Raw genomic sequence first — 70,654 nt, 5'->3', positions numbered from 1 at the left:
GGGTGTCTGTAGCTCCACTGGGCCCACCTAAGAATGAGGGCTAGAGTCCCTGGCTGGATCAGTCTTTGAGCCTCTTCTACCTTCCCACCAACCACACTGGGAAAGACAGAGCCAAGGGAAAGACTTGTGCCTCCCACATGCCCAGCGTGGACTGTAGAAGAAGTCTCTTCCTTCCACCTCCCACTCCATGAATCTGACAAAGACCAGTTAGTTATAAGGAAGAACTATCTCAGAGGATATTGGGCATAACCTCCCATGATAGGTAGTGAGCTCCCTGTCGTGGTGGGAATTCAAGCATAGGCTAGACAAGTTCTGGGGGTTCAGAATATATAGGGGCTGGGGCTAGACGTCCATCAAGCCCTCACTGGCCCCCCCAGAGCAGTGGTTCTGTGATTCTAAGGCTCAGAGAATGCTGTGGCTCTTGGTCTACCTGGGAAAGCTGTACCAGCTATGTGCAGGAGGAAAACTATAGCGGTAAGAGAGGCAGCAGGCCCAGCCTACAGGCCCCAAGGAGCTGGCCTTAGCCAGTGCTGCCCCACCCGGCCTGGCCGGCTGGAGGGATGGTAAATTCTCTTCTGAGCAGGACAGCGGCCATCATGGTAACCTGACTCTGCCTCTCTGAATCACATTTGGAATTGTTGACATCCCTGCCCGCCCGATTAGAACAAGGCACGGGCTCCTCCATGGCGGCCTGGGTGAGCAGTCCTTCCCAGCCCCGGGGCTCAGGCAAGAGCCAGGAAAGTGAGGGCGGAGGGCTGGGAGGTAGGTTGGAGCCTCCTCTCCAGATCTGGCTGAGGCCCTGGTGCCAGGTTGGCGGCATATCTGGGAGTCCAGGAGTTAGAAGCAACATCTGGATGCAGCAGGCAGACACACTGGGCTGGCTCCCTAGAGGAAGCATCTCAGTGAGGGACCGCAGGCCTCACAAGCCTTTTCTAAGTCCTTGGTTGACACCCTGGGCGATCATTAACCCAGGCCAGCGGCTGGAAGCCCACCCTGTCCATGGTCTGGACAGGCCCTGACCCCGAGAAGGTCACTGAGGAGAGAATCCGTGGGGCTAGGTGGGAGCCACAAACCACATCCTGCACAGCCATACTTCACTGCCTGCAACCCTTGCCTTTGACACTGTTGCCTGGCTCCTGCCTCAGTTTCCCCAGTGAGGAGAAGGTAGACAGTCACGGCCCCACACTCACCAGCTGCTGGAGGAACTGCAGGTGCCCGTTCCCAATCATGTGGCTACAGTGCTCTGACACCTCCTCGGTAGTACTCCGGCTTGCCAAGAGAGAGACCAGCAGCAGCAGGGGCATCAGCCATGTCTATGATAGAGAGTGCGTCATTATTCCCATCTCTCTGTCTCCCCAGGAACCCCCATGCCCTGCGGAGAGGGGAAAACCAAGGACCTCATACCTACAATGCTCCAGATTCTGCCCTTTACCCCAGGATGCAGTGGTCCCTGAATCCAGCTTTCCCAAGATTTCCTCACTGGCATGCACTGTCTTGCTCTCCCTCGACAACCCACGTGTCATCTTCTTCAAGAAGCCTTCCCTGATTAACCCAGGCCAAGCTTGATCCCACACTGAACTTCTCACGAGGATATGGAAGGTGTTCCTATGAGTCTAAATTTCAATTACACAGGACACTCCTCGAGCACAGGACTTGCATCTGCTCATTGTTGTGTCCCTGTGACATGCAACACCGAGCCAGACATCTTGTGGGCTGTCCACTCCTCTCAAGTTCATGTTCATGCACCCACTTCCAGACTTCAAGCCAGAGATGATTTCCCTAGGACCAGCCCTTCCTCCCACCTGGTTCCACACAGGTCTGGCTCTGCTACTGGAAAAACCAGGGCCCCAAACTCAGTTTCACTGGGAACTTATCCCATGCTGGAGACCTTTTGGAGCTGTGGGTGTGTGTGTCAAAAGGAGCCCAACTGCTTAATCAGGGGTGGCAGTGCCGGCTCGAGGCCATCCTGCCTATTGGAGCCCCATCAGGCTCTGCCTCCAAGCTGCCAGCTCTTATCATGACCAGGAAGTTTCCTGAGATCTCCCCTCCTTCAGCTCCCACCTGGCCCATGAGCTGCCCACCCTCAGAGCACTGGGACTGGCCCCTGACCACCCCCTGCCATCATTCCCTTCCTTCCTCTCTCCCTCCTCCTCAACCGGGGTCTCCTTAGCCCTCTCCCTGACCCAGAGCTCCCCTTCTCCAGGCAGGGACAGAGGGACTCTAGAGCTTTCCTTCCCCAGCTCAAGGTTGCCTCCTGGCAGCTGGATGTCCCCAGATTCAGGGAAATGCTGTCAGGTGGGGTGAGAGCTGGTACCTTCCTGTGCTCTGGGCTCTGCCTCAGTAACCAGATGATGACACAAATGCCACAGATAATCAGTACATTGGAAAAACAAGGAGGGCTAGGAAACAGCACAACATGCTGGTTGACATAAAACCCCAAAAGTTTGTTAGCTGCTACCAGAGGGGAGAGGCCCTGGCCAGGCTACCAGGGAGGATCAGGGAGGAGAGGCCGCACTGAGGCCTTGGAAATGATGAGATGTTGATGGCAGAGAGAGGGAAGAGGCATGGGATGGTCCAAGGCCATTCTGTAACAGGGATCTGGTGAGGGTCCTGGCCTGATCTAGGGGAGGGAGGGTGGAGAAGAGGGAGGACGGTCATGGGGGGGACTTCAGGCCCTGCTGGGCAGTAGAAGAGGTAGCCCTGGGTGGGAACAGCTGCCCAGGCTCTCCGGTACCTTTACTGCAGGACCCGCTGGAAACCGGACGGTGCAGAAGATGTGTCTCTGTTCCCGGCCGGCTGCCACAAGCCTGTGAGCCCCCAGTTTTAGACAGTATGGAGGACAGAACCCGCGGGAAAGGGGATACTCAGGAAGACAGCCTTGTCATAGACACTTCAAGATATTGATGTCTGAGGACAGCGTAACTCAAGGGCTGCCTGGCTTTCTGAGCTATGTCAGGCATTGCTGTGAAGAGAGTGTAGCCACCACGTGGGAAGCTGACTTTGAAGGTGGCTGAAGAGGCCCTCCCCTGGCCTGCCCCTAAGGTCCTAGTTTTGCCTCTGAGGAGGAGCTGGATGGGCACCCAAGGGTTAACATTCTAGCTTGCAAGTGGCTGGGCTGGCTCTTCTCCCCTCCATTCTTCTTTCCACCCACCAGCCTCAGCCTTGGGGACAGCCAGGAAGGCTCCTTCTTCTGTAGGCCCACAGACATCTCAGCCCCACTGTCCAGCCTCACCTGTCCCATCGTCCTCATCAACGGGGGCTCTGGAGGGACCTCTGCCTGATGGGCTTGATCAGAATTTCCAGCTGCTCCTGTCTAGAACCAGCCCCCACTGCCCCCCCGCCCCTCATCTGCCCATCTTTACTTTCCTCCTGGTCTCCCTGGAGCCTTTATCTTCGTCTTGTTGCCTATCAGTTCCCCTTCCACGATTTCCTCTCCCATCCCTGTCTCCTCTCTCTGAGTTGGGCTCTTCCTCCCCTGTGGACTTGCTCTTCCCCTTCTCTCAACCCCACCTGCAACCCCCTCCCATTCCCCTCCAAATATCTGTCTGCTTCTCTCCCAGCCAGGTTTCCTCCCATTCTCCTCTAGTGCTCCTTGGAAGTAAACCTACTGGGAGAGCACCGGACTGTTCACCAACAGTGCCACCCTGCTTCCTAGGAGCCACCCCGCTTGTGCTCACAGTTGGGTCCAGACATCACCCAAGCAGCCCAGAGCAGCCCCTAGCACACCTAAGACTGCACCACTGAACCCCTTTCCACCTTCCTCTGCACTGCTAAGCCCGGGACCTCCCCAGCTGACGGAACCAGATTTTGCAATAAAAAAATTCAAAATTAGCCCCAGGCAGCCCTGGAGTCCAGTCCCCTGCAAAATAGACTTGATCGGGCCACCCGAGTCCCCCGGTAGCTCCTGCCCCTGTGCTGGAACAAGTAGCGGCTTGCCTGGCTCCGTCCTTCTGCCAGCAGGTTCCTGGGCACAGGCCCTGGCCTTCTGGGTGACCCCGGGACGGCACCCGCCCAGAAGCGCCCACTCCCAGCCAGACCTCGAAGCGTGTGTGTGGCCCACGGGGAGGGTGCCCCCGGGAAGGTGCCACACTCGGCCCACAGCCAGGGCGCCCGTCTCTTGGTGGTGTCGCACAGAGGCGACAGGGGCAGGGGCTCGCGCGCGCGGGGCTGAGACAGAGCCCTGGCCGCGCGAAGCCCTCTCCGCTGCCAGCGGGCGGCTCAGTGTGCGCCTCCGTGCAATGGGACGAGCAGCCTCCGCTTCCCGGGGAGCTCCCGCAGCCCCGGGAGCCGCCGCGGGGAGCCCCGGCCCTCGACCGGGGCGCGCCCGGGACCCGGCAGCCCGCAGCCAGCCTGGGAGGACGTCGGCGCCCGCGGTCCCGGCGGGGGAGCGTCGCGGGCCGGCGCGCGGGCAGGGCCCCCGAGCAGCCGCCGCCCCGCCGCCCCGCCGCCCCCCGCCCCGCGGCCGCCGCTTACCGTGGGGGGGCAGCGCCCGGCGGCGCCCCGCGCGGTCATGCGGGCAGCTGGGTCCCGGCCGGCGCGTCGGCCGCCCCGGCTCGTCCGCTCGCTGCCGCCGAGGAGCCCGCGCCCCGGCCGAGGGCCGCGCTGCCGTCCGGGGGTGCGGGGAGCGGCGGCGCCCGGCGCCAGGCAACTTTCACTTTCCAGTGGCCCCGCTCCGCCGCCGGCTCCTCGGCACAGCCTTTTAAGCGGACTCGCGGGGCATGTGGTTTATGGGAAATCACCTTGGACAGGCGCCAAACAGACACACAGACACCGACACGCGCGCGCGCGCACACACACACACGCGCGCGCGCACGGCCGCACACCCGACGCAGACACACTCGGGAGCCCCGCCGCCCCGCCCCGCCGCCCCGCCGCCCCCGCCGCCCCCGCCGCCCGGCCCCCCGCGCTCCTCGCCGCGCCTGCCCGCCGTGCTCCGCGCCCGGCCTCCGCCAGGGGCGAGGCCCCCCGCCCCCCCCCGCCCCCGCCCTCCCTCCCCACAGCCCCCGCTCCCCCCGCGCCCCGCGGCCCCCCGCGGCCTTCCGACCCCGCCCGCCTTCCCCTTCCCTCCCCCCTGCCCCCAGCCCCCCTTTCCCCTAGCCCCCCGCCCCGCGCGCCCCCCCCCGCCCCGCGCCCTCCCTCCCCCTTGACCCCCGTCCCCCGGCGCCCCCCAGCCCCGCGCGACCCCCGCCCCCCGCCCTCGCGCCCTCCCTCCCCCATACCGCCCCCCCCGCCCCCCCCCTGCGCCCGCCGCCCGGAGCCGCGGCTCCCCTTTTCCTTCCTTCCGCGCTCTCCAGGCAGATCCGGCGCTCGCTCGCTCTCGCCCTAATACTCCTCTCGAGGGACTTTCCCTCCAGGCCTGAAAATTCCCAAAGCTGAGCGGGCCGTGGGCTGAGAGCAGGGGCGACGGCTGGAGCCGGGCCTCCCCAGCCGGGCTGCGGCCGCCGCACCTGGTGGCGCCTGAGGCCGGGGTCGGAAGCAGCTCCTTCCTCCGGCCGCCCTCCCGCCTCGGCTTGCGCTCCCTCCCGGGCAGGGCACACGCGGGACGCGAGACCCGGCCGGGAGGGGAGGGACCGCGGCCGTGGCACTGAGCTGGGAGCCTCTGCTCCGTGCCAGGAGACACTCCGGGCGCTTGACCTGCGCTACGGGTGATGCACACGCTGGCTGATACCCCTGCTCCTTCCTGGCCGCCCAAACCCGGGGTGATTGGCACCTGGGCCCTAGATTTCCACCGATGCTTTTGGAAATGCACTTACCGAGATGCTTAATCACACTGTCTCTACAGGAGAGCGAATCTAAATGAAGTCTAATAGGATGAACCTATTAATTATAACTCCTACCTCAGGCTCTTTTTCTCTCTCTTCGATTCATTGTGATTCATGTTTCAATCCCTCTGGGAAGCCACCCACCCTTAGCCCCTGGGAAATACATGATATGTGGCCTGGTCCCAAAGGGGCATCTTTTGTCGCTGGCTCCAACCCCAAACAGTAATCCTACATCCTCATGCCCTTGCTCATACTGGCCCCTCTGCTTGGAATGCTCCTCTTTCCTCTTGTCTTTAAGGCAAACTCCTCATCCTTCACGTCTGAAATAATACCACATCCTCCACCAGCAAAGCCTTCTTTGACTCCCCAGGCAGATCAGTGGTTCCTATTTCTGTATTCCCACCGGACTCGCCTCTTTCCTTCATGGTGGTCCTGAAAAGTTGTTACTCATTCATTCTCCACATTATTCTCAGAAGTATCTAAGGGGGGACTGAGAGTTTTATCGGGCCCCCACTCTCACTGAGACTCCCTTCTGGCTGGTCCTTTGCTCACTTACCTCAGAACAACAGTGCATAACACATAGAAAGTACCCAGTGAACCGTGATTGAGTCAAAGGAGACCATTCAGGGAGTATGCACCATGTGGCTACTGCGTGCCAGGTGCTGTGCTGGCCCCAGGGATATGATGATGGACATGCCCACATGTCCCGGACATGTCCCGGCTTCCCTGGCCTGGGGGGCAGCCAGAGCTCAGGAGTGGGCCAGCGATGGGTCCTCAGAGCCTTGCGGAAGGAAGATAAGAGACAGGGCTCAGCCAGAGGAAGGAGGTTAAGGATTTACTTCCTCCGGGCATGTTTTGTCAAGTGTCTCTGTACAAAAAAAAAAAAAAAAACAAAAACAAAAACAAAAACAGAAAAAAACCAACAACCAAAAAATCCCTACACAACACAATAGTGCTTAGGACTGATAAGAAGTTAGAGGAAGTAATGTGAAGAGAGAAACCTCTTGACTTGTTGAAAGGTTGTCAAATTTTACCTGCTCCGTCCTTTACCACCTCCACCCTGCTTCAGGCTCCCTGGAGGGCCACTGTCCTCCCCGTGGGCACGAAGCTTGGGTCCTCCTTCTCCCTCAACTGAAATCATTTGCATGATCCAGGTTTGAACCTGGCCTCTGCCCCTGAGACATAAATTTGCCTTTCTTACCAAAATGGTGAGGATTGAAAGGGATGGCACATGTCAGTGTTCCCAGGGGGCCCGCAGGGAGTGAGTCCCACTGTTGTATCTCGTTACCATTTTTGTCTGTCCCCCCTACGGCAGCCTTAAACCATGACACAGCTGGGGCCTGTGGACCTAGGAGCCCCAGTGCCAGATTTCAGTCCCAGCTCTGCCGCTGCTTTGCGGTGTAACTTTAGACAAAGCCCTTAATTCTTCTGAGCCCTTCTTTCCTCAAGTGTACGATGACCATGGCAAGCCCTTTCCCCAAGGAATGGTTGTGAGGTCAAATGGGCGACACATGGAGGTCTCTGGGGCAGCTGACAGCACAGAATGAGGGCTTGGTTATGAAAGAACAGTTTGGAATCCAGGGCTATGGTATGGGGGGGGAGGGGCAGTTCTGTCCACGCGGAGCTGCAGAGGGATGAGCAGGCCCTGGATCACAGGACTCCACAGCGGGACTCACGGCCGGCTTGTCTGTGTTACCTTCAAAGGGAGGTTCTGGGGCGCCTGGGTGACTCGGTGGTTGAACGTCTGCTTTAGGCTCAGGTGATCCTGGGGTCCTAGGATCCAGTCCTGATCAGGCTCCCCACAGGGAGCCTGCTTCTCCCTCTGCCTGTGTCTCTGCCTCTCTCTAGGTGACTCTAATGAATAAATAAATAAAATCTTTAAAAAAAAAGAAAAGGAGAGGCTGTGAATCTGCTTGACTTCAGATGTGCTTTACCACCAGACATGGGGAAATTGAAGCTACAAAAGCTTATGTTACGTCTAATGGGCTTCCCTGGGCTGCATCTCCTGTGCTTTTTCCTGCACTGGGCCAGTACTCCTGCCCCCTCTCCCTGCCTGGCCTGGGATACCTTGGGTAGGCAGGTCCTCATTGGATATCAGGGCTAATCCTGCAGAACAGTGTCCATGTGCACCTAGCTCCTTGGCTGTTCACACCTGTGTAGGCCTGCATGTGCCCAGCCATGGGCAGGGAGTGTTGGAACCACAGCACTAGAAGCATTCCCATCCCATGCTGCCTTGAATGAGCAAGTGAAGGCCCAGACAGGCCAAGGCACCTCCTCCAGAGGATTGCATGAATTGGTGCAATCCAGGGTGGGGTCTACAATCAGGAGTGAGACTCGAAGTGAACTAACTCTGAGTCCCGTGTGCTCTCCCTGGTCAGATTAGCCACTGTTCTCCACACTGACTTCTGGGAGAGTCATGTCCGGAGCTGGGTCACTGGGGAGGCAAAGAGGAATTTGGAACAATCCAAGATTTTGGTCTCGATGATTTCCTAATGTAGAATCATCAAGAGGGCAGCACTCAGCTGACCCTGGAGGAGGGCAGAAGGGAGTATGAGAGGGACCCTGCTGGCCAGAGGAGTGAACCAGGGGTGGGAGGAGAGAGGTTGAAAAGAGAAATGGAGGTGGATGGCAGGAAGTGGGAGGAAAGCCTCATTTGCTGGGCGTTGACATGTCATTTCCCTGAAATTATTTGACAGGCGATATCCCCTTGAGATCCTTGAGATCCAAGGAGTTCACTTCTATCGCAAAGGGCTTCCTTGCTGGTTCTTTCTTCTGTCCCTTTCTTTCTTCTCCTCTCCTCGCCGCTCCTCTCCTCCTTCCTTGTTCCTTCTTTCCTTCTTTCTTCCCCTCAACCTTTTTTTCTCCTTTTCTTTCTTTCCACCCTCCCTTCCTTCCTCCCTCTTTCCCTCCTCCTCCTCTGTCTCCTTCTCTCTTTCCTCCATCAAAGTGGCCCCCGTGCTGTGGCGGGCCAGGGTGTACCCAGATCCCTGGCTAACCAGGTTAGGGAAGCAAGGTATCCCATCTCCCGTCCTGCCCCATGCAGGTCTTTGGTGCTGCCAGCTCCCTTTTTAAACATGTCTTCCCCCTCTTTTAAGAGGGTGGGTGGGCACGAAGGGTGGTAAAGCAACCATGACGGACAGATCTTGGGCTGGATTTCTCATCAGTTAAATGGGAATGGTAGCTCCCTGCCAGCTGGTTTCCCAGGGCTGCCATGAACGCCATGAAGAGTTTGTATCTGATAAACTACCAAGGGGGATGGTAAGACCACTCTTCATCTGGCTGGGGGGGAGAGCCAGCTGTCCCCCGTCCCTGAAGCTGGGGAAGTTCCTGTGCTGGTTTATGGCATGCCACCAGGAGTCTCACCCCCCGGAAGGCGGGCATTGCTGGTAGGCTCTCTGCATCATTATCGGGGCTCAGCTCTGCCCTCTGCTTCCTGCCACTACCAGGCTGGGCACCATCTCCTGGATGTGGGCAGGAATGGGCCCTCTCAGATTGGTGTCACAAACTTCTCAGAGCTGATCAGTGTAACCTAGAAACAAAGCAACTTACCTACAGTGAGTTTGGGCTTCCCAAGTGCCCTCCCTGCCCCCCTAGAGTCACAATCCCTCAGCTGAGGAAACATCTAGAATGAAATTTTGTTCCAATACTCATTGGAAAAAGAGAACCACATTGAGGATGATGTGTCTGCTGTTGTCCAAGCAGCACACAAGCCCACTTCCTATCTTTGGTACTGTATGACTTCAGAGCGAAGGAGGCAGAGAATTACCTGGAAACAGGAAGTTAAAAGCCTACGCTCTCCATGTTCATCTGTTAATGCAATAAGCTTGTTCCCTGTTGAGTGCTTCTTGCATGCTGGGTCCTGCCTGCGCTCATCCAGTCCACCTGAATTGCATGCCCCTTGCTCAAAGACTGCCAGGGACAGTCCAAGAGGAGGCAGGGCGAGTAGTGATGGGGAAAGGTCCAAGGTGTGCCAAAGACCAGAGTGGCTTGGCTTTTGGAAGTCACTGCAAGGAGCCAGAAACCTGGAGAGAGAAGAGCGTGAGGGTTGGAAGAGTTCAGGTGTCAGATACCGCTGGCTACAGACCCCTTTCTTCCACTCCACGGGATTTAAGAGGATTGCTTGCCTGAGGTCTCTATGTTGGTTTGCCTGAGGCCACCTGGGAAATCCCAGAGGAGCCTTTCACAAGGGGTGGGGGCAGGCTGGCCAGGCTGGGGCAGCCTGGATCAGAGGGCGTGAATGTGGAGGGAAAGCCTTTCCAGAGTTCCCCTGGGTGAGGGAAAGAGAAGCATGAGTGACTCCCACCCTGGCCTGAAACATCATCTCTGTGTCTGCCCTAAACCCCAGGCCAGGCCCTCCCTCCAGCCTGGTGGCAGGTGCTGTGCACCTCTCCCCAGGGAGGAGGAAGAGTCAGTTCAGAGTAGCCAACACCAGGGGAGCCGTGGAGGGTGGGGAGCAAAAGATTATTTCTGTAGCCATATTGCTTGGATTGAAACTCAGCTCTGCCTCCTGCTAGCTCTATGACCCTGCGTCATAACTTAACCTTTCTGTGCCTCAGTTTCCTCATCTGTCAAATGGGGATAATGATGGCATCATCCACAGAGGGCTTCTTTAAAGTTGTTATTATGTGTAAAATGCTTAGAACATTGCCTGGACTCCAGCAGGTGCTCTATAGGGGGGAGAACTCCTCAAGCCGAGAGGGCAGTGCATCTGTTGACCAGTCAGCACTACCCTGTGCGAAATTAAAAGAGGACTCCAGAGTGGCTGTGCTAATGCCTCCTCAGCAGTGCCTGGGCCCAGGAACAAGAGGGGGTAGGTAGGGAGGCACGGCCAAGGCTGCCTGCTTCCACCTCAGGAAAGCCCCTTTCCACTGTGGGTGCCACGGCCCTGCTCTGGAGCCCCCAAGCAGGGGGCTTAATCCTGAATCCCGGAGGATGGATGGGCCTGTGCTCCCACTGGGTCCATAGCACCGGGAGTTGCTGACGGGAGCAGGAATGCAGTGTTCCTTGGGAGCCTCTTCCCTCTCCTAACCACAATTGGCCCAGTAACCGCAACCACCAATGGTCCATTCATTGGAAAGCCTCCTGCGCAGCGAGCCGGCAGGGCAGCTCCCAACCCCCCCCCCCCACATTCCTGCTCTCAGCTGGGCTCCTGGCCCTAAAGTAGACAGCCGGCCAGCAGGCCTGGAGGCCCACACTCTCTCTCTTCCCAGGAACAGCATCTGGAGCAGAGTCCAGGCAGGGCCACGGTGTGGCACGAGGGCTCTTCCGGGCTGGTAGGTGAGAATTCTCTTCCTAGAATTAAATTATTTTCCTAGAATTCTGGTGCTGTGCTAGAAGCTGGGCAGGGCCCAAACCCGATGATCCAGTCCCCCATTCAGTGTAGCAGAAGGAACACAGGATTTGGCTGCAGCTCAAGTCCTGTAATAATTTACAACAGGGACTTGTGGCAAGTTGCTAGAACCCCCAGAGCCTCTGAGCCTCTGTTTGCTCATCTATAAAATGGGCATTATAATGATTGGGGCCCATAGGATACAGTGATAGGATCCAATTAGACATTTCCTGGAAAATACTCTGTACCCTTGGAAGACTCCTGCAGATGTTGGCTGTCACTACTAAGGACTTTGGGTCTAAAACTAGAGAAGCCACATTCAGATCCCAGATCTGCTACGCTCCAGCTATGAGATCATGGGCAACAGATCTCTGAGCCTCAGTTTTTCTCATCTGATAAGTAGAAATAATGCTACCTGCCTTAGAGAGTTGGTGAAAAGTCAATAGAGGATAAAAGCAGACCCTTGTCGCAGGGCAAAAGTTGCACTGAATGTTAGTTCCATCATGCATAGGAGTAGTAGTGATGATACAGCCCGAGGAACTTGCCACGGAAAGTAACCCAGGCTCACAAGCCTCTTCTGTTCCACTCAGCTGCATCTCCCCATGCTATAATCACTCAATAAATATTTGCTGATTGACTGAAGATGACTGATCCTGGACTCTGGTGCCAAAATCTCTCAAAAAGCTGGAAACTCCAAACCCCCTGGGTGCTAGGCCCTGGACTGCTCTACGGGAGATGGAACTATCTTGCCTGGAACCCCCCATCCCTCCCTGCACCCCAGCCTTAGATCAGATACTTGTTTCCCTGAAAGTTCACAAAACACTATTTCATGAAATTGTATTTTCACTTATGCAAGAACATTGTCATGCCAAAGCTATTTTATTATGAAGAAGCAAAAAAAAAAAAACATAGAAAAAATATTTTTAGAACACAACGATAAAAATCGTATTCCGGTTCTTCCTTGGATGTTAAAAAATAAGACCATGGGCTATGCGCCTGATTTTTTTAAAGCCAACTTCAAAGAGGGATCTTCTTAGAGTTGAGTTTTGGGGGATCCTGGATCATGGGCTCATGTCATCCAGGATAATGTGTCTTTGGGGAATTTGTCCCCTTTCTGCCAGTGGGAGCCAGGGCCAGAGAGAAAAATTAGACACGTGCCTCTGAAATCATTAGCATTTCTTCAGACATTAATTAAGTCATTCATTTAATGAACATCCGGGGAGCACCTACCAACTGGTCAGCCCTTGACACTAAAGCTAAAATCATCAAACAAGACTCGTCCCTACCCTCAAAGAGCTTGTAAACACACAGTTCCTATAAAGAACAGCAGTGCCCTACAGTGTTAGGAGAAAATGTGAGTGAGAGAGAGCCAGGAAGGCTTCCAGGAAGGCTTCCAGGAAGAGGAGAACTTTGAGCTGCACTGAGAGCAGAAGTGCCCCATGTGCAGAAATGAGGAAAGGCCATTCCAGATGGATGAGCACACACAAAGGTCAAGAAAGGTAAGCAGTGGACTTTGGCAGTATAATTATTCTGGAGTGACTGGAGCTTAGGTGGGAGAACACAGTGGGAGAGAGGCAGACCAGACCCGTTCCTCAGGTGCCTGTAGGTCACACGTGACATTTGACTTTACCTTGAGGAGCCACCGAGGAAGCTGGACTGGATGACAGGATCAGATCCATCCATTAGATGACTTTTTTGAGCTTCAGGTGCTGTTCTTAGTTCTGGGGGGCCTAGGAAGAGGCACATGTTGTACCACGTGGACTCTTATCCTCAGGAAATGCAGCATCTAATCAGGAAGCGAGGGGATTTGGGGGGTGTGTGTGTGTCAGAGACCTGACCACATATATTATCAACTAAAGGGGAAGGGAGCCAGGGAGCTAAACAGATGAAGTGAGTCAAGGCCACGGAAGGAGAAAGGTCCTAGGGGTGGGCAAGGTAAGATCGAGGGCGCAAGGAAAGGTTTGAGAGGTCAGGAGGAGGGATGTTTCACTTTCCAGGCCTAAGCTCTGGGTTCGGCAGAAGGAAAGGGGCTCAAGAGACTAAGTGCTACTGAGAGAGAAGTGATCAGTGGTGGGTGATCAGTGCGGAGGGGAGGAGGAGGGTCCGAAGTTCACTACCTCGTTCAACAGGGCAAATGATTACTGAGTATGACCAGGGGGCCAGGGACACAACCCATGGCTGTGGGCTGTGCCCCCACCTCTGGGAGATCCTGGCCTCTTTCTGCCCAGCTTGCTGCCCCGACCCACCCCTCCCAAGTCCTTTTGTTGAAATCACATCTCTGAGGGTGCCTGAAATGGCCCCTCCTCAGAGAACTTTCCCATTTGCCATCAACACGAATGCTTTCTCCCTCTGCTGGGCCCTGTGGTGCTTTGGTCTCTGTCTCTCCCTTTTGTGTGTATGCTTCTCCTCCTTCCTCCAACTCAACTCTGAGATTCTTAAGGATAGAGACAGCAATTTGTGTCTTGCAGCACCCAAATAGATGAGGGGCTCCATAGAAGTTTGTTGAATTGGATGACTGACTGAATGAATGAATGCATGCATGAATGAATGGACTTCAAGAGCCCAGGTCACTCCTTAGATGGAAAAGACCACAGCTCCCCCAAAACCCAACCTTTAACTGAGCTTCTCCTTTCCATCTGGCTGCTGCTTGTCCCAGGACTGGCTGCTGTGTCACATGTTGTCACAGGCCCACTGCACTAGGGTGAAGTCAGGGCTCTGGCAGGAGGCCAGAGCTGCTGGGTTTGGACTCACTCTGTCGGTGAGCCCAGGTGACAGCAGAACCCCGAGGATTCCCGCAGGCTCACCTATGCCCCCTGAGACCTGCTGACCAGGATGCTGGAGCAGCCCTCAGGCCTTTCTCCCCATGATCTCCGCTTTCTCTGTGCCTGCCCTCATGTCCCTGCAGGGCAAGCCTGTCAGTGGGCACCATCAGCTACCATGCTGGCCTTGTGCTGCGCTGGCTCCCTGCACCACCCATCCCCACCCCCACCTTGCCTGATGGGAAGCCTCCCTCCGGTTGGTCCCAGTCTTCTGCTTGAGCTTTGGCTTTCATTATTCACCTGCAGGCCCCCCCCAAAAAAAAATTAGATACATACCCACTCTGTGAATCTTTTTTTAATGTTTTATTTATTTAAGTAATCTGTACACCCAACATGGGGCTCAAACTTATGACCCCGAGATCAAGAGACGTTACTACTACTACTCTGGCTCCTTCGACTGAGCCAGGCAGCCACACTCACTAGATGAATCTTTATTCAATGTTTACTACGGCCCAGCTCGGTGGTTAGTTGCTGGAATTTCCAAAATGAAAGACAGTCCATTCTCAAGGAGCTCATGGTCCCGCAGGACTGGAGGGGGTTAGGCAAGGAAGTGGCCAGTTCCAGTGTCGGCCTCATCCCATAGTTAGAGCCAAAGGTGGGAAGCCCAGGTTGTCATGGTAGCACTAGGAGGGGGTCTGGAAGGCTAATAGGGAGGGGAGGGGCATGCCCAAGGGAAGAAGAGAAGGGAGGGAAGAGAAGGTGTTCCAGCCAGTAGGAATGGTGACAGCAGAGGGCCGAGGGGAGACTGGTTTGGTATGGCTGAGTGTGGGCAACTGGGGGTTTGATGGTCAGATAGGCTGGACTGGGCCACAGGACTGTCACTATGCGCCCATGCCCACCTAGGGAAAGAAACCCCTCCTTCAAGCCCTCTCAGCTGCCACCTCCTCCAAGAATTCCTATTTCCCCAGCCCATATGGTTTCTTCCTTTTCAGCAACCAATGGCTGTGTATCCGAGGGCCCTCTTCATGTTCTAGTTTATTTGAGCCTTATATGTGTACCTGCCCCAGCTCTCCCACTGGACTGGGAACTCCTCCAGAGCAGGGACACATCATTTCAACATTCTCCATAAACATCTAGAGGGGATATACTCTGGGCCAGGTCTAGGGTCCCTCGAAGGCAGCAGAGATGTCCACAAACTGAATAGAAATGCCAAAGTCCACACCCAGATCACCTCTGTCCCTTTATCAGGCTTATCGGTGAGTCATCTGGAGGTTGCTTGATGAGCAAGGGACCCATCCAAAGGAAGGGCAGTCATCTGATGCCACTTGTTGTGTGACTTTTGGCAAATCCTGTAGCCTTTCTGATAGGAATAAAAGTAACTCCTCCTTCAGGGACTTGTCAGGAGCAAGTGCGCTAACAAATGTGGAAGTGCTAGGTGAACTTTAAAGCAACCTCCAAAGGCCAAAAGTTTGGGAGTACAGTGCTTTTCCACTATTCCTGTCCTGCCTGGACAAAGCTGGCTCAGCTCAGCTTGGCCCTTGGCTCACTGCTCCTCTCTCTCTGGTTTGCCTTCCTTATTTTATTTTATTTTTTTTGCATTTCTTATCAGCAAGGAAAAGCTTCCAGTTCTGCTAGGAGGCCTCATGTGTAAGGCTGTGATTTCCAAGGCTGCAGAGCATCCTCTGTTTCTAGAGGCTCTACTTCTTGGTTTCTTTAATCTCTGGGTTGAACTAATCTGCATTTCAACATCGGGAGAGTGGGAAGTTCTCAAACATGTTCACATGGTGGAGCCTCTAGAAGCCAAAGCCTATTTCGTGGAACTTAAAAAAAAAAAAAAAAGTAGCACGTGCCACCTCAAATCATCCTTAGCTGTGCTAAACCAGAGACCATGTGATCTTTGGTTCTCCTGGAGCAAAGCAGTAGCAGGGCAACAGGTTTAAGGTTGAAGAAGAATGTCAGAACCTCAAGTCCTAAGTGGAGAGCACTCTACACTCAGCCTTCGGATGGGTCTTTATGTTTAGGGGTAGGATTTCTGTTCCAGGGAACAGAATTTGAGAGCTCTGAGTCTCAGAGTCAGACCAAACCTCAAAGAAACGGCCGAGCATCCTGAGAGCTCTCCTGGCCTCTTGGCTGCCCTAGATTTCCTTACTTTCCATTTTCCTTTCTTTTCATTCATTTCTTTTTTTTTTTTTAAGATTTTATTTATTTAATCACGAGAGACACACAGAGGCAGAGACACGACAGAGGGAGAGGCAGGCTCCCTGCAGGGACCCCAATGCGGGACTCGATCCTGAGACCCCAGGGTCACGCTCTGAGCCAAAGGCAGACGCTCAACCGCTGATCCCCCTCAGGTGCCCCAGCTTTCCTTTCTTAGATGCTCACCCCCATGATGCTCAAGACTATCTTGAACTTGCATCTCTTCTTGTCTTCTGGAAAGGTAATGGCACATGGCAGCTAGCCAAGGACAAGCGTCTCGGAGCAAGACTATCTGGATTCAAATCCAACCTCTGTGCTCACTGTGTAACGTGGGACAAGCTCTGCCGGTGCCTCAGTTGCCCTATTTGTAAAATGGCAATAATAATAGTGCTGACCTCCACAGTCCTGGTGAGGACAGTTAGCGCCGGGGCCAGCGCACCCTTTCCGTAAAGGGCCGGCAAGTAAATCGTTCTGGCGTGCGGGCCTACGGTGAGCCCCCAGGAGCAGCCGGTGGCGGCACGTCCATGATCAGTGAAGTGGGCCCAGTGAAACTTAATTTCTAAAAGTAGGCGGAGAGCCAAGTGGCTTGCTGACGCCGAGTTAATGCATGATGAAAGTGTTTGTCAGAGAGTAAATAAGAAATGTTAGCAATTATTTTTTTAAATTTATTTATTTATGATAGTCACAGAGAGAGAGAGAGAGAGAGAGAGGCAGAGACACAGGCAGAGGGAGGAGCAGGCTCCATGCACCGGGAGCTCGACGTGGGATTCGATCCCGGGTCTCCAGGATCGTGCCCTGGGCCAAAGACAGACACCAAACCGCTGTGCCACCCAGGGATCCCCCAATTTTTTTTTTTAAGATTTATTTATTTAAGAGAGTGTATGTGGGGCTGGGGGGCGGGGCGGTCAGAGGGAGAGAGCGAGAGAGATTCCTGAGGGGCCCCCCACCGACTCTCCTCCTGTCGCCTGACTCAGAGCCCTCAGTGCCCCTGGCCAGGCACCCACTGCTCTTCACATCCACCCCGGGGTCCCAGGCTTGCCATAGCCCCCTCCCCACTACCTGCAGCCAGAGGTGCTCCCTTCCTGCCACCCATCAGGGCAGCAGGAGGGTCGGATTTCACTTCCTTCTGTGCAGGGGAGGCTGGACCTCCAGGCACAGGGAATGAGGTGAGCTTCCCTGGAGCCACTCCCAGAGGCAGACCCTGGAACTGGAAAAAACCTTGTGAATCCTGCCCTCGGGTGCGGGTGCGTGGTTCCCTAATTCTTTGTTGGTTGACAAAATGCCTGTGCATGTATATTCTGGACTGTGTTCCAAGTCCCCTCTCTTCCTTTCCTTCACACCCCAACTTGCAGCTTCTCTTTCTCTATTTTTTAAAAATATTTTATTTATTTATTTGAGAGAGAGAGCATGAGTGGGGTGCTTCTCTCACCCTTTCTTTCTCTCTCTTATTTTTTAGTTTTTTTAAAAAATATTTCACTTATTTATTTGAGAGAGAGAGCACAAGGGGGTGAGGGGCAGAGGGAGAGGGAGCCCAACATAGGGTTGGATCCTGAGCAGAAGGCAGACGCTTAACCAACTGAGCCACCCAGGCGCCCTGTCTCTCTCTTTCTCTCTCTCTCTCTCTTTTTTTTTATCTTTATTGAGGTATAATTGATAGAGAAAACAAACTGTACATAGTTAATGTATACTACTTAGAGAGTTTAGACCTAGGCATGTACCTGTGAAGCCATCAGCATGATTGGGTAGTGGACAGATCCACCACTTCCAAATGTCTCTTTGTGTCCCTTTGTGTTTTGTGTTGCTTTGCTTTATTTTTGTGGTAAGAATACTTAAGCTGAGATTCACCCTCTTCACAACATTTTAAGAGCACCACGTCGTGTTGTTGACAATAGACACCGCAGCCTTCCCTTACTAGATGCTGTGGGCCGTGTGACACGACTCTTCTGCAGAGAACACAGTCTAAACCCCAACAATGTCTGGAGCTGGAGCCAGCCTGCCATGGTGGCAGCTGCAGTAGGTTTGCTCTTGCCAGCCTCTGTGTCAGAGGGATGGGTTTCCTGACCCAGTCTCAGCTCCAGGTTATACCCTTCTGGGGGCCTGTGGCCCTCTGTCCCCTCTTTCAATGCTCACTTCCTTAAGAATCCTTGCCAGACATTGTCCCCAGCTCTGAAGCCCTCACTGGCGCTAGCATCTCCCTCAGAAGGTATGCCTCAGAACCCAGGCCCAGCCGGTGTCCCCTCCTCACCCTGACAGGCCTGGGAGGGCCAGAAGGGTGCCTCCTCTCTCCTTCATGGCCTTCACTACCTCCCTAGCTGGCTGGAAGAGGTTTCTAGAACTGCCTGACTCACCCACAACTGGTGTTGTCAGGCTGGCTGTCATGTGGCACGGTGGGTCCCAAGCGGGTAGGCGGGCAGCACGGGTTGGGGTGGGTGTGCTCCCAACCCATTCGGGAGCCTCCCTCCCCTCTCCGTGTTGTCCTGTGTTGCTGTCTTGGTGCCCAGGAAGCTGGCTGAGGAGGGGAAAGTCTGACCCCTCTTCCTGTCAACAATGACTTTCTGCTCAGAGCTGACCCCTCTGCGGTGAGTCACCGGGAAGGGCAATCAGCCTCTGCCAATGGAGGAGGAAGCATCAGTGTTAGAGCTTTCCTTCCACAGCCCAAGACAGCCAGAGGCCTGCGGCTTAGTCGAGGGCCTTCCATCTGAGAGAGGAGGCTTGCAACCCCTCCCCCAAAGTGGGGGGCGGTCTCTAGTCCATCTGGGGTTCTTAGGCATGGCTTTAACCCGCATCAAGCTTGCTTGCAGTCTTTGGAGGCTCTTCATTTCCTCTAGAATAAAGTCCAAATGCATTAGGTTGGCCCCAACCTTCCTTGGCTTCATCGCCCTTCACTCCTTTCATGCCCTCGGCTCCAGTCTGGGTGGCTGGCCTCCTTCACTCCTGCACATGAGAGTGCCCACAGCCACCTCCACACCTTTGCCTTTGGCATGCCCCTTCCATGCTCTAATGTCTTCTTCTTTCCAGATGTACCTATACTTTATACCCCACTTCCACTCTCACATCATCCATCCATTCAAAAAATATTTGTCAAGCACCTTTAACTGTCAAGCCTTGTGCCAAGAGCTGAGGTTTTGGCCACCAACTAGCTAGACAAGCTAAGCATTCATGGGCCAGCGAGGCTTGTGGAGGGTACAGAGACAAAAACAGGCACTTGCAATGAAGCAAGGTGGGCTTAGGGGGCTAGGGAAATACCTGGGAGGAGCACCTGGCTCCACCTTGAGAAGATCACCGAGGACTTGCCAGAGGAGGTGACACTGCTGATGTCTTGATGAGTGAGGAGGAGTTAGGTAGGCAAGGGAACCAGGGAGTGAAGGGGGCAGCCAGGATGTTGAGACCAGCAGAAGAGGAAAAGAAGAAGGTCCAAGGCAAGCGATGGTACATTCTAGGAACTGAACGTTGGTCATTAAGTCTAGAGTAGATGGTGCAAGGGGGCATGGGGGGAGAAGAGGTTGAAAGCTACCTAGTGACTGCACGGTTTGGATTTTATCCTCAGAGCCATGAGAAGCTGATGGAAGGTTTACAGCAGAGGCTCACAACAAGCAGACTTGCACCTTAGATGGTCCAGGTGGTCCACAGGAAGGCTGCAGATCGGATGAGGGCAAGCAGCAGGCCCTGGACACTGGTTAGGAGGCAATGTCTGTGGTCTGGGCCGGAGGCTTGGTGGCTGGAACCGAGTGACAGCCCGGGAGCTGAGCACGGAAAGGAAGCTCCAGCGCTCCTTCCAGCCACCAGACTTGGTGATTGCCTAGCTGGGGGTGGAGGGGAGGGGAGTCAGCCTGGCTGTCAGGTTTCTGAGGAAGCAGGGGGGAGTTTGTCTGCAAGAAGCAGTCTGCGGTTAGGAGGATGATGAGCGCAAACTTGAACCCGTTCCGTTTGGACTTTCTGAGGGGCAGCCAAGGGCAAGCAGGTGCCCCAGGGGTGGGCAAAGCTAGATCTCTGGAGAGAGGTTCCTGTGGAAGGACAGACTTGGAGGCCCCGGGTGCATATGGCCTTTGAACTGGGAGACGATGAGATGGCCTCTTCCATGAAGCCGGCCTTCACTCTCTGACCCACTGTACCCAGCCCTAGGCCTCCCTTGACATAGTACGTGCTGCCTTGTGGGAGTAGCTGTTCTCTAAGTATGTGCCATCTTCCCTATCAGAGTTCTCAGAGATCAGCCAGTTAGGAGATACTTGCAGTAAGTCCTCACAGCACAGCAAGGGTGAGAGCCTAATCCAGAGACAGAGGACAGATACAAGAAATATTTGAAAAGGGGTTTTAGTGGGACTCATTCATGATTTGTTGGGTATGTGGGGTGAGGGAGAAAGAGAAGAAGTCCCAGCTACTCCCAGTTTACTGGCATGGGGGTTCCTCTAGAGGACAGGAGGAGGGATAGGTTTCAGGAGGAGGAAAATAGGTTCAGTTTTGGACTTACTGATTGTATGGTGATGCCTGCAGAAGGAACCTCTAGCTACAAGTCCAGATGGTCACAGGACACAAGAGTCTGAGGCTAAGAGGAAATTCTGGAGTTACACATGAAGCAGCCTCATCCACCAGCCCTCTCCCTGCCCCAGCCACATCGGCCTTCCTTGCAAGCTCCTTTGTCACCTCAGGGCCTTTGCACACGTGCTCTTTCCTCAGCCTGAAACATTCTCTCCTTACACATTCACATGGCTTGTGTGCACAGGTCATTCAGAGCTCTCTAGAGTAGCCCTTTACCCCATCACTCGCTATCTGCTGGCTCTGCTTCTACTTTCGCCGCAGCATTCTATTGTGAATCATTTATGTGTTTTGCTGTCTCTACACCTGGAACTTAACTTCTTTCAGGGCAGGGGTTCGGTCTGTCTGGTTCACCCCCACCTCGAAGGCACCTGAGGGTTTTCAGAGCAGGCACCTGTAAACAAAGGTAATAGAATAGCTCACTGGGGAGGGGATGGCTGTACCAGCTGCCAGCACCAGTGCAGAAGGGTGCCAAGTGGACGCGGAGTAGGAAAAGAGGCTGGGACAGAAGCTGGCGCCTCAGGCAGGGGAGAGGGGCCCCAGGTGGTCGGTGCAGTGGCAAGATGCCCAGGGGATGGCGAGCCCCAGCAAGAGGAGGGCATCCCGACCACAGAAGGCCTCAGAGAGCTCTAGCCTGGAAAAGGCCCTGGGAGCAGGCTACTGGGGGGGGTCAGACCACCGACACCGTGAGGAATGAGCTGCAGACTGGAGGGGAGAGGAGAGATGCGAGTGGCACTGGACGCTGTGCCACCTCCCTGATGGAAACTAGGGTGGGAATGGAGGTACAGGACAGCCGTTGTGATGAGCGATGCCTGCAGCCCCCTGACTGCTCTCCTGGCCTCACTTTGGCAGTGAACTCCCCGTGCGGAGTAATCTCAGAAGTACAAATCAGATCATGTCACTCCCCTGCTCAAAAACATCGCTTAGAATAAAACTCAAACTCCCTAGTGTGATAAACAAGGCCCTTCAGGCCCTGGCCCTGCCTTCTCCCCTGACCTCATCCCCCACGCTGGCCCTGCTCACTGCACTCCAGCCACATGGGCTCCAAGCTGGTCCTTGGGCCAACAGCCGCCCTGCCTCAGGGCATTGGCACTGCTGTTCCCTCTGCCTGGAATGCTCCCTCCCAGACTGTCACCTGGCCCTCTCCCACGTCTATAGTCCGTCTCTGCCCAAATGTCACTTCTGCAGAGAGGCTTTCCTTGAGCATCCTGAGATGGAGCTGTCCCATCTGCTGCTGCCTTACCCCGCTTTATTCTTCTGCACAGCAGAACATTGTATCTCCTTTTTATTAGATCTGCATTTATTTATTGGTTTCTTGTTCACTTTCCCTACTAAAGTGCACGTTCCAGGAGGACATGGAGTTGTGTCTGTTTTGTGCCCGCTATATCCTCAGCACACGGAAGAGTGCCTGGCTCGTGGTCGGTGCCGGGGTGCTCGCTGTGGGATGGATGTGGGAGCAGCAATAACTGGATGTCGGAGGCAGGTGTGAGGCGGCGTCCTCCCCTGCAGTGGCTTTTCAGGACAGCTTTGCGAAGGGTCATGCTTCTCAGACAGAGAGAGCCCAGGCTCACAGCCGAGCGGCTTGCCAGGCAGCCAGGGCCCCTCTGAGGGCCACCGGGAGCACAGCCCGCTCTGAGGCCCTTCTCGGGCACAGCCCCCCCCCAGGGGGGCCTCCTCTGGAGGGGGAGCCCGCCCACCCGCCTTGCTCTCTCCTGGTTTAGGCGGGAAATGAAGAAGGGCCCGGGAGAGGTGCTGGGAGGGGAGGAGAAGGAGGAACCCAGGAGCCCAGAAGGGCAGGGAATGCCAGGGAGGGATGGGGGTGGCCTGCCCGTGTGGGCACCGTGGGCTTCCCCGAGCCCTGAGGGGACATCTTGGACCCTGCGGCCCAGTCCTACCTCCAGGGGATAAACAGGGACTTGCCTCAGGAAGGGATGCTCCTGCTCATGAAGTGCTGACCTGGTCTTGCCTTCTTCCCTCCACCCCTCCCCTCCGAGCTGCTGGGAATTCCCCCATTTCCTGGTAGGAACAGTAGAAGCTCTGGGGGGGATTTTCCTCAGCCCAGGAATGTGGGACACTTTCCAGCTTTTGTTATGGCTGCTTCACACTCTGCAACACGACTTCTCCACGCTCTCCCCACAGGTAAATTTGGAGAGGCTGGGCTGAAAGGAGAGGAGAGTCTCCCGGAGACCTCTGTATCTGCTCTAGGAGCAACCCTTTCCCCTCGCATCTCCCCACACGTAGGGAACAGGTCGGCTCTGTCTGTCCGCCCTCTCCTTAGGGTGACTCAATGGCTCGGGCCAACCGCAAACACACGGCCCCTAAAACCAAGATGGTGCCTGGTCGGTCGCGGCTAGAGTAGGAGGCTTCTGCTGGGGCATCTCAGTGCTCCGGTCCACTTTCCCAGTGAGTCACTCTAGCCGGCTCCTCTGTAGTTCCTGATGCTGCCTTTGCTTGCTGGAAGCTTCCCTTCCCTGTGCCTGGCCCCATGCGGGAGAGAGTGGCTATAGGGTGGGCTGGGAGGTGGCGTCAGTCCGCCGGCCTCAGGGGGCCCTCCAGGACAGGCCTTGACCTGCTGGTGCCAGGGGTCTAGACAGCAGTCACATGAATCGTGAGCACTCGTCTGGTCTGAGACATCTCCCAAGCCAACTGTTTACTCACAGGTCCCCAGAGCACTTGCTACTTCTGAGCAAGTCTTTCTCTGTTCATTTCAGCAAATGTTGACCCTGCCAGGCCTCCTACAAGGCAGTAGAGGGAAGAGGAATGAAGGAATGAAGTAGACACAGCTCCTGCCTTCAGGGAGACTGAGACTCGTGCTAACAGATCACCCAGGGGGGCTTTTTTGACACACAAGGCTCTGGGCAGGGGCGTGGGGCCTCAGATGAATGAAAACTCAAGCAACGTAGGTTTTGCCTGGGAAGACAGGTGTACACTGGTAACTCCACAACGTGCCCTTCTCAGCACACGCCTGGCAGGGACCAGTGTTCTCTCCTGGGATCCCCAGAGTCTCACACAACTAGACATATTTGCAAGGTAACTTCCACAAACGACTTCTAAACAGCTGACTGTATCACAAGACTGAAAATGCATGCTAGATAGAGAGCTTGGCAATTTCCTGCCTTTGTTGTAGAGGAAGGGGTTAATTCTGGACACGAGGATCAGGTAAGGGACCCAGGGAGGAGGCGTGATCACAGCTAAGCCCTACCGGTTGGAGGTGGAGAATGAATGGGAAGGACATCCTAGGCTGAAGGGATAGCACATACAAAGCCCTAGAGGCAGGAAAGAGCATGGCTTATCACAGCAAGTGTAAAATAGCCAGAGGGACTGGCACAGGGTACATGGAGGGAGAAGCAGAAGATGTGGGTGGCAAGGAACACAGGGCAAGGTCAAGAGGAATCATGAATACCACACTAAGAGTTTGATCTTTGTTCTGCAGATACAGGGATCCTCTGGGAAATATTGGGGACAGGAGTCACAGGGACTAAGCAGTGTTTGGGGAAGATTATACTGATGACTGTGACATACACAGATGTCCATGTGGCAAAAGCATTGCTAGGAGTGTCTTCTCTTTGGCCTTGGTCTCTTGAAGAGAGGAAGAAGCCAGAGAAAGTCGGGGTGGGGGATGTGCAGAGAAGTCACTTGGGAAGCCACTGTAATGTTGGGAGGCAGATGACAATGATACGAATCGGAACAGGGGCCCCGGTCATAAAAAAGGCAGAATTAGTGACCAACTGGATGGGAAAGTCAGACTCTTTTCCAGCTAGAGTGGAACACAAGAGAAGGTGCAGGCTCTCTGGGTCAGGGGAGGAAGACGAGGCACACAGTTCTGGGTTGTTCCCCTTTGGGCTCCTTGGGTTCCTTACGTAACATTGAGAAGAGAAGGACTCGTAGGAGATTCTCTCAGTGGATGCCTTAGCCTAGGAAGACACAGAGGAATCCATTTTGTTCAAAGCTCACACAAAATCGCTTTCTACTATGGCAACTTCTCCCAGTCCCCTCCTAGTTTTAGCAGCTGCCACCTCCCTGCTTCCCACCCACCACCATAGCAACCCACGTGGCTTGACAAACAGGGACGCGTTGCCAAGAAGCAAGATGTCTGCAGGACCCACGGAGGCCCTGCCATCACTGTGGATGATGTCAGCCTCTATGATGTGACCCAGCCCACACCCTAGCCTCTTAGTTGCTCCTCTTCTCTATCTCTGACCACCTCCTGTCCTACTGTGTCATGGTCACCCACTCCCATAACCACTCCCCAGACTTAGTCACTACCCAGAACTCCCCCACCTCTGAAATTACTAACTCTGGCACCCTTCTATCCTCTCTGCTTATTCACTCAGTCATTAGCCTACACCTGTCTTCTGACTTTATCAGAAGCATCTGTTCACAGCGCACCCCCCCCATCTTCCTCCCTATCCTTCCCCTTTCTTCACCCTCCTCTTTGATGGCTTAGATTGTAGGGCTCAGGATTTCATTCATTCTTCCCCATAATATAAATTTCCCTTTGTTGCACCACCTGGCAAAATCCCAACTGTGGGGATCAAGAGCTCTTCTTTTCCTCTGAGGTGTACCTACGTCGGAGGTGATTTGTACCCAGAGAAGACCACACCAGCAAGCTGACTGGATCCACATCACTGGTGGTCACCAAGCTTGGCCGGGTCCTCGGTACTGCCTGCTATGTTTTCCCTAGTTAACATCTATTCAACTCCTTGTACAATCACCTTTTTAAACCTTATCCCCTGTCCTCAAACCTTCCACATATTTACCTCCATCTTTTAATTCTCAGAGGTTAATATCACGTCTCCCTTCAAAGACAAAAATGGGAACCATGAGCCAGGGAATCTTTCAACATCCTGGCATTCATTCTCTCAACCTGCCTGTACCCTCCATTTGCTTCCTGGTATAATGGGAGGTGTGTATCCTGTTTAATCTTGCCACTTATTTTTTGGATCTCAACCCTTCCTTTCTGCCATCTCAGGATCTTGCCTGTCCCCTCTTCTTCCTCATCTTCAGCTTCTTCCTCTCTACTCATGTCTTCCCATCAACATTTGAACAAGATCAAGTGTCTGATAAATTAAGCCCTCCCTTGATCCTATCTCTTTCTCCAACGACTATCTTCTCCTTCATAGAAAAATATTTCAAATCTTCCCATATACTGCTCTCACCAAGGCCACCAATGACTTGTCTATTCATTCAGTGAATGCTTTTAGCCTTTGCGTATTTGATTTTTCTGCTCTGATCATTTCTACCATTCTTAGCTTGGTGACATTCTGCTTTTTTCCCTTCTTTTTTCTCCTATACCAACATCCTAAATGTTGGAGTTCATCGGACCCTGTCCTAGGCCTTATCTCCTATATATTGGTCCAAAGCACCTCTACAGTTCCAATGCTTCAAGTGCTTCCCTATGCTGGCAATTGTCAAGCATATACCTCTGTCTAGACCTCTCTCCTGAGACTTAGATTCATGCATGCAATGGCCTGTAGGGTTATCAGGTTTAGCAAATAAAAATATAGGATTCCCAGTTAAATTTGACTTTCAGCTAAACAATGAAAAAAAAATGCTTTAGTGTGAGTATGCCCCATGTAATATTTAGGACAGATTTATCCTAAAAAATTATTTGTTGTTTTTCTGAAATTCAAATTTGTTCCTTACTTTCTCTGGCAAGCCTGAATGACTTGGCATCTTTATTGAAGCCTCACAATTGAACCTCCCATGGGACAAACTCAACTATACACTGGTCATATAAATGAATAAAGCAAAATTATCCCTGGCTCCACTGCTCTTCTTTAGCTCCTGAATCCTCCTAAATATCCCTGAAATCTGACAGCTATCCTCTCCAGTCACAGCTATCACCCTAAAGAGGCTGCCATCATCTTCTACCCACCAGTTTCCCCTCTGGCCCCTATAGTGTGATTGCCACATAGCAACCCCAAATATCTTATGCCTATTTTTATCATGATTTCATTGGTTTGAATTCTAAAATTTGAAATTCTTGGGGTGCCTTGGTGGCTCAGCTGGTTAAGGGTCTGCCTTCAGCTCAGGTCATGATCCTGGGGGGGGGGGGCTGGTTTGAGCCCCACTTCCATCTGGGTTCTCTGCTCCGTAGGGGAGTCTGTTCCTTCCTCTCTCTCTGACCGTCTCCTGCTTGTGCTCTCTCTAGCACTCTATCTCAAATAAATGAATAAAATCCTTAAAAAAAAATAAAGTTTAAAATCCTTACCACTAGTGCCCTCATGCCCTGTGTGTTGTGGCCTTTGCCCATCTCTCCTTCCTCTCTATGGGCCACTTACTCTACAGTCACTCTGAGCTTCTTTCAGTTCCTCAGAAGTCCTGAGCCCACTCTTGACTTGGGCCTTCCCTAAGCTCATCTCTCTGCTTGGAACACTCTTCTCTCCCTCTTTTCCTCTTCACTCTCAGTAGTCCTTTAGGTCTCAGCCCCTGTCCTTTGCTTCCTGTCCTCAATCTTGTGCTTCTCTCGGCACTCTCTCCTCACCTGTTTATGCCTGGACCTTGTCTGTCTTCTCCATTGTGTCCCAAAGCCCTAACACAGTCCCTTCCCCAGAGAAGGAGCTCAATTAATATTTCAGGGATGATTGTGAGAGTAATCCATCTCCCCTTTCAGCCTGGGAGGTCTCCTCTTATCTTCCTGTGAGCTCTCAGCACGGGGCACTCCCAGGACTGGAATGGTTTCCAGACGGATTTAGAGTTTACCTACCACTACATCTCCCAGTGGGACATCTCCATCCTCCAGGTCCAACATCAGTAACCCAGACCTAGCCAGAGGTGTCTCCCTTCTGCATGTCAATAGGGTAAAGCAGAAGGCAGAGTGGCCAGAGACATGGAAGAGCAGATAGCCTCCTGCAGGATGATGGCAGGCCTCGTGAATTGAGGCCAAGACCCAGACATCAGGGCAGCCTTGTCTCCAGGCCTGGCTCCTGAAATGTGGCCTCCAGCATGGTGACCCAAGTGCCACAGAAGCCCCCCAATAACGGATGTGTGGAGCTTGGGGGTTGCGAGGGCTTCCAGTTGCACCCGCCAGTGGGCTCTTGCAATTGAGGGCCTGGAATCGAAGGAGGAATTGAGGCTATAGAGTCACTAATGAGCAAGTGACCATCAAAGCTGCATGAGTGGTGAGAATCCCCCAGGGAGACCATGGGGGTGTCTGTCCAAGGAGTGAGACAATGACAGAATTTGGGAGACATCTGGCTTAAGGGATTCAGCAAGAGGAATAAACGGCAGAAGAAGTAGAAGAGGAACCAGAGCTGTAGAAAGAGCATCACGAAGGCGCACAGGTTGAGAGATAACATTTAAAGGAGGTAACATTTAAAGAAGCAAAGACTGAGCAACAGTCAACTGCCCCAGAGAGGGTGAGCTCTGAGAAGCTGAGGCTGGGGTTGGAAAATGGGACGTCAGTAGTGCCCTTTGAAGAGAAAAATTAGCTTCTCTCTCTGGTTCCAGCCCCTTCTACCTTCACTCTGAATTCCCCATTGTGTCCCTTTCTTTTTTTTTTATGATTTTATTTATTTATTCATGAGACACACACACAGAGAGAGAGAGAGAGAGAGAGGCAGAGACACAGGCCGAGGGAGAAGCAGGCTCCATGCAGGGAGCCCGATGGGGGACTCGATTTCGGGACTCCAGGATCATGCTCTGGGCCGAAGGCAGGCACTAAACTGCTGAGCCACCCGGGTGTCCCTCCATGTCCCTTTCTATAAGCGAGAGAACCATTTATGACTTGGGGAGTAGTCAGGAAGAGGGAGAGAGTCACTTCCGGTCAGGAAGCTCACATCTTCTGTGTCTGGTCTCCAGAGCCTGTGACTGCTGAGAAGGTGGTGGGATGGTTGCCACCTTTCAGAGGCTAACTGTCTAGTGCAGGTGTCTAGGGCCGCTGCTCAGCTCTGCCCCTGCTCAGGCCAGGGGGCTCCTGGACAGTCCTCTTTTCTTGACCAGGCTCCTGCAGGCTGCATCCTTTTCTGTGTTTCTCCTTGTCAGCGCCCACTCTTTTGCCTGGAGTTTGTCTTTTACCTCCCCCTTCTCAGAGTCCCTGAACCTGACTGCAGAAAAGGTCGTTGTCTCCCCGATTTTCCATTTCATTCTATCCCACAAGACAAGCCTACAACATCCTCCTCTACCTACATCTACTTCGGGAGACAAGCAGCAAAACAAGCAATCAATCCAACTTGGGGTTCAGAGTTACGAAGTCTGACAACCGACAAAGCCATGAGTTCCTGGTGTTTGCTCCCAGTCCCTCCTGGGAGCCTCCCTGGACCTTGACCTCAAGGGCCTCCAGCACGTGAGGAATGAGTGCTCGGACGTGGAGGACAGAAGGTGTGCTGGAGTAAGGAATGAGTTACTTGGGGCTCCTGCGTGGCCAACTCCCGACAGCTTCAGCTCCAGCCTGACCCATTTTCTTAGGCATCCGAATATTCTACACCAGAAAGGGCCAATAGGCTTCCACTGGCCAGCTCTAACCAGTCAGTGATGGCAACACTGAGAAGGAGTGTGCATTCAGGGGCTGTAGGAAACAGTATGACCATCAGTTCACAATGTCTTCCGTGGACAAGGGATGGAAGAGAGGGGTGCCGTGGGCCATGTATTTGCCTAACTTGACCTATGCTCTTTCAGCCTCTTGTCCTTGACTCAAGCAATTCCTCCTTCCTCCTTTCTTCTTTCCTTGTCCAAATTCTTTTAGGACCTAGAGCCTTCAGGAAGCAGGGCTAACTTCCTGCCCTCAGAAGCCTCTTTCTCATCTGCACTGTTTAAAGATAATGACTGGGGGCACCTGGGTGGCTCAGTGGTTGAGCGTCTGCCTTTGACTCAGGTCGTGATCCCAGGTCCTAGGATCGAGTCCCGCAACGGGCTCCCTCAGGGAACCTGCTTCTACCTCTGCTTAGAGCTCTGCCTCTCTCTCAGTGTCTCTCATGAATAAATAAAATCTTTAATAAATAAAGGTAATGACTGTTGCGGGACATTTAGTTTGTTTTTAGTTTCTAGAGGGGTTGAATGGAGCTGCTGTGAGCAATAAATACATAAGTAAATAAATAAAACCCCCAAAAGGTCATAACTCTTCTGCTCATTTGACACTAAACCTAGGCTGCCCTGTCAGGTGAAGTTCATTCCGGAAGGTTTACGTGTTCTCTCCCTGACGAGACTGTGAGCTTCTGGGGGGCAAGGCTCACTGTACCACTTTGTCTCTTGAGGAATAGAGAGGCTCAGAGAGTTTGCTGAGTGGAAAACCTGTTTCTACCCAGGAAAGACCAGAAAGATCCTGGCCCGGAACGGAGGTGAGGGAGGTGCTTGAAAGTTGGGTGCCTGAGCTGAAAACACAGAGGAGGGCAGACCCCTGGGTTTAGTCAGAGGCCTTTCCCTAGAAGTCAGTTTCAGAATCAGGGCAGGATGTTTCTGGTGAGACGAGGTGGGGAAGTTCCAGCCCCTGGGAAAATGTGAAGGTTCAGAAGGGGAACCGAGCAGTCTGCTGGGGAAGTCTCCCTAGAGAACAATCCTAGTCCTTATTCTTTCTAGTACATGAGACCATTTGCACATGGCCAAGGTGCCATCCTTTTTTTTAAAAAAATATTTTATTTATTTATCCATGAGAGACACACGGAGACACAGGCAGAGGGAGACACAGGCAGAGGGAGAAGCAGGCTCCCCATGGGGACCCCGGGATCAGGCCCTGAGCTCAACCGCCCTCCTGCCTGCACAGCATATTGCCCCATCCGAGAGCACTGACCGCCCCCACACTGCTCATCTGCGTGTTGGTGAAGAGACTGAAGGTGTCGTGGTGCCCTGGGGGTGGAGGCCAGCAGGGTGACCGCCCCAGGAGCTGCCAACCCAGGCCTGGAGCTGAGCTGTCACCAGGGCCTCACAGAGTCGTGATTTATGGGAGGACAGTCTCTACCTCCCCCTGGGCCTGTTATGTAGGGGCGCGGCCTGTGGAGGGGGGCGGGGAGGAGTGGGAGCAGAAGGAAAGAATGGAAATCAAAGAGCAGATGCCTGGTGTCCCGGCTCAGCGGGGACCCTCCCCCATGCTCCCGTGGCATTGGTCACCCACGGTGTGCTATGGAGCCGTTCTCACTGTGCTCTATGTGTGCCTGCCCGCTTAGCCTCCTCTCCTCTTTCCCAGGCCCCAGGAAGCAGACGCTGGCTTCCGTTGCACCGTGTGCCCCCCGCTGCAGCCCTGGGGGCTCCTGGGAAGCCTGGAGATGTGCCAGTGGCAGAGCCACCGGCTGGCTGAGTGTGGAGTCGTGGGGGTTAATGAATCCTAGAAGGCGGGCTCCTAGAAGAATCCCAGCTGCCGGCTCCCCGAGGGCCCACCAAACTCTTGGTGGCACCCTGTGCCCGCTCAGGGCGCCCGGGGTGGGGTCGTGCCTCTGCTGTCTCTGTTGGGCCTCCCCCTCCAGCCTGTCAGGGACGTGTCTGTCGCTCGCCTCCAGGTCTGAGTGTGTCAGCTGGTTCTGTGAACTGGCTGCTGAATGAATTTGGCCACTCCCAGGTTTACAAGTCCCGTTGGCAAACATCTCCCGCCTTGCCTTCCTGCAAGGCCAGGGCCTCTCCTCCCTCCGGGGGAAGCCTGAGGCCTGGGCCTGTTGCTTCTCCAGGCCCTCACGCACCCCCGTCTCTCAATGAGCAGAATTTGCTGGGCCCGGGTTCTGGGCGTGGATGTGCCAGTGACCCAGGGAGCATCAGGAGAATCGCCGGGAGGGCGCCTACCCTCCTGCAGCTCCAAGTCCACCAGGGCGACCAGAACCCGTTGCGAAACTCTGCAAGACATGCTTGCTTGCTTGATAAGCACCACATGTGTACAGAGAGCGCTGGTCCCAGCCCAGCTGGGCTCTCCTGGGTGGGCTGGGGTGTTGGAGGGACCCACATGAAAAAAAATGAGAAGAAGCTTCTTCCAAGAGCATGGAGAGCCAACTACTTTGGCTACTCAGCAGCTGCGTGACTTTGGACAAGTCACCTAACTTCTCTGGATTCAGGTTCTTTCTTTCTTTCTTTTTTATTTTTTAAAGAGGTATTTATACAGGGCCACCTGAGTGGCTCAGTGGTTGAATGTCTGCCTTCGACCCAGGGCGTGATCCCGGGATCCCGGGATCGAGTCCCACGTCAGCTCCCTGTAGGGAGCCTGCTTCTCCCTCTGCCTGTGTCTCTGCCCCTCTCTCTGTCTATCTCTCAAGAATAAATAAATAAAATCTTTAAAAAAATAAAGGTGTATTTACTCATCTCAGAGAGAGTGAGCAAGAGGCTGAGGGGAGGGGCAGAGGGAGAGAAAGAATCCCCAAGCAGAATCCCCTTGAGCACAGAACCCAAAATCGTGACCAGGGCCAAAATCAAGAGCCGGGTGCTTAACCCACTGACCTACCAGGCGCCCCTAGATTTGGATTCTTATCCTCACACCAAGGTTCCCTGACCTAGGAGCTGATCGTACCTGGCACAGAGCTGTGGGCCAGCTGCTAGACAGAGAGAAGTTCTTAGAGTCCTCACTGAGGTGGAGGCACAGGTCCACCAGGGATGGACGTGGTGCATGTGAACCTAAGTCAACTTCCCACGATCAGTAGGTGCAAAGGGCCACAGCTGAGAGGCCAGGGGTGCTAGCGCCGCATCCTCCAGTCTGGACACCAGGTGTCCCAGGCCGGAGCTTCACCTCCCCCTGTATCCCCTACCCCAGAACCACAGCTGGGGTGGGCAAGGACAGAGGGAGCCTAAGCTGAGCAGGAGTGGGCGGCTGCAGGAGCCACATGGGCCCCAAGCAGTACAACAAAGATGAGCTGTTCCTCCCTGCCAGGGGTTGTTTATTTGCAAGCAACAGTGTTTGCACCAGCCAGTGTTCTCTTGCCGCCCAGGCCAACAGAGGCCGTCTGTGTGCTTGCCCAACCCCCTCACCCAGGCTCCATCTCTGGCCTCCACCGGGGCCTACTCATGTGCAAATCCCCTGGCTCTTTGTAGCAGCTCTCCACACATGGAATCTGAGCAACAGGCTGGTTGGTGGCAATTTAGGAGGCAGTTTAGAAAGGCGGAATTTGGGGATAGCCAGGATGGCCAACAGCATGGGAAGCAGGCCCAGTGTGTGTACTGTCACATCCCAGATGCCTGACTCTGGCCCCCCTCAACATGCCCTCACCCCTATCCCAAATCCAGGGCCCTGATGTGTCATTGCTGGGAATCTAGGGCTCAGAGCACCTCCAAACTGGACTCCTACAGTCCTGAAGCCCTGAATCCAGATCAAACCTCTCTGAAGTTTTGGCAAGGTTGGGGGAAGCCTCTGTGAAGTGTCCCTCTGGGAGGTCAGACAACCCCTTTTTAGTGATTCTGTCCTTTGGGATCAGCACTTTTTATGCAGGGTGTCATTGAGCAGGCCACTGCCCTTGGGAAAGGTAGAGCACCTCAGCCCCAACACCCAAAGAGGGAAGTGTTTTCTTCTCCACCAGGAGAAACTGGGTAGGGTCCAGGGGCCTAGGCAGAGAGGAAACACCCAGGGAATGGGGGAAAAGAGGTGGAGGAGGTGAAGGCTCAGCAGCAAGGCCAACAGAAATATTGAGGCTCCCCTTTGCTGAGAGGGAGCCCTGGAGAACAGGTTCCTGGCTTTGGAGCAGAGGCTTTGGGGTGAGACAGGTCGAGGACACATCTGAGGGCATCTAGGGGATAGAGGTCACCACATGCAGCCCCAGGACCACCTCCTAAGGAGAGAAGTACTCTTTCTAGCTCACATCCCAAAACTGTGTCAGTGCAGCACCCTCCTTCCCATTCCCAAGGCTTATGTCATCCCTGCAAGCTTGCCCCCTTCCCAGGACGGGCTGGGAGGCTCCAGAGAGGGTGTGGCCTTGGTAAGAAAGCCAAATTGACCCAGAACTGCTCCTCAGCAGACTTGTAGGCCCAGTCAGGAAGGAGGTGTAGTGGGGGCCAAAGAATGGGTGCTGGACGTGACCAAGACCTTGGACCTCGAGACTCTTGAAGTCGGGCAGCTGAGGGTACAATCAGGGACCCCAGCTGTGTGGGCGACAGGTTCAGGGACCCCTCTGAACCTCTCTTGACCTCTCTGAACTTCAGTTTCATTCAACTGGGGATAATCCCTATGAGAAAGCAGGGTGTGTGTGTGTGTGTGTGTGTGTGTGTGTGTGTGTGTGTATGCGCGTGTATGAAAGTGCCTACCACAGAATAAGTGTTTATACATGTTTAAAGCCTCCCTTGTGACTCAGGCAGGCGGCAGGGTTTTATGTCTGACTCCTCAGCACAGCTCCAGTAAGGAACCCAGAATCCATCAGGAGCTCCCAGCCTGGGCTCGCGGCTGGGTCGGCTCTTGGCTGCCTGCACTGGACGGGCCGAGTTCTGCACCGCTCTGGGGGGAGAAACACCCCTGTGTCTTCTGTGGAGTCACCCTCTAAAGGAGGACCAGGGCATCACTGGGCTGAGGTGGCAATGCTCTGACCCCTGCGGTGGTACAGGGCTGGCTTGTGGATTTCCACTGTCTCAATGCCCCCCCACACACACATACACACACACACATGCTGCTGCCATATCTGAATGAAATCGGGGTCAGATCTGTGAGCCCACATAATTTGCCTCTAAACTGTGAATCCAGTGCTCTGGAAGGGCAAACGAAATCCTGAGGGTGAGAAAGCCACCCCCCAGCGCGGGCACAGGAACCATGGTGAGGGGGGTTTCAGAGCCGACTCTGTTCATTGGAACTCCAGACTTTGATCGCAGCAGCTGCTGAGCCTCCCTGCCTTCTCTCCCACCTGTTACCTCCCTGACTCAGCCCACCTGTCTGCCCAAGGCCTCTGAGGAAGTCCCCAAACATCCTAGTCCTGGCCACCCCCTACTTAATTTCAGATACCCAAATAAGGAGTTTTGAAGTGCATCCAAAAGAAGTCTCCATTACTTAAAGAATAACTGGCCTAGGGAGCTCTGTAGCTTGGAGGCAGGTTGGTGTAGTGGAAAAGGGGGTGGAGTACAAAGCCAAAGTCAAGCAAGATGAGGGAGCTATTGTCCTGAGTCCTGGTGACAACATTTGCATATCTGTCTCCTGGATCTGACCATCCAAGGCATCCAGGCTTTGGCACTTGCATGCTGAGTAACCATGATCACTTTGTTGCTCCCTCTGGCATGAGGCGACTAGTTTCTACCTCCTGGGGTTGTAAGGATGGAATGGGATCAGGGTGCAAAGTGGGTGACACAGGTCCCGGCCCAGTGTATGTGGTCATAGCTATGACAACACACATGATCTCAGTAAATGGCAACTCCATTCTTCCAGGATCTCAGTCCAAAAACAGTGCAAAGGAAATAATCAACAAAACTAAGTGGCAGCCTACAGAATGGGAGAAGATATTTGCAAATGACACATTGGATAAAGGGTTGGTATCCAAAATCTGTGAAGAACTTATCAAACTCAACCCCCAAAAAACAAACCCAGTTAAGAAGGGCAGAAGACATGAAGAGATACTTTTCCAAAGAAGACACCCAGATAGATGGCCAACAGACACATGAAAAGATGCTCAACATCCTCAGCATCAGGGAAATACAACTCAAAACCACGATGAAATGCCATCTCACACCTGTCGGGATGGCTTCAATGAACAACACAAGAAACAACAGGTGCTGGCAAGGATTCAAGAAAGGGGAACCCTCTTGCACTGTGGATGGGGGTGCAAACAGGTGCAGTCACTCTGGAAAATAGTATGGAGTTTCCTCAAAAAGTTAAAAATAGAGCTAACCTATGACCCAGCAATTGTACTACTGAATATTTACCTAAAGGATACAAAAATACAGATTTAAAGGGGTACGTGCAATGCACCCCTATGTTTATAGCAGCATTATCAACAATAGCCAAACTATGGAGAGAGCCCAAGTGTCCGTCGGCTGATGAATATAAAGAAGATGAGGGGAGTGGAATATCACTTAGCCATCAAAAAGAATGAAATCTTGCCATTTACAATAACATGGATGGAGCTAGAGGGTATTACGCCAAGTGAAAGAACTCAGTCGGAGAAAGGCAAATACCATATGACCTCACTGATATGTGGAATTTAAGAAAGAAAACAGATGAACATATGGGAAAGAGGAAAAAAGAAAAAAGAAGAGGGGGAAACAAGCCATAAGAGACTCCTAATGACGAAGAACAAAGTGAGGGTTGCTGGAGGGAGGGTGGGGGGGGATGGGGTAGCTGGGTGACGGGCATTAAGGAGGGCATTTGTGATGAGCACTGAGTGCTGTATGTAAGTGATGAATCACTGAACTCTATTCCTGAAATGAGTATTGCACTATGTGTTAACTATCTAAAATTTAAACAATAAAAAAAAAGACAAACACACACAAACTGTGGAGTCAGCCCTCACTCCTTTATCTTGCACATCCCCCATGAAAACTACCAGCAAGTTCTTTGGTCTCTCCCTGCAGCCAACATCCCGCCTCTCCTTACCACCTCGGCAGTCCTGCCTCAGCACAGTAGCCAGAGGGACGGAGCCCTCCACGGCCGAGGCCGCTGCTGACCGGCTCACCCTTGCCGCCCCCCTGCTGAGCTGCACCACCGAGCCGGGCACCGCAGGGCGCGCAGGCAGGCAGCTGGGTCCCCAGCCCTCTGAGGCACCCCTAAAGCACTGTGCCCCCGGAACCCCCCCCCGGGGAACCTCACGTCTTCTAGCACACCCTGTGACGTGACCCACAGGCACACGAGGGCAGAGATCTTCGTTTTGGCGTCCCAGGCACCTAGAACTCAATAAATACCTGTCATGTGAGTGATGGGATCCCAAAGCAACCCTGGGAGGTGGTAAAGGTAACCAATTTCTTTTAATGACAGAAAGTCCTGGGTTGTTTTTGTTTTTTGTTTTTTTAATATATAGTGAACTTCTGATCTTTCCCAGGTGCCTGGGGTCAGGGTGGGGGTCGCTGCCCTGTCTCCCCAGTCCCCTCCCTTCTTTGATTCTCTCGCCCTGGGATGCTGCCCCTTTCACCCTTCTGGCACAAGCACAGATGCGAAGCCATTCCTTTGGCTCCCCTCTGCACAGCTAGAGCCAAATGGAACTTTCCTGAGTTTTTCCTACTTCCTGCTATGGGAGAAAATTAGGGAAATAAACACAGAAAACACTAGAAATATAAAAACGGCCTGGTTGACAAAGTGCAGGATTCTGGTTCAGTCTTCAGAGCATGTAGGTTCTATATGGTTTCCAGTACCTTCTGAGACGTCTGCAGTTTTGCCCCCGGTGCCTGGCCTGGATCCCCTGCTTCCTGGGTGCCAAGCTTCCCTCACTTTACCTGCTTTCCTCCTCCTCCCACCTGCCCCTGGAACTAGAAACTGAACCCCAAGACCTCCCAGCCATGACCTAGAGAAGGCCACTTTTGGGGGATGGTTTCTTCTGTAGAATGGGAAGAGTAATGCTGTGGCCTCTGAATCCTGTTAAAATATTGGTGTGATGGGCATCGGGAACTTTCAAACTTTACGCCAACCTAAAAGAAATGGGAGGGTGTGCAGACTGAGTCAGGTCCTGCCCCAGAGCTAGAATGACAAAGAACCTGAAGTAGGGGGCAGCTGGGGCTGTTGACACAGCTGGGATCTGCAAAGGTCACCCTTGCCACATCAGGTCACCCTTGGGGGCGGGGGGGGGGGGGGGGGAACTTGTGATCTGATTACAGACAAAGAGGGTTTTAATGTTTTTATTTAATTTCCAGTTAGTTAACGTACAGTATATGTTCAACTAAACAAAGACCCTTTGGTCTCCTGACTAACGGGTTGTAGATGAGGCTGAGAGTGGGGAGCTGGGCCACCAGCGGACAGGGCTCTGGGAGCGTCTTGTCCTGCTTGGTGTAGTGGAGCGCTGGGCTACAGCAGCCATCGGCGGCGGGACCCTGGCCCTCATGGGGGACGCTGTCCGGGGGAGTCACAGACACCCATTAAGTGAGCACACGAGTACTTATTAACCACCGAGGCAAGAGCCTGGAGGCGAGGCACAGGGTACCACAAAAGTGCGTAATAAAGATTCCAGGACGATCGGGTGGGGGTGTCAGGAAGGCTTCCCTGAAGGGCTGTTTGATCTGAGAACCGGTTGTGATGTGGTTTTGGAATGTTGGTGAGGTCCGGAGCCCACGGCCGAGAAAGAGTCTTGAGACGCCTTTGGTGAAAAAAAAAAAAAAAAGGTGATTTTATTAAAGGTCGGGGGTCAGGACCGTAGGCAGAAAGAGCTGCTGCCCCGGGCTTGCGAGGAACGGCCGGCGAGTTGGAGGAGGTGAGGAGGGCGGGCGGGGCTGGAGCGACTGGGATGCGCTGAGACCCGGGGCTGGGGGCTGCGGAGCCGAGGCCGGGCCGTGCGGGGCGAGCTGGGGTTGCTGTTCCTTCTAGGAAGGCGTCAGGGGCCCGTCGGGAGCTTCCGGGAAGGCGGCGCGCTCCTGTGCAGTCCTCGTCCCGGGCTGCGGGTCCCAGAGAAGCTCCACGTTGTTGCCTCTCGCTAGTGCCTGTTTCCCGGGTCACTGGTGGCGGGCGGGTGGCGCTGGGGCCGGGGCCGCGGTAGGCCCTCGCTCGGTAGGCGCCCCCGGCAGCGCCCGCCCTTCGTGAGGTCACCGGGCCCTGGCGCTCCGGGCGGCGTCTGTAACCGCCGGGGGCAGCCGTTCGCTCCTCCTTCCCCTTGGCGGAGGCGGCCGGAGGGAGGACCTGGGGGGGCCCCACGACCCCCGGGCTGGGGGGGCAGCGCTGCACCCCCGCCCGCCTTCCGCTCCTTCGTCCGTCATCTGCGAGACGCTGCTCAGCGGCCTGCAGCCCCCGGAGCCGGGCGGCGCGCGTGTTCCTGCGGCCGCGGGAAGCCGGGCAGCGCGGCCCGACGCCGTCGGCAGGGCCCGGGCAGCGGCTGAGACCTGGCGGCGCTGCGGCCACAGCCCTCCTGCGCGCCCCGCGCCCCGCGCACGCGAACGGGGGTGGGGGCCGGGACAGCGGGGCAGGGCCCATGACCTCACCGCAATGGTGTCCTACAGCCCCGCCAGCAGGAGGAGAAAACAAACACCCAAAAGTCCCCCAGCGCTCCCAGATGTCTGCTCAGGAAGACGCAGGGCTCCAGGCCACGGGCAGCCTGCCCGGCTCAGGAGGCCTGAACATAATTCAAAATTCCAAAGATTGCTCAACATTCCTTTGACCCCAGGAGTTGGGGTTTGGCAGGAGGTGCTGGAAGCTGGGGACTCAGCGCCTCTGAGCCTGCCATATGGCTCAGGACTGCCAGGGAAGAGCCCCTCCCGCCTGCAGGGGGGTGACTGGGGGGGGTCGGGGAGGGGGGTTGCTAGAGAGACCCCTGCGCTCCTGCCCTCGGGCTGAGAGAAGAATGAGCTCTGGTGGGGCTAGAAGGAGGAACGGGAAACCTGCGCACTGGGCCCAGGTTCTCCTGCTCTGGTGCAAAGACCTGTTTTTTCAGCTCTCAGGTGCCACGGGGCTAACCCACTAGGGTCAACTTTCTATGCCCACTGGGAAGATGAGCTCCCTCTCCCCAGCTCTCTGAGAACCTTGGTCCAAATGCCCCCTCTTCCGGGCAGCCTGTTCCCTGCCTGGATTGGGAGCACTTATCACCTTGTGGCTCACATTAGAGTTGTCTCTCTGTCTGCTCTTCTCTACTAAGGACGAAAGGTTCTAGAAGGCAGGAACCTTCTGGTTCCATGTCGATATAATTCTGCAGGACTCAGCTGGCACAAAGCTGTGGATGCCAAGATGTTCCCCGCAGCTTCACTTACAATTGCGGAAAATGGAGAGTTATCTAAACATTTAAGACTTAGGGGTTTAAAAAAAAAGACTTAGGGGTTTGATTTAGCAAGTATTTTTTTTTATTTTATTTATGATAGTCACACAGAGAGAGAGAGGCAGAGACACAGGCAGAGGGAGAAGCAGGCTCCATGCACCGGGAGCCCGATGTGGGATTCGATCCCGGGTCTCCAGGACCGCGCCCTGGGCCAAAGGCAGGCGCCAAACCGCTGCGCCACCCAGGGATCCCCAGGGGTTTGATTTAATACTTTAGAGCGTACCTATACAAATACAGCAAAATCCTACCCAAATGTGATACATGTGGGGATGGAAATTAAATTGTATTAAGTGTGGAGTTGCATTTTGGAAAACAATAATGGGGGGAGGAGTCTATATTATCACAAAAGACACAATATGAAGATGTTGAAAATTATACTGCACTCAGCACTCTGTCCACTGAAGTGACAAAAGCCCCAAATGACCCTGAGGCTATCACTTCCTAACCTCACCCACCTCATCCTCAGAAGGGAAGGGCAACGGGTGGCCAGTTTGAGAATGAGGCCTGGGAGAAAGGAAGCCTACTGATTACATCCAATTTTGCATACTCACCGAATTTGACATGTATTTTTAATGAAATACTGTATATGAATATGTGTTTCATATCCTTTCTTATTTAGCATTATATCTTAAGCAACAATCCGTCTGCTTATTTTCAAACTGGTCATTATTGTAAATGTCCCTGTTTTTTTTTTTAAAGTCTTATCTTTAACTTCCCCCTTATCCATGCGATGCAATTGCTAGGTCAAAAGGTATACACATTGGAGCGCCAGGGTGGCTCTGTCAGTTAAGCATCTGACTTGATTTAGGCTCAGGTCATGATCTTGGAGTCATGAGATCGAGCCCCGAGTTGAGCTCTGAGCTCTGCACAGAGTTTGCTTGAGATTCTCTCTTTCCCTCTCCCTCTGCTGCTTGCTCTCTCTCTCAAATAAATAAATACTTTTTTAAAAAAAAGGTATGAATATTTTAAAGATTATTGAAATATATTTCCAAATGTATCTCCAGAAAAGTTGTTCCAAATTACACTCAGTAGCCAATGAGTGTTGCTTGCGGCCCTGTCCACAGGTGGCTTAGCTGCTGTTTGAATGAGTGGACAGCTCTGAGAACTGTATCCAAAGGTAGAATTGATGGGGATCCAAGATTGCTGGAGTGTGGGAGTTTAAATCATGAAGAGTGGATGGCATTGAGGTTCTTGTCTTAGGTGTGTGTAAAGATGGGAAAGCCTTTAGCAGAGACAGGGAAAGAAGGAGGGGAATTGGAAACCAGAGAATAGACATTCAGTTTGGGAATACTGCATAGTTAAACAAACACACAAACAAACAAAAAACTATGTGCAAGACCCAGAGGATAAACAAGCAAAAACATTTCCCCCAAAGAAAACATGCAAATAGTTAAAGAATAACAAAGTATCAACCTCATTTCATGAACTAAGATTCATTTGGTTGAAAATAATAGAAATGTTAAGTTTTACAAGTTCGATTAAAGAGGGAGAATTAAGGGAAGATTCACAAAAGACTGGAAGAGCAGAGAGAGAGAGCTATCACCAGATCCTCACACATTGACAGGAGTCACTCTCTCTCTCTGCTTTTCTCTACAGGTTAACTTTATTCCCTCTTGGACTGGCCTCATTCTACGTGGCAGGAAGCATGGCTTCCAAGAGCCCCAAAGGTCATCTCTCACAGCTTTGTCTCCAGAGAACTACTGGGACTTGCTCTCACTTGTCCCAAAGTCAAAGACCCCAAGGAAGGGCTCTTATTCACCCAACATGGTCCATTAACCAAGGCCTAGAGTGAGCTATTGTGACTGGCCACCTTAGGTCGGGTATCCTTCTTGGGCTAATAAACTGGGATCAGGATTTGGAGGAGAATGAAGCATGTATGTGAACCACATGTTTAGTGGGGGAAAGAACTCTGCTCAGAAGAAGGGGGATGCAAAACGATGTATAGTCACCAGATTCTTGGGATCTTCACCTAAGTTTCTTTCCATACAAGCTATGCCCACAAATTGTCCTCTCTTACCGTGGGCAACCTTCCCCAATGGGATATTACTCAAAGTCATCCGACTTCCTCGTCCCACTCCACGTCCAGAAGCTATGGGATGGAAAATCTTTTTTTCCTCTGATAGTTTTTAAGTTTTTCTTGTGTATTCTCAATGTTCTGCAGATCTAAACATGGATAGGTGAGGATTTGTTATTTATTCTACTCAGTGTTCAGAGGGCACTTTCTGTCTGAGGATTCTGGTGAATTCCTCCCTATTAGCTCTTCAGTCTTTTCCACCATTTGCTCCGTTTTTGGAACCTTTTCTTGGATGGAGCTTCTCAAACTCTTCCATGTCTAGTAATTGCCTTTTCATATTTTCCATATTTCTTTTTTTTCCCTCTCTCTCGTGCTGAGTTCTGGGTTAATTCCTCAGCTCCATCTTCCAAAGCACTAATTGTTTGTTCAACTCTGCTTGGTCTAGAGCTTCCCCCATCTGTTGTTTTTATTTCACATAAAGCTCTTAGACAATGCCTAGAACATAGTGAGCGCTTAATACACGTGAGATGTTGTTTCCACATGTTTGGAGAAAATAAGTGAGTATGGGTGTGGATAGAAGCGGTGCTCAAAGCATTAACTCTGAGGACCGTTTGGTAGCAAGTACAAGTCCAGGGTTCCTGAGTGTGTTTGTTCCTCTTGCTCAAGTCTTCTCATGGCTCCTCATGCTCCTGTCCTCTTTGGGTATGTGATTCCTGTAGTCACCAACCACTTCCAACACATGTCATGTACAATGCTGGTGGGAAGTAGGGTTACTGTTATAGATGCTACCATTTAGATGGGTGAAAAGGAGGTGACACACAGTGGTCACTGGTCCAGCATTTAAACCACAACCAGCTGGACAGGGATGGTGAGGTCAGAGCTGTGGTTGGTGAATATCACTGCGTGTTGGCAAAGAGTGAGTTCCTTGGTCACCAGGCTGACTCTTCACGTTTTGCCTATTGATAGTATCTCCCTTGCCCACATCTGCAAGACCCTTCATAAGCAGAGCAGTGGAGAGGATTCTCTGCCTCACAGCTATCCTGCCTTACAAATCACTTCCTGCTGTCCAGTTACCTGAGAAATACCTCATCATGGAGTTGTGAAATGATAGAAATTTCTGGGGAATTTGGTGGAAAAAAACTGATTCTAAATCACATCCCACATCTACTGTCTTTCTGTGTCTTTTCTGTGTCTGGGAAGTGCTTGGGAATCTGTATTTTTAACAATCATCCCAGGTGGTTCTTATCATCATGAAAATTTGAAAAAAAGAAAGAAGATTTGAAAAATAATTACCTTAGTGGTTGAGCAATCACACACCTGAGTTTGGCAGACTTGGGCTTTATAGCACTGCAACCCTAAAACACTTGCTTCTTCTGGGCCTACACTACATGTCTCTCACAGCACCCTCCCAAAGGCTATGAGAAATCATCGACATATTCTCTCATCCTCGTATTCTTTTTTTTTTTTAAGATTTATTTATTTATGATAGACACAGAGAGAGGGAGAGAGAGGCAGGGACACAGGCAGAGGGAGAAGTAGGCTCCATGCCGGGACCCCAGGACCCGCGCCCCAGGCAGAAGGCAGGTGCCAAACTGCCGAGCCACCCAGGGATCCCTCATCCTCGTATTCTAGTACTGAGTCTCCCAAAGTGTAAGTCTGAATGACACATGATCTGAGTCCTATGAGCCACTGGAAAATAATCTAACTGACTGGCTTGATAACATAAAAACAGGAATGTGGGGCATCTGGGTGGCTCAGTGGTTAAGCTTCTGCCTCTGGCTCAGGGCGTGATGGTCCTGGGATCGAGTCCCACGTCGGGCTCCCTGCATGGAGCCTGCTTCTCCCTCCGCCTGTGTCTCTGCCTCTCTCTGTGTGTCTCTCATGAATAAATAAATAAAATCTTAAAAAGAAAATTCCACACCCCAGTTCAGGTTCCAGTTTCTGTATTTCTTGTAGTGGTAAGTGATAGGAACACAACTCAAGCTAATTTCTGCAAAAGAGACATTTATTGGAAGTGTCACCCAGCCAGAAGAGCAGGGATGCAGCTGACCAGTCCTGCAGAGACTTCTCCCTGCCCCTCTGCCTTGCTTTTCTCTGTGTGTCAGTGTCATTCTCTCCGAGAGGCTTTGTGCTGATGGCAGAAACATGCTCCTGGCAGCTGCTATGACTCACCTCTTTCCGCACCAATACCGAAGGATAGGGTTTGTATTCTCTAATCCTAAAATTTTTAATTACAAAAAAGGCTCTGAATGGCTTAAACTGGTTGGGGATCTGACTTGATTTTGGACTACCTGTTTATAAGGGAGGAGAAGATGCATTTCCCAGAAGAGTCTTTTCTGGGTAGACAGAACAATAGATGGGCTCTGCCCAGAAAATCAAACAAATGCAAATTAAAATGGCATTAAATCCCACCAGAATGAAATGAAATGAAGATACCCAATGCAGTTTTATTGCTGGGCTAACAAATCACTAAAAAACTTAGTGACTTAGAATAACCCAATGTATTCACTTATATTTCTATAGTCAGAAGTCCGACACATCTTTTTGGCTAAGATCATGGTGTCACCAGGGTCGTGTTCCTTCTGGAGGCTCTAGGGGAGAGTACTTTCCTTGCCCCTTCCAGCTTCCAGACCCTCCCACATTCCTTGGCTCATGGCCTCTTCCTTCTTAAAAATCAGCAACCTAGGGCTGAGTCATTCTCACTCAGCTGTCTTTCTGGTTCCCTTCTGCTTCCTTCTTTCACTTCTAAGGACACTTGTGATCATATTGGGCCCATCTGGGTAATCCAGGGTAATCACCCCATCTCAAGATCAGCTGGGAAGCAACAATGCTCCTTTGTTATATAAGGTGACCTACTTAGGTTCCAGAGATTAAAGGGGACATCTAGGCACAAGGGGTGAGACAGTGTATTTTTCTACGTACCACAGCTGCTAAGAGTGTAGTGAGTAGATCCTCTCAAATTCTTCTGGTAAAGGTGTACATTTGCACAAAACTTCTGGAAAGAAAGTTGGTAGTTTGATAAAATAGGCCTTAAAACGTTCATATTGGTTCTTTCAATGATTCTAATAATCTGTCCCAAAGAAATAATGCTAAATATGTGTGGGGGTGGAATTTATACACAAAAATGTTCATTACCACTCTACTTATACCACCAAAAAACTGGAAATAACCCTAATGTCCAGTGGCGGTAAGGCTAAGTAAACCATATGACATCCATATAAGGAAACATTTTGTTGACAGTAAAAAGTTTGTTTCTGAGAAGCTTTTAATGAAATGAAAATATTTGTGTGCCCTGATGTTAAGTAAAAAGAGGAGGACGTTTGTACTTTCTGCTCAATTTTGCTGTGAACCTAAATCTGCTCAAAAATAAATAAATAAATAAATAAATAAATAAATAAATAAATAAATAAAGTGGGGCGCCTGGCTGGCTCACTTGGTGGAGTATGCGACTCTTGATCTTGCAGTTGTGAATTTGAGCCCTATGTTGGGTGTAGAGATTACTTAAAAATAAAATCTTTAAAAATAAACAAATAAAATAGGCTCCTTAAAAAAAAACAAAGTCTATTACTTAAAAACAAAAACCAGGAGTCTCAATTTCTAGAAATATGATCATGCAATCCCCATGTTCAACACCAAGTTTTACAAAATCTGGATCATTGTGTAATGCCTGTCAGAGCCTTTTTGTGCATTTTTTGCTTTCAGTGTTTGGAACTTTGTTTTGCCTTATAGTATACACATTAAAATGAGAATAAAAAAGAGAAGATCATAGATACAATATGATCTTATATATATATATATTAAAAAAAACCTAGAAAAGAGAAAGTTAATGATGATCGTTACCCTGTGGGTGGTGGGATTACGTGCAGGTGAATTTTCCCTATGTATCTAGCTTTGATTTCTTTCTAAATTGCCCCTTACATGCAGAGAATCAAGTTGATCATCATCCTTCATGCATGGCCACTTCTATTTATTTATTTGGTCTGTTTGCTGGTTATTTTGATAATTGAAAAAGTACCCCCACACCTAGCATTCAAAATGAAAGCACCCCAAAGCATACCCAGAACCTGAATCCCATATTTCTTTTTTTTTTTTTGCTCTCCTTTTTATATAGTTTTATTGCATCTATTGTGCGATTGCCAATACCCTTTCAAAGCCCTTTTCTTTCATTTTCTTCCTAAGAGTCTTAAGAGGAGGGAAGCATGTTTATTCTTAAAAAGAATTCTACATTCGAACAGGAAAGGTGGATAGAATAGTAACTGACAAAATGCCCTTTTAACTATTTATTCTTCAAAGCATCTATAATCATTCCAGTTTTACCCTTAGTTCAGGAGTGGTAGTTCAACGCCTGGGTGTGTGGTGATCAAATCCCACTCATGGTGAAGGCAAGTGTTTGAGGAATGTGGGACCTGAGCCTTTCTTGTGGGGACACCCACTTTCGCTGGTCTCATTCTCTAGACTGTGTTAAGATGGTGTCAGGCCATTTCTGCCTCATGAAACACAGTTGACCCACCTGGAATCCAGATGAATAAATTCAAGGACAATAGCCCAAGCTTCTTCAGGTCAAATTAATTATAGCCCCCGCCCCACCCCACCTCGTCGCCCTGCTTGACATCCATGTTCAAGAATTTCCCTTTTAGATCCCTGGGTGGCACAGCGGTTTGGCACCTGCCTTTGGCCCAGGGCGCGATCCTGGAGACCCGGGATCGAATTCCACGTCGGGCTCCCGGTGCATGGAGCCTGCTTCTCCCTCTGCCTATGTCTCTGCCTCTCTCTCTCTCTGTGACTATCATAAATAAATAAAAATTTTTTAAAAAAAGAATTTCCGGGGATCCCTGGGTGGCGCAGCGGTTTGGCGCCTGCCTTTGGCCCAGGGCGCGATCCTGGAGACCCGGGATCGAATCCCACGTTGGGCTCCCTGCGTGGAGCCTGCTTCTCCCTCTGTCTGTGTCTCTGCCTCTCTCTCTCTCTGTGACTATCATAAATAAATAAAAATTTTTTAAAAAAAGAATTTCCCTTTTATCTCTTAAACACTTAGTAAAAATTTCACCTGGAGACTTCTCATGATCATCAGCTATATGTCTTCAGACCACTAGGTCTTAACCTAGGCATGAAGAAAACAAAAGATGGGAATCACTTGGGAAGCTTTTAAAAAATACAAATGCCTGGAACCAACCCCATTCTAAGAGTTTCTGTAGGGCTGATACAAGAATTTTTTTTAAGATTTTATTTATTTTTTCATTCATGAGAGACACACACAGAGAGGCAGAGACACAGGCAGAGGGAGAAGCAGGCTCCCTGCGGGAAGCCCGATGCGGGACTCGATCCCAGGACCCTGGGATCATGCCCCTGAGCCAAAGGCAGATACTCAACCACTGAGCCACCCAGGTGCCCTTGATGCAAGAATTTTAAAGTACTCCCCCAAAGGCCAGCTACATACTCTTGGTTAAGAACCATAGTGTCACACAAGGCTCATGCCTGTCTTTGTCTTTGCCAAACTCTTCAAGGCAAGTCCAGCTCCCCAGCTACCTGGCTTTTAGCCCTGTGTCTCAGGAAACAGATGTGCATCTTTTGTTTTCCTCATGCCTCCCTGAAAATTGACATTCACCTTCTGACTATCAGGAAAAGAGCCAACCGTCCTTGAGAGATGCTGGTGTTGGCTGTTTTGCATACTTTGGCCACAGTAGTTTCCTGCAGACATTTTAGATCTCTTTCTTTCTTCTGGCCAATCTCTGCCTATTGCTCTGTCTCTTTTTATCTCTCTATCCCTTCCCATCTCGCATTTCAGATTACCCTGCAGGTCAGCTTTGTTCTTTTCCCCATAGAACAGGCACCTGCAGACTTCCATCCTCCACTTCTGAGACCTAAGAGGCAAAAGGATTTCTCTCTCTAGGATTAGTTTGAAAGATGCTGCAGAAAGACTTCATTTGAGAGGCAATTCAAGTAATGGCTTAGAGCAAGGGCTCCAGAGCCAGAGTTCCAATCCTGGCTGTGTGTAGACAAGCAAATTACTTAAACTCTTTGTGTCTCTGTTTCCCCAACTGTAAAATGATGATAATTATATCTACTCCACTGAGCTTTGGGGAAAATCAGTGAGCTAATGACACACTCAGAACAACTCCTGGTATGTGGTAACTATTGTATAGATAGGTGACCATACCCTCCCACCGTGGATGGCCCAAGATTGTTGTTGTTATTGTTTTTTAAGATTTATTTTATTTATTCATGAGAGACATAGACTGAGAGAGAGAGGCAGAGACACAGGCAGAGGGAGAAGCAGGCTCCACACAGGGAGTACAATGGGGGGACTCAATCCTGGGACCCTGGGATCACAACCTGAGCTGACAGCAGACACTCAATCACTGAGCCACCCAGGGGTCCCCTCAAGAATGTTTAATTTGCTTTGCTTTATGAACTCAACTCTCTGAAAGTAGAAGAGACATGATGAGCTCTGTTGCTGGACCTAATTCTACATGTATCAATATTGGTTTACAATGTAGAAGTGATATCAGGGAGCCCTTTATGGTACAAAAGGGACTTGGGCCAGTAGGACATATTTCGCCATGTTCACTTCACTTAAGGAAAGCAGATTTTGACCAGTTGGGAAATTTGCATGAGTCAGAAAGTTCAAAGGAGAATGTGGTTAAACAAGGACATAAATCTCCAGAAATAAAATTCTCATTATACTATCACAGATTAATCAAGGAAGCATGCTTGGCCACTCTCTCCTCCCCATCCTTTGTATGTTTCATCCCCTTCCAAGTACTTTCCATATGACATCCCAAATTTGCCTTGGCCTTTCTTCTCATCCCCACATCACCCACCCGCTCTTGCTCAGGCTACCTTTATTTTGCAGTGGAGCTGTAGCTTCAGCTCCCCAACTGGCCTCTTCCTGCCAGCTCTGCACCTTCCACAGTTTCAATGTGTTCTTTACCCTCTACACTGCAGCCAGAGTAATTGTTTTGAAATACAAATCTGATCGTATTCTTGCCATCCCTATCCCACTTCCACACCCTAAAACCACTCAATGGCTTCCTGGAGCTTTCAGGATAAAGAAAAACAGCTTTAACAGCCTACTGGGCTCTGCAGAGTTGGGCCATCACCTGTCTTTCCAGCTCTACCAGATCCACCTGCCCTGTCTCATTCTTTCCACTGTTGTGGGCCTTCCTTTGGGCCCACGTGATCCTCAAGTCTCCCTGTGCCACAGGACCTTTGAATGTGCTAGTTTCTTCCTGGAACACTCCTCCTCTTGCCTTTAAAAAAATAATAAACTTTATTTTTCAGAGCAGTTTTAGGTTTACAGTAAAATTGAGAGTACAGAGATTTATCATATATCCTGTCTTTCCCTACTACACACACACACATACACACACAAGCAGCCTCCTCTACCATCAAAATCCCACACCAAATTCCTACACCAAAATTCCACACCAAATGTACAATGGATTGTATACTTTTTACACTACACTCCATGAATCAATATTGACACATTATTATCAACCAAAGTCTATTGCTTACATTAAGGCTCACTCTTGGTGTTGTACATTCTACGGATTTGCATAAATGTATAATTATAAATATCCACCCTTATGGTATCATACAGAATAGTTTAACTTCCTTAAAAATTCTCTGTGTCCTACCTATTCAACTCTCCTTCTGCCAGACCCTTAGCAACCACTGATTTTTTTCTTCTTCTTCCATAGTTTTTGTGCTGAATAGTATTTCATTGTCTGGACATATCACAGTTTATGTATCTACTCACCTACTGCAGGACATCTTGGTTGCTTCCAAGTTTTAGCAATTATGAATAAAGCTGCTATAAACATTTGTGTGTGTGTGTGTGTGTGTGGACAAAGTCTCCAACACATTTGGGCAAATTATAAGGAGTGTAACTGCTGGATCCTATGGTAAGAGTATGTTTAGTTTTATAAGAAACTGCCAAATTATCTTCTCAAATAGTGGTGCCATTTGCATTCCAACTAGCAAGGAGAGCTCCTGCTGCTCTGTACCCTCGTCAGCATTTGACATTGTCAGTGCTTTGGATTTTGGCCATTCTAATGGGTGTATAGTAGTATCAAATTGTTTTCATTTGCAATTTCCTGATGACAGTGATGTTGAGCATCTTTTTATATGCCATTCACCATCTGTATATTTTCTTTGATGAGGTATCTGTTCAGATCTTTTGCTCATTTTTTTAAAGATTTATTTATTTATTCATGATAGACATAGAGAGAGAGAGAGAGGCAGAGACACAGGCAGAGGAAGAAGCAGGCTCCACGCAGGGAGCCCGACTCAGGACTGGATCCTGGGACTCCAGGATCGCGCCCTGGGCCAAAGGCAGGTGCCAAACCGCTGAGCCACCCAGGGATCCCCTTTTGCTCATTTTTTAAAGAGGTTTTATTTATTTGTTTGCTTGTTTGTTTATTTATTTATTCATGAGAGAGAGAGCATGGCGAGGAGCAGAGGGAGAGGGACAGACTCCGTGCTGAGCATGGAGCCCAATGTGAGGCTCAATCTTAACAACCCTGAGACCAGGACCTGAGCTGAAATCAAGTCGGTTGCTCAACCAACTGAACCAACAAGGCATCCCTCTTTTGCTCATTTTTTAATTGAATTGTTTTCTTCTTTCTTTTTGACCTCAGTAAACATTTCCTCTTCATCTTTTAGATACTAATTCAGTGATCCCTTTTTGCATCTTAGACTAGATTTAAAAAAAAAACAAAACTCATAAATTCTTAGAGTGCTTTGTACCTCTTCTTCACAGTTATCAGAGTTGCAATTTTACACTATTTGCTTGAATATTTGAATACTGTCTGTTTCCCTGAATCTGTAAGAGCAGGGACCACATGGCTTTGTTCTCTGGTAAATCAGTAGTGCCTAGTACCCTGCCTGACATGTGAGGGGGTGACAGGAGCATTTGTGGAGTGAGGAGTAAACTAATAACCTCGCTGAGAAAGAAAGTAGAGTGGAGGACGAGGAGTCATTTAAAGAAACCACTGCTAATACAGGGTGAGTCCTGAATTTCAAAGAGCATGTCTAACAGTGGGAGGAGGCAGAGGGCCAAAAACAAATGCCAAAAAGCACAAACCTGTGAGGCTGGTGTCAAGAATACTAATGTGTAAAATGAGCTGAGCCTTCAACAAATGCCTGAGACCACAGAAAGCCTGATTTAGAAAATTATTTGGAGCAAGAAAAATAACAAGGAAGAACCAGGCCCCACACTTAGTGGAAGGGGCATAATTTTTTAAACACATAATGTTTTTCTCAAGAATAGTAATTCTTGGGGCATCTGGGTGGCTCAGTGGTTGAGCGTCTGCCTTTGGCTCAGGTTGTGATCCCGGGGTCCTGGGATCGAGTCCCACATCGGGCTCCCCTGCGAGGAGCCTGCTTCTCCCTCTGCCTGTGTGTCTCTCATGAATAAATAAATAAAATCTTAAAAAAATTAAAAAGAGTAGTAATTCTCAAACTAGAAGTGTAAGGGCAAATTCCAGAAGAAGAATATCAAGCCTAAGATCAGAGAAGAGGTGTGGGAGCATCTGGCGAAATTATACAAGCTTCAGCTTCAGAGGAATCTCATCAGAATTTGGAGATAAGATTACAGAGCCACTGTCCATGAATTCTGAGAAATTTGGGAAAGAAGCCAATAGCCAGGGAAACACGAGATGTTTCTTAGTTTTCAAAAAGGGAAAGAATGTGCATTTGGGTTAAGTTTAAGTACCTCTGACTTCCAAACGTGACATTGATTCATGGCACAAACGTGGACCACAAGTGTGATGGGATACGTAGAGAGTGGAATTTCCCATGTTCCTACCTTGATAAGCTACCGTTTCAAGGACAGCAGCCAGCAAGGCGGAGGCAGATCACCTCGGAGGACGCCCTTGTTCCTACAACGATGTCACGAGTGAATGGTACCTTCGGTCATACAGCTGTAGGCAGCGGGGTGCCGTCACCCCGAGAACACGATGTAACTGAACGTTCCCGCTGGCCTACAGCTTGACAAACGCCGTTCTCCGTAGTTTTGGCCCGCCTCGCTGGTTGCCGGAAGCAACTGGACAGATTTGCACAGATACAAGGAGCCCGGGACGAAAAGGGTCAGGACCCACCTCTCGGCCTTGAGGCTAAATACTGTTGGATGTTCTCGGGCTGAACCAGCCAAGAGCCCCCCACCTCCCAGAGGGCACCTAACTGCGCCCAAGGGGAGGTGTCAAATGTCCCTTGATTATTTGCCAGCATAGTGTGTGGCTGAGGCTGATGCACCCTCCGCAGCCGAGGACCCGGAGGAAGAGCCCCGCATGGCTCCGTCCTGTGTGAGCACGACGCGAGGAAGCTCAGGCGCCCGAGAGCAGGGCTGGAGCGCGGCCTGGGTGGGGTGCGGCGGGTGTGGCCTGTGGTTCTCGCAGCTCCGGGGGCGGCAGGGAGCCTGGTCCCCCAGCTCCGTGCTTGCTGCACAGCGCACACGGGCAGCAGGGGGTAGCGGTTTTCATTGAGTTGGTGTCCTGGGCTGAACAGTATTTCTCCCCCCACCCCCCTGCCCCCCAAATTCAGGTTTATCTGAAACCTCATAACATGAACTTATTTGGAAACAAGGTCAGTGTAGATATAATGAAGATGAGATCATTCTGGATTAGGGTAGGCCCTAAATCTAATACAACTGGTATTCTTATAAGATGAGAGAAGGACCCACAGAGACACCCAGGGAAGGAGGCCACGTGACCACGGAGGCAGAAATCATAGTGAAACACGACAAGCCAGGGAACACCAAGGATTGCTAAGAAACACCAGAGACTGGAAGAGAAGCATGGAACAGATCTTCCCTCAGAGCCCCGGGGAGGAACCAACCCTGCCAACACGTTGATTTCAGGCTTCTGGCCTTTCAGCTGTGAGAGAATCCACTTTTATTGCTTTAAGCCATCAAGCTTGTGGTACTATTGTGGCTGTCCTAGAAACAAATTGATTTGGGCATGTAGGGATTCAAGATATGAATCTGGAAAGTAAGAAATGATTTGAATCTTATTTGAATTCCAGTCTGGTAAAACAAGTTATGCCAGTTCCAGATTATTAAGCTGTTGTTTTATCTGTTCTGATAAATCAAGAAAATGCTAAAATGACAACGTCTTAGAATATTTTTGTGGATAAACCAGAGAAATGTGGGTTAGATGATAGCCACAAGTATGAGAGTTTATTAGCTAGCTGAGCACTCTTTTGGACCGATTGATTGATGTCGACCCACTGAAGATGGCACGCCTCTCATTCCTTTATAGTGACTTGGATAAGACTTGGAATGTGTTCTTATTAAATATATAAGTAATATAGAGTTGGTAGGGATAAGATGATAGATGGCAGATCCCACATCCAAATCAGTCAAGATAGCTAGAATGAAATTTTATGGGGAAAAAATGTAAAGTTAGGGTTCAAAAAGTTATCATGCAAAAGTGAACTGCAGGAGATCTGTATTGAGAACAATTCAAATGGGAAAATTTCTAGACATTTACAATTGATCCCAGCTTAAAAGGAGACAGCGATATGCCTTGGTTACTCAAAAAGGCAATACAATTTTAGACCACATTGATACAGATTCACTAATAACAATTAATTCTGTAATCAAGTTCCTTACCAATGGTTAAAATGATTTTCATATAAGTTATCAAAGTGTTTACTGGGGAAACCAGACAATTCATGGTTAACTTTGAGACATAAGAATGACGAGGTACATGTACTGGTGAGGGAAGGATTCCCAAGGAAAATGCCCAGAATACAGGAAATACAAAATAAGCAGCCTTGAGATTCCCAACTGTTCCTTCCCAATGAAGCCCTTCTAGACTGAGCAGTCAGAGACGCTGGAGCCAACCAGGCAGGAGCTGCAGGCACGGCACTGTGCTGACCACAGGGTAGACTAGCAGATGGGCAAAAAGGCATGAGCAGAGGCACTGTCTGACCAGCCCAGACCTCACCAGCTCTCTACAGTCAACTAGGTCAACTGATACTTTGTAAATCCAACACAACATCTGAAAGACTACTTTCTAACTTTTATTTAGAAATAATATTAGACTTTCAAAAAAGTTGCAAAAGCATTCCTATATACCCTCCACCCAGCTTCCCCAAATGCTAACATCGTACACAACCATAGTACAGTGATCAAAACCAGGACGTTAACATTGATATCCTTAGCTAATTTACAGATGCTATTCAAATTGAGTCAATTGGCTCACTCTTCTCCCTTTTCTGGTCCAGAACCCAGTCCAGGCTCTCACATGGCAGTTACTTGTCATGTCTTCTTAGTCTCCTTCAATCTGGGATAGTTTGTCAGTCTTCTGAAAGATTTTTCCAGAGTAAAGTTAACAAACTAGAAAATGTCTAGAATGGTGAGGGTCTGGAAAAGCAAGAACCCCAAGCAACTGTCGCCAAAACTGGAGCTGTCAGCCTCGAGTGGAGAAGTGTTAAGGGGGCACATTACTTGTCTTCAAAAGCCTGAAGGACCCTCACGCAGAAGATGGAGTAGAGTATTCAATATTGCCCCAGGGGATGGAAATAGGACCAAGAGGTGGAATTCCTATTAGGAAGATTTCAGCTCGCTACTAGCCAGAACATTCTGTCAGTTAGAACTAACTAATCATACACGGGGCCTTGGCAGAACTAGGCAGGATCCAGGCAGAAGATAAGCCTGGGTGATGAGAAGCCAGAGAAAGGGAAGGGGGGGTGAGAGCAGGAACAGCCATGGGGCCACTGGCAGGGCCCTCCTGCCTTAAGGATGTCCGACTCAGCAGGGAGAGGAGAGCACACAAAGGTTTGATTGCCAGGTCTAGTTGAGTAGGTTAGCAAGACAACAGCAAGAACAGAGCGCACTTCCTCTAACAGGTTTGCTGCCCAAGTCCACTATTAACAGGCAGTAGGAGGCTTTGCCCATAGCCCTCCCAGCAGACTGTCTGTCCAGCCTGCTCACTCTTGCAAGCTCTCTAACTCTCATGAGGTGGAGGGTGTCCCCAGAGGGGCAGAAATTATATTCTTAGGTCTGGGAATTTGGAGTCGGTGCAGAAACACAGGGGCCCTTCCTAGGGGGTATTGGGGCATGCTGGGGCTGGAAAGGTACCAGATCTGTGGCATAGACTCTAGTCTGGACAGTTTCTATGGCTTCCTGGCCTGAGGTCCTTCAAAGGATGTTAATCATATGTATTTGAAATGCATATCATTACTGAAAAACAAAGCCAACCAAGTGGTAACAAGGAAAAGCAATTAGTTAATGTGTAAGTTAAGATCTCACATGTCTGTTTTTCAAAACCAATCAATAGCCAAGATTTTTCTGCCAGGTTAGCTAAGCAAACATTTAGTCCACCAACATCCTCGTGAGAAAGTAGCTCATGAGAAAGTAGCTAATGACCGCATCACAATGCAGCACTGTCAATCCTGTGTTCTTGTCCATCTACCTGGCCGCAGATCGATGGTAGGTCTATCTTGCCATTCATCCATCCATCATCTGTCCTTCCAGCCATCCATCTACACCTCCATCCATCAAGCCAATATTTGTTTAACTTCTACTATGTGCCAGTCCTATGTGGGACACTGGAGGTATAACAATGAAAAGAAAAATCTTTCCCAGTCTCAAAGTGCTAGAGGTTGAGTGGGACCTAGAGGGGGATGGAGGTAACAAAACAATGAAACCATCACTGGGTGAAACATAGACTTAAACTAAGAAAATTTGGATTTCCATTTATAACTCCCCAGTTGAGCAATTTCTACAGATGATTCAAAGTCATCTGTAAGGAGGGAGGAAAAGTTATTCGAATTGCCATAGGCAGGTTCAGATTTTATGTGACTCATGAGAAATTCTTGGGATTGGAATCAGAGTCAACGGAATTCAATTTAATGAATTTGCACTGAGAGGAAAGGAATCAATACCCAATACTTCAATACTACTTTCTCAAACCCAAGATTATGAGAGCCTCTCTGACAAGCTGACCTGAGGACCACTGGTGGGAAAGGCCCCCAGAGCTGCCACCAGGAGGAGAGGCAACTGTGAAGAGGTGACTTGATCGTCACCTTCCAACCCAGATGCGCTAGCAGGATGACCTGTGTGTAGAGGCCCATCTGTGGAGTTTTCTGCATTGTGACCTGGAGAGCATGGGAGTGTTCTCCCTTGAAGAACCACCAGGGTCTGTGCAGAGATCTGAACTGTTGATAGTATTACATCTGTGAGGGTGGGGAGCAGGGAGGACTGTCTGTGGTCCATGGTCAGTGCTCATGCCTCAGCTGCAGGCACTTCTCTTTTGCTCACAGGCCCCCAGAGATGGCTCGCTTTCCCAGCCATAAACTGGGAACATTGCAATTCCCTTCTCAACAGAGTTCTTCAGACGCTTAACAGCTACATGGAGAAGCTACGTGGGCCAGATATACAACTAGAACAGGGATGTGTTTTGGAAACCAGCTCTGCCAGCATTTTCACATCCTTAGATGGGTAAGCAAGCATCACCTCCTACTAATTTTCACTTTGATCTTGGGTGAGAAAAGTTGTTGACAGAACCCGAAATCGTTTGTTGTTTTGCCCTACTTCACACAGTAATTTCTTTGCTTTTTTTTTTCCTTCCTGTTCTAACATTTCTAAGCCTAACTGTGCTGTAAACTAGGGTAACACAATGTACCTCATAGAGTGACTGACAAGGTATCGAGTGTCTACTACTAAGGCAGGGCTGGCAAAGGTGCAGCATGCGCCAGAAGTCAATTTCCACCCCGGTCCTGTCTTGCTCCCATCCTTAGCTCTGATGCGGTCAAAGTACTCAAGACCAGCTCACCAGCAGGGGCCCTTAGGTGGCTCAGGTGGTTAAACATTTGCCTTTGGCTCAGGTGATGATCTCAAGGTCCTGGGATCGAGCCCCCGTGGGCCTCCCTGCTCAGCGGGGAGTCTGCTCCCTCTCCCTCTGTGCTCTCTCTCTCTCTCTCTCTCAAATAAAATCTTTTTAAAGAAGGGAAAAAAGAAGACCAGCTCTACAGTTATTGAACACTTGTCATAATAAGCCAGGCACTGTTGCTATGTGCCCTTTTGTGTTAACTCATTTCATTCTCACATCAGCCCTATAGGATACACACAGTTGCTACCCCCGTTTCACAGGAAGGAAAGAGGAGCACAGAGAAGTTCAGTAACCTGGTCAGCATCATACAGCTGGGAAACAGTAGAGCTGGTATACGCATCCACATGTTCCATTCCCAGAGCCCCTGCTCCCGAATAATGTATGATGATGCCTTGTAGTGTGTGTGGTAGAGACACAGACTCATGAAATGAAGGTTACTTCTTTTTTTTTTTTTTTTTTTGAGAGAGAGAGAGAGAAGGAGAAAGAGTGAGCAGGAGGGGGAAAGGGAGAGGGGAATCTCAAGCCAACTCCACACTGAGTGGGGTCTGACACAGAGCTCAATCTCATGACCCTGAAATCATACCCTGAGCCAAAATCAAGAGTCAAATGCTTAACCAACTGAGCTACCCAGACACTTGGAAATGAAGGTTACTTCTAATCTGTACCAAACCTTGGCTGAATGGTGCTTAGTTCCACCTGCTTTTCTCTGCCTTTCTAAATCATCTCAGTGATGTTTTAATCAGCTTGTCTCTCTTGATTTGTTTATGCTGCTCACCTCCTCGGGAGTAATTTGACCTTTTACACTTTAACAGTACTAAATGGTCACATGCTTATGAGAGAGAGAGAGGGAAGGAGAGAGAGAAACAAGATTAACATAATACCATGTATCGTAAATAGTAGCCTGGGTCCAGCTGGACATAAAAACTCAGGCCAAATTGGGGCAGGGCAGGGTCAGGGAGGAGGATCCTCTTTTGAGTAACATGTTTAGAAACTAACATTTTGCCCTCAAAAGGCACAGTGCAAAATAAGAATTTCCCATGTCAAAGAAGCCTGGGAATGGTACAGACTGCAGCTCCAGATATGATGATCAGTGTGAAACAGAAAGAGGTCCGGCGTAGTTGGTGCCAAGGTAGAGGATGCAAGGAAGACAAGACATATAAGCGTCACTGTGGAAATCCATGGTGCCAGGAAACATGCCCAGAGGCACGAGGGAAGGGAGTGCCCAGACCAAGGATGGGGGGCAGTGGGCGGCGTTTACTTAAAGGGACTCTGCTAGGCTCTTCGCCTTGGTGTCAGAGACAGGGGTATCCTGGCTTTCATATAAACTGAGGTGAGCTAGCCCACACTTATGCTTCGGGCAGTGATCATCCCCCTTGGTGAGTATCAGGATGCAAAGATGAACCAAGGAGCCCCTTGTCATTGTTTTCAGACTCCCTGGTCATCGGAGAGCTTCTCCCTCCCCTCTGCTCCTCCCCCTGTTCATGCTTTCTCTCTCTCTCAAATAAATAAATAAATAAAATCTAAAAAAAGAAAAAAAGGTGAACCAAAGATCACTCCTCAGGAAGTTTACCATCTACTGGGACAGATGGACCGGCAGGCATATAATGCCCATGCTGTGTAACGATTGCTTTTGTGGACCTGGGGAAAGAGGAGCAAAGAGAGAAAGCCAGGCCCAAGATGATGTCTGGGCTGTAGCTTGGAGCACAATGTGGTGATTTCCAGGTGGGTGGCACTGGAGGGTCATCATTCTAGCAGAGACACGGTATCAGCAAAGGCGCTGGGGTCTGAGTGAGTTTGGTCCGCTCTGGGAATCATGTTGTTGCCTGGAGCAGAGGGTCTGTGATAGATGGGGCGGGCAGGGTGGGCAGAAGTCAGGTCATGGATATGGCCTTCAGTTTACCTTGAAGGTGCCACCTCCTCTGATGGTTTGTAAGAACTTTGAAGGGGATGGACTTTGCCTGCCTGCATGCCACTGGTCCCTGGAGCAGGACTTTTCACTATTTTTTCAAACGACAAGGTCACAAGCCATCAGTAGATGATGAAATCAACTTAGCTTTTTCAAACTACATTCTTAAAAAAATAATAATGAAATCGATCAGAACAGGGCTTTTCCAATGATCTGTCATTCACAAGCTGACTTTTTTAAAAAAATTCCAATCTGTCATGGACTGATACTTTTGTAAACTGTAATAAAGCAATAAAAATGAATTAGTAGAAAAGGGATCATGCTCTTGGATGTCACAGCAATGTCAAATTGCTATAAAAGTTAAAAAACAAACAAAAAAATGCTTACTCTTGGGACATTTGGGTGGCTCAGTGCCTGAGCGTCTGCCTTTGGCTCAGGGAGTGATTCCGGGGTCCCGGGATCAAGTCCCACATCTGGCCACCCGCGGGGAGCCTGCTTTTCCCTCTGCCTGTGTCTCTGCCCCTCTCTCTGTGTCTCTCATGAACAATAAATAAAATGTTAAAACACAAACAAAAACACTTACTCTTGAGTAGCTCTACTGAGAGGTAATTCACACACCGTACAATCCAGGCTTTGAAGTGCACAACTCATTGGTTTTTAGTATATTCACAGAGTTGTGCCCTCACCACCACAGCCTATTTCAGAACATTCACATCATGCCTGAAAGACGACTTCCACCCATTAGCAGTCGGTCACCTTCCCCTCCAGCCTCTCTCCCGCAGCCCTTGGCAATCACTAATCTACTTTCTCTATTTGAGATTTGTCTGTTCTGGATACTACATGCAAATGGAATCATACAGTATGTAATCTTTTATGATTGGCTTCTTTTTTTAGCATAGTGTTTTCAAGGTATGTTGACACTGTAGTACTGATCAGTACCTCAGCTCTTTTTATGGCCCAGTACCATTCCATTGAGTAGATCCAGTCCATCCTGTCGACCCATTCATCAATTGATAGACATCTGGGTTGTGCCTACCTTTTGGCTGTCACAAATAATGCTGCTGTGAACATTCACATACAAGCTCTTGAGTGGGCATACATATTCCCTTCTCTTGAGTACATACACCCAGGAGTAAAGTGGCCAGGTCATAGAATTCTGTGCTGCTCTCTTTGAGGAAACGTCACATGTTTTCCCGAATAGCTGTACCATTTCACATTCTCAACCAATTTTTTCACATCCTCATCAACACTTATCTTATAGCTGTCCTCGTGGGCATGAAGTGATATCTCTTTGTGGTTTGCGTTTGCATTTCCCTGATAGCTAATGATGTCAAGCATCTTTTCATACACTAAACACTTACTCTTAATTTCTGCGCTTATTTCCTTCCTGGCTGGTGATAAGCAGTTCACAGTCCTCGCTGCAAACAACACTGGACTGGAAAATGTGAGAACATCTCACAGAAGGAGGTTAGGTGGTGTTTCAGAAAACGTTCATGTCAGTTACATCACACGTATATGTGTCTGGGATTGAGATGTAAAGTGTATTTGTGTTTCTTACTCATGGAAAGCCTCCCCAGCCTCCATCTTCGTGGAGAGTGGAACAGCCTATCCTTGAACGGGGTCACTGTCCTTCCAAACACATGTCATGGCCAAGTGCCACTGCCCCAGCCCTGGGAAAATCTGACCGGCAGCTTCAAAATACGAAGCTAATCAAAAAAGGTTTAAATCCCAAAGCAATTTAATTAATAAAATCAACCCACTCTTTTGAACCCAGTGAAAACTTTAAAAGACTTTTTCTATTGTGTTTTAATGCCCAATTAATTTAACAAAAGTTTTTAATACCTGATGTTATTTCATGAAAATGTGATTGCTGCAAAGAGTTGGTTTGTTCTGAAGTATAAGCAAAGGCAGGTCATGCCCTGGTGGGAGTGTGTGTGCTTAGCACTCGCTTGTACATGTGTTTATGCACAGGTTCACACGTGCAAACGTCCTTGCTTTAACGGATGGTACTGCTTATCCATATTCCCTGCAGCATTATTCACAATAACTAAGCAGTCCACTGAAAGATAGGTGGATTTAAAAAAGGTGATACGCGCAAGCAGTGGAATGTTAGGCCGCCTAAAAAAATAAGGAAATCCTGTCACATGCTACAACATCTTGGCGGCATCATGCTGAGTGAAATAAGCTAGTCACAAAAGGGCAAATAATGTATGGTTCCACTTACATGAAGTACTAGGGTGGTCAAAACCATAGAGACAAAGTGGGGTGGGGGGGCAGGTGCTGGGGGAAGGGGCATGGGGCACTGTCAAGCAATGGGTACAGAGTTCTGTTTGGCAAGATGAAAAAGTGCCAGAGATCTGATACGCAACAATGTGAAAAGACTTAATACTGCTGGACTGTACACTTAAAGACAAAGGTGATAAATTTGATGCTATGTATTTTTTTTAAGATTTTATTTATTTATTTATGAGAGACACAGGCAGAGGGAGAAGCAGGCTCCCTGCAGGGAGCCCCATGTGGGCTTCAATCCCCGGACCTGGGATCACGACCTGAGCCAAAGGCAGATGCTCAACCACTGAGCCACCCAGGTGTCCCACTCTACGCATTTTTTTAAAACCACAATTTAAAGTAAAAATTTTGTAAAAGATGATGCTAGTCGCAAGCAACATCACTTGACAGAACTTGGGTGTTGGAGCTCACACAATTGGCTATAAAGCCCTGCTCTGTCCCTTCGGAGCTTTTGGGTGAAAACATCAAACCTTGAGTGCTTTCAGCAGGGAAGCAGGTGGTTCTCAGTGCTAGCAGGTGGGTCAGCTGGGAGTCAAGCGCCTGACAGGTTGAGGGGAATCCAAGGGGCTGTGACTTCCAGGTGCAGTATGCAACCATAGCCCCTTCCCATTGCACATCTGTCTGCCTGTCTGGCTGTTGTCTGGTCTCGGGGAGCCAGTTGAGAGCACTGTGGTGGTAGTACCTGGAGCTCTCTGTGGTCCCCCCTCCCTGAGGATAGCCTCCCAGCCACTCAGGTCTGGGTTATTCCCTCTGAAAACAAGATCCTTGGAAAATTCTCTGAAGACCTGAAGTATCCAGTCTTGGGGTTCCTTGTGAGAGTCTTTTACCAGCTCAGCACAGCTGCCTGCTTCATAGGAGGCAGCCAGAGACAAACTGCGGGATTTTAGGTGTGTTCCAAGAGCAACAGTGGGGACTTTCTGTACCCAGGAAAATTTCCCAGCCAGTCAAGGCCTCATCTCTTGGCTCAAGGCTTTGCCCTTATAAAACACACACATTCCTGAGATCATACTAATACTCTTACAATTAATTAATTTCACCGTTTCCTGAGCTTTTATATACAGAATATTCATCCAGACTTATCAGTGACTGTAAAGTGGGGTTATAATCTCTGCTTTTACAAATGAACATTTTAATGAGCACCTACTATACGTCAGGCACTATTCTAGGCTCGTCCTCCCAGGTTAGCTTTCTCTGTGTAGTAAGGGGTTCAGAGACCACACAGAGTCAGGTCTTCTACATGCGGTGCTTTTCCCAGAATCATTTTGCCTCAGTGTGAACCATTGGGCAGGGAGCAGGGTTTCCTGGGAGCAAAGAGCACGGCAGAAAGGTCCCTAAATGAGGCAGGCCTGCCAAACGGAGGAGTGCACAGTCAGGGGTGGCAGGATGGGGGGCCACATGAATGGGGAACCCGGGACTATAGTGGCCTCTGGGCCAACCTGCCCTGCCTGAGGAGCCCTCCCCGTCTCCTCCCTGGGCCCTCTCTCTGATGTCAGGGCAAGATCACTGGCTGGAGAGGCAGACCGACCCGGACTCCGTAAGCCTCAGCTCCTGAGCCAGTGCAGGGCGGATCATCAGAGTGCCCAGCCCTAGGTGGAAATGAGGAGGCAGAGAAATGACGGACACCAAGCGCTTGACATCATCCTGGTGCGTGGTGGGAGCTCAGAAAGTGCAGCTCTGGGCGCGCCGGTCCTCCCCCTCATGGGTCCCTACCTCCTGACCCCCTTCCTCCCCACTCCTGCTCCAGCCAAACCTCCACCCTTGAAAAAGCTGCAGGGAAGGGCACGAGCACTGGGGGTGGGGCGGCTGGCAGGGACAAGGGAGCGGCAGGGCAGCGACAGTCTCCACAAGCTCCCTGTCCTCCCTGAGGAGGCCTGGCCCTAGGGACCAAAGCCGAACTCACGCCTTCCTGGTCACTCCACCAGCATCTGGGCATTCAACGGGGCGTCCCAGGGCCTGTCCCATCGTGCGGAGGGCTCAGAACACCGAAGAAAGACCTAGAGCTGGCAGGTGCAGGGTAGGCCTTGCTGGGCTCGCACCACCTGAGGAGTGCTCAACACAAGCTCAGTCTGATGTGGTGGCGGGGACCCTCCTGCCATTGCTGCTGGTGACGTCCAGAGGAGGTGAGCGGTTCTTGGAAACCCTGCCCCCCCCCCACCTGCCCTGCAATCTTCTCATCATAGTGGGGAGTGTTCCACGGTGGCTGCCTACTGTCATTCTTGGGGAGATGCCTTAACCTATACCCCATCCAGCTCCAGGTCCCTTCAGTGAGACGACAGAGAAGTATCTTCCTATGGAGGCAGTGCAACACAGTGGGAAGACTTAGGCTTGTGTTCAACCTCCAGCCACAATATTTACTGAAAGTTCTTCAGCCTCTTGAAACCTTGGTTTACTCACATCTCTAGTGACTATAACAACACTTACTCTGTGAGGTTATTGCAGGGTATAAATAAGATGACATGGGAAAGTACCTAACACACTGGGTACGCATAAAAGATAATTGACGTACGTTGTTTCCTTCAACTGCTTCTGGAGAGCACATCATAGCTCAGTCGATCAACCAATTAGCACCCTCTTCCTTTTAGACTGTTATTTGGTGCCACATAAATGATTACGGGGGGAAGGAGTAGTCTCAGCCCTGGAAATCTCTCTATATGATTGAGGGAAGCCATAATCCATGGTCTCTACTAGCAAACCAAGATGGTGCCACCCATGCCTCCCCTGGGTCCTACAGACACTAGAAGGCCACCACTGCTGCTCTCAGGCCTGGCATGGCTACGAGGAGTTACTTTCTGATAAGAAAGTGGGGTCTGCAATACTCATCCAGGGCACTCTGTCCTTCTGTTGAGGAGGATCTCCTCAGATGGGTCTATCAATTATCAAAGGCCCTCTCCTGAAACAGAGCCACGCTTTTAAGAAGATTCTGGCTGTCTCTGTAGAAGGCAGAGGTGCACCTCTGTAAACTAGGCTGCTGTGGACAAATGTGTTCTCACGGAGGAAGGGACAAGGCCAACAATCCTCTCCATTTGATCCCTAGGCACAGGGTGGGTGCTGTGCTGTTAGTGGCATAGGGGCCAGAAGCTGATGATGACTTTGTGCGTGAGACTCTGGGCATGTGCAGGTGCTGTTGCTAGGGGATACAGGGGCCAGAGTGTGCTACCAAAGAGGGAAGTGTCACGCCTCTGATAGCTATTATGATTGTATGTTGCCCTCCTAACATACTTTGCAGGAAGAAATTACTGGCATATTAGGAAAGCTGTCAATAAAAAAAAAAAAAAAGGAAAGCTGTCAATAGCAGAAGAGCTGGGCAGCCCGGGGGGCTCAGCCGTTTAGCGCCGCCTTCAGCCCAGGGCCTGATCCTGGAGACCCGGGATCGAGTCCCACGTCGGGCTCCCTGCATGGAGCCTGCTTCTCCCTCTGCCTGTGTCTCTGCCTCTCTCTCTCTGTCTCTCATGAATAAATAAATAAAATCTTAAAAAAAAAAAGATTTTTAAAAAAAATAGCAGAAGAGCTAAGCAGACAAAGGAGCCAAGCTGCCTAGGTTTGGGGCAAGCCCCTAAACTTCTCTGCCTTAGTTTCCTCATCCAAAATGAGGACAATATGTCCACTCCCAGGCAATGTGAGCAGGGCACTGGGAACAGGGCCTGGCGCAGCGAATGTTCTACATAGGCGTCAGCTGCTATTTTTTTTTAGTCACGTAAAATATTTGCCCTTCGGTGAGTTCTCCCACGTTTTCTCCTATCATTAGTGACTAAAGAAAAACTGCCCAGTTCTTTTTTCCATTATTCCACTTCCCATTTCTATTTCCGGCCTTATCTCACTGGCTATCATGTCAGCCCTTCTTGAGAGTGGTAAAAACCACGACGAATATTTGAGAAGCACTGGAGGGTATTATGCTGAGTGAATTAAGTCAATCGGAGAAGGACAATCATTATATGGTTTCACTCATACATGGAATATAAAAAATAGTGAAAGGGATCATAGGGGAAGGAGAGGAACTGAGTGGGAAATATCAGAGAGGGAGACAGAACATGAGAGACTCCTAACTCTGGGAAACGAACAAGGGGTGGTGGAAGGGGAGGTTGGTGGGGTGTGGGGGTGACTGGGTGACAGGCACTGAGGGGGACAGGATGAGCCCTGGGTGTTATGCTATATGTTAGCAAATTGAGCTCCAATAAAAAAAATATACAAAAAAAGAAAAAGAAAGAAAGCTGCGTTTAAAAAAAAAAAGAAATGAAAAATTAAATAAAAAGAATATTTGAGCGGTTCCGAGAAGGATGGATGTGAGATGAGAGTAGCTAAAAGTAGAGCCCTGGCTGGGACACTGGTATAATAATTTAGCTGTGGTGTGAAGATGGCACGACTGTGGATAAAATCCTAGAACCCCATGGGTTGTCACAAGTTAGTTCCAAAATACTTTACAATTTGTTACTGTTTATAAAAGTGTTTTTAGTTCACAAAGCAAACTTACACACCTGGCCTTATTTTCATCTTCACAAAATTCAGCTGCACTGAAGCTTCAGATATGAGGCATGGCCATGTAGTGTTTAAGACAATGGCTCTGGGGAACCTGAGTGGCTCAATGGTTGAGCGTCTGCCCTCAGCTCAGGTCATGGTCCCGGGGTCCTGGGATCAAGTCCCGCATAGGGCTCCCCGCTCAGTAGGGAGTCCCGCTCCTTCCTCTCTCCTTTTTGCTCATTCTCTCTCTCTCTCTCTAATAATAAAATCTTAAAAAAAAAAAAAAAAGACAGTGGCTCTAGAGTTTGGCTTCCTAGCAGTGTGACCATCAGTTACTTAATCCCTCCACACCCCAGCTTCTTCATCTATGGGGGGCAATAATATGATTCCCGTCATTGGCTTGCTTGGCAATGTGGTAAGTCCCCTATAAAGATTAGCTGTTATCATGAATATCCAGGAACTTTACGGCTTGCAAAGCTCTCTCCCGGTTTCACCTGACATTCTTTGCTACTCACACGCTTGTCACACATCCCCTTGCCATTCTCGCTGCAGTTCAAGCATGGGCTGTCCTGTTACCGCGTACCTCATGAATCTGCCTCCATCTTAAAACCCAGGCTCAGTCAGGGGACTGATGCTCAGCACCCTCTTCAAGAGGGGAAAGCTGCCAACCTGAGTGAGTCGCCCTGTTGGGCCCTGGAGGCAGGCTATGAGCTTGGTTCCCCATGCCCTGGGCACCCACGGCAGCCCCTCCAGAGTGGCCATACAGCTTACACTGCTATTCAGTCATTAGTCCAGGGCAACAGGCCAGAGCCAGACCTGCCCTGAGCAACCAGCATACGTGGCCATCTGGCCTAGGAGAGATCCTTTTTCTCCCCACACCGAAGTCTTGGTCTCATGTGGTCTAGCCTGGCCCTGGCCCTCTGCCCTGCTGCCAGGAGGCCCACCAACGGGCCCCCACAGACAGGACTTCACCATGGATTCTGCTCCTGGGCCTGTTTTCCTCATCCATGCCACCGAGACACCCACAGAGGAAGGAAGACAACGGTGACCAGAAGGCAGAAATGAGCACTAGGGACATGTTGGGCACAGCTGCCAGGGCTCTTGAGCAGATGGGGTCCCAGGGGGAGGCTGCTGGACCCCTGGGGAAGCAGACTTCCAGGAGATAGAGGTTTGGAGGAGCAGTCTGAAGGGGTGTCAGAGGAAGAGCAGGATGTGACAGGGAAGAGAAGGGACAGTGTGTGAGAGGTAGCCGTGGAGACAGACTAGGCCTGGGGCAGGGCCGGGAGCAGCTACTTGGCTGCAGTGGAAAATCCCAACCAGAGGCAAGAACTCCATTCAACAAATATTTATGGCACCTACTCAGTACAAAGAAGAGGGCCAGGCTGAGTCACTGGGCACAGCCCTGTCCTGGCACCACAGTGTTGCTGACAGAGGGACATTCAGAGTCCATGAGCAGATGAGGGGCTTAGGGGGGTACAGGAGCCAGGGCAGGTGCCAAGGACCACCTGGGCTTGAGACACCTCAGCCCTGTGGGGACCTGAGCTCAGCAGCCCACGGAGGCCCTGCCCTCTGGCAAAAACTGCTGAGTCACAGACCACTCAGGATGTTGCCCAGGCTAAGCTAGGGTGACCCCTGGGGCCAGGGGACCTGAACCTGCTGCCATAGTAGAGCATGGGGAGAGCAGGGCTAGGGAGAGGCATCACAGGCACTAAGAGCTAAAAAATCCTTTTCCTCCCCGCCTCCAGCCTTACCTCCTAGGCAGGCCCAAAGCTGAGATGCTGAGACCGGGGTGTGGGGCCAGCGTAGGGAATGTGGGGCCGTGCGGGAAGTGAAGGCTCCACCTGCCCCGTTCATCTGTTTTTCACCCTGTCCTTCACCCACATCCTCACATGTCCACCCACTTCTGGCCTCACCCGCTCGCTGCCCCATTGTCCTATTTTGTCCTGTGGCAACAGGGTCCAGTCCCACTGGTCAGGGTGTGCTGGGTGTACTGGCCCTACCCTCTCCTGCCTCACTGTCTCAGTGTCTAGGATTAGCTCTAGAGCATTGTGCAATTCCAGATTCAGGCTTTGGTCTTAGTGCCTCCAGGATCACTCGAGCAGGCCCCCAAGATGTGGGGTGGGCAGCCGTGGATCCCAAACCAAGCAACTCCACAGAGCGGGCAGTAAAGGTCAGAAAGCTCACTGCCTGCAGGAATGCTAACCTGCCTGGTAAGAGCAGCCTTCTGTGGCCATTCCCCAGGAAATGGCACCCAAAAAGGTCAACGCAGAAGTGGGGTTGCTGGTGAGGTGCTATCCCAAGGACGCCTTGCATTTGCAGAGTTATTTGCAGCCCGTGCAGCACTGTCACATATGATCCTTACAGAAACCCCAGCATCACAGTGATCTCAATGCACAGAGGAGGAAACTGAGGGTGTTAAGTGGCTTGGCAGCTGCTAGGTGTCAGAACCTGCCCTTGAACCCAGCCGGTCTGATTTCAGGTCCCGCGGTCTTTCCACTGGACCAATGTCAAGGTTCTTTCACTCTTCACCCAACATCGAATCCAGAGGGTGGCTTGGTGATCGCTGCCCCATCTAAGGCAACCCCCCCCTGCTCATCCAGTCCTTGTGATCTCCACACCCCTGTGCCTCTGCCCAGTCATCCTGGCCCCAGGGTGCCACCTACCCTTTGTCCGGAGGTCCCCTTCCTGTCAATCACTACTCTTCCTTTAAGAAATGCTACCCTCTCTGTGAAGGCTCCCTGTATGACCCAGCACAGCCAACCCCTCTCTCTGGGCACCCCCATCTCTCTGCCCCCGGACCTCCACATGCTTGGATGTGGACTCACTCAATAGCAATTAACCATTCTGCCCATCAGACAAAGAACACTATTCCTTTTTGTCCTGGGTGGCTGTTTGTGGTTGGAAGGGAGGAAGGAAGGAAGGAAATGAGGAAGGAAGGAAGGCCAGCCAGAGACTGGTCTTGTGTCATTAAGAAAGAGCTTACATCAGGAGGGCTGTCATCTTGAGAAGCTGGAGAAGCTGAGGCCAGGAGAAAAAATGACTTCACTGGCCCTTGAGCCACCCGAGGGTCACATGCCCTTCTCCTTTCAGCCTCCCCCGTGAGGACATTACTCAACAACCCCTCCGTTCCACCCACTCTTCATTGCTTTACTCAAGAAAGGGACAGCTCATGGAGTCATCTTTCCTGCCTCTGTCTTTTTTTCCCCCCACTGTCCATGGAGTCTCCCTAGAGCCACCTCTGCCTTCACTGCTATCCCTGGTCCCTGGTCCCAGAGAAGCCCCCTGGGTTCTCCCTCAGACCTCCCTCCCCTCCAAGGGAGCCAAGGGAGCAGCCAAGCGTAGATCAATGACTCACTCTGACCTTTGGGGCCTCGAGCTTGGTGAGGACAATGGCACCAGCAGTCCTCCTGCCCTCCCTCCCTTGAGCCAAGGGCCAACAATCTAGCCCCGTTTCCTGTAGAGCCAGCCCATTTCCATGTGGGACCCTCGAAACATAGTTCCAGGAAGCCCCGAGGGAAGGCCATCCCAGCTAGCTGTCCAGACTGCTGGGTATCAGAGCCGTGGTCTGGACAGCTTCCGACAGCCCCTAACCCCATGACAGCACCCTCATGCTCCCCGCCCTCAGCCTGTCAGGATGCTTGCTACCATTAGAATCCATTCCCCTGATGGAACCCAGCCTTTAGCTACCTTCTTGGGAAGCCCGCTGATCTTGGTGGGTTACTTACCTCTCTCGGACAAGCCAGCTGGCAGAGGTGGGGCCTCTTGGAAAAGCAAGTCTGGAGGAGGACGCTGGCCCCTGGGCCTGGCATCAGGACCAAGAGTGCCCCGGGATTCCCAGGCTAGGAGAGCTGGAGCCAAGGGTAGGTTTACCTGAGAGAGAAAGGAAATGAAGGCTTGCCCTGCGTCCCGATGCCAGGGCCTGGGGGAGGGGCTGGGCGTGACAGGGTTGGCACTGCAGGTGTTAACCGGGGCTGCCCAGCCTCCTGCCGAAAGCAGCTCAGGAGTGCCTCCTGGGTGTAAACAGAGGTGGGAGGCCAGGCTGGCCTGGTACCTCTCAAGCCACAGCCTCCCTGGGGCAGCCCCTCACCCCTCCCTCACACCCAGCCCTTCCTTGAATCCCTGCCCGAATCCCAGAGGCCGCCAGCCCTGGCACAGGGCACAGCCAACTGACTCATCTGCAAAACCACAGCCTCCTCAACCCCACTCACTCCAGCTGCATCTGGTTCTCTTCGAGCCTGCTCCCCTCTCCGGCCAAGCCGGCCCCACTCCAGCTAAGGGGAGGATGACCTGTTGGCCCAGGCCGGGACCGTCGCACTACTGAACCAGTTGTTCAGGCCGCTCATCATAGACTCCTCCATGAAGCGTGTGGTGTCGCGCTCTTCCTGGCACCTCCCGACCACTGTCCCCAAGCCACTCCTGCAGCCAAAGGGGGCTTTTCCAAAAGCGAGCATGACCACCTCGCAAGCGGGCTTCAAGGCTTCGGCGGCTGGGTGGTCCCTGGCTGGAAGGCCTTGCCCTGCAGCCGAGCATTCAGGCCCCCACAGGCACGTAGCCCAGGTGCGTCTCCCTCTCATTCTTCCTCACGCCATCTACCCAGAGGACTCCCGATTCCCTGAAAGGCTCTGCTCTGCCACCCTGCCTTTGTCCCTGCGATTCCCACCCCCGGGATGCCTTGCCTTTCATGCCTGGTCTGGCTTTTTCATCCTTAAGGGACCTGCCTTCTAGGCCTTTCCTGACCTCCCAGAAAGGTGTGATAGTTCCTACCACCCCAGGACGCCTGGGTGGCCCCATGGTCAAGCATCTGCCCTCCCTGCTGTGATCCCGGGGTTCTGAGATCATGTCCCACATCCACTCCCCGCAGGGAGCTTGCTTCTCCCTTTGCCTGTGTCTCTACCTCTCTCTTGCATGAATAAATAAAATCTTTTATCTAAATAAATAATTTTTAAAAATTCCTACTACACTGCTCATAGGTGCCGGCAAGATCCCTGTCCCAACAGTCTCAGGAGCTCAGCAGGCCTTGCGTACAGACTGCAGGATCCCAGCAGCCCACCACTGCCCGCCGCGGCCCACCACCACGCTGGTGGTAGTGAGGCAACAGAGACAAGGCTGAGGGAGGTCATGAGGCCTGCTGGCTGAGTGGACACCTGACCTGGATGCCCTACAGATTTAACCCTCGAAGAGAAGAACAGGAAGCCTCTGGATAGTGTCTGGGGGCCATCCTCATTAGCTCCAGCCCTGACATTCCTGCCTCCTCACCCAACCCTACCCTGGCTGGGGTCACCAAGCAGGCAACAACCTGGAGGCGCCTAGTCTCCAAGGGAGACCTCTGTACCCACCCCCAAGACTTTTCTAACCCTCTCCCCCGCTGCCCCCCGCCCCTCTTTTAGAGCTGGTTCCCCACGGTCTGAGGCTTGTGACCCCCTGGGGGCCCTGGGGATGAGAAAAGTAGTCTGATGACCCCAAGGCCAAGAAGGAGAAAAACCACACAAAAATGTCTGGTGGGATGAGGGATTAGGGGGCACCAGTTATGCTAAGAATGAAGACCCTGGAGTAAACTCACCTGATTCAAATGCTGCTACTGGCCCTGGGTGAGACCTCCCTGAGTCCTGCTCTCCTCGTCTGTAGAATGGGCTAACAACCGTGCCTATATAGTGCTCAGCACAGAGCTAGTGAATGGCGGCCACACCAGACCTGGGACAGCTGCCCCCTTGCCTGGGAGACTGTGGGCAGCCCCTTCCCCTTTGGGCTGCAGCCATTTGGCTGTACGAAAAGGATGGATGGGCCCCCACACCTCATAGGTCTGTGGCAGAATCAGT

General features: G+C 51.1%; 1 protein-coding gene and 1 long non-coding RNA gene across 6 annotated transcripts in view; both read right to left on the bottom strand.

Annotated features, from left to right (window-relative positions):
* CSF1 (colony stimulating factor 1) overlaps nucleotides 1–4,827 on the bottom strand; it is a 19,353-nt gene extending 14,526 nt beyond the window's left edge. For 2 of the 5 annotated variants that reach the window (XM_055340369.1, XM_055340373.1), the window contains exons 1-2: nucleotides 4,474–4,827; nucleotides 1,191–1,313 (exon numbers count right to left, since the gene is read on the bottom strand). In XM_055340369.1, coding sequence (XP_055196344.1) covers nucleotides 1,191–1,313; nucleotides 4,474–4,512 — 162 coding nt within the window. In that variant the 5' untranslated portion in view covers nucleotides 4,513–4,827. Of the gene's footprint in view, nucleotides 1–1,190; nucleotides 1,314–1,404; nucleotides 3,328–4,473 lie in introns of those variants that run through there. The other 3 variants (XM_055340371.1, XM_055340372.1, XM_055340370.1) reach the window with 3 other exon arrangements.
* Nucleotides 4,828–43,335: 38,508 nt separating this feature from the next.
* LOC129519108 (uncharacterized) lies at nucleotides 43,336–68,678 on the bottom strand. The gene is made up of 2 exons (XR_008666347.1): nucleotides 68,564–68,678; nucleotides 43,336–44,346 (listed from the first exon to the last, which is right to left on the bottom strand). It is a non-coding gene; the product is annotated as an uncharacterized LOC129519108 (long non-coding RNA).
* Between the last annotated feature and the right edge of the window lie 1,976 nt (nucleotides 68,679–70,654).

This window comes from Nyctereutes procyonoides, unplaced genomic scaffold, assembly GCF_905146905.1.
Source record: "Nyctereutes procyonoides isolate TBG_1078 unplaced genomic scaffold, NYPRO_anot_genome, whole genome shotgun sequence".
Classification (NCBI taxonomy): domain Eukaryota; kingdom Metazoa; phylum Chordata; class Mammalia; order Carnivora; family Canidae; genus Nyctereutes; species Nyctereutes procyonoides.
This window is presented reverse-complemented; position numbering and strand designations above follow the sequence as displayed.